The sequence below is a fragment of the Aedes albopictus genome, chromosome 2 (assembly GCF_035046485.1).
Source record: "Aedes albopictus strain Foshan chromosome 2, AalbF5, whole genome shotgun sequence".
Lineage (NCBI taxonomy): Eukaryota > Metazoa > Arthropoda > Insecta > Diptera > Culicidae > Aedes > Aedes albopictus.
Window position 1 is genome coordinate 82,282,337 of NC_085137.1, and position 72,089 is coordinate 82,354,425.

The 72,089-nt window shown below is 38.9% G+C and overlaps 1 protein-coding gene across 1 annotated transcript; it reads left to right on the forward strand.

Annotated features, from left to right (window-relative positions):
* Positions 1-19,022: 19,022 nt before the first annotated feature.
* Positions 19,023-53,586, forward strand: LOC134286099 (uncharacterized). The gene is made up of 4 exons (XM_062847668.1): positions 19,023-19,161; positions 26,585-26,682; positions 48,308-50,715; positions 51,015-53,586. Exons 1-4 carry the CDS (start codon positions 19,023-19,025, stop codon positions 53,584-53,586), a joined length of 5,217 nt encoding a protein of 1,738 aa, XP_062703652.1.
* Positions 53,587-72,089: the final 18,503 nt, after the last annotated feature.

Consider the following 72,089-nt stretch of genomic DNA (forward strand, 5'->3'; position numbering starts at 1 on the left):
AACAGAACCAACATACTCAAGTTTTCATCAACGAGAATCTCACAAGAGAGACTAGGATGCTTTTTCGGGCGGCCATATCTCTTCGCTCTTCGCATGGATACAAATACGTGTGGTGTAACAAAGGACTTGTTTACTGCAAACGAGATGATACGGCAGATGTGCATATCATTGATGCAGTGGACGATGTAAACAAACTACGCTCTCCTAGAAGATGTTGAGGTTGCTGCTTGCTGTTGTTGCTGTTGCTGAGCTGGTCTTGCTGTTGCTGTCTATTACTCATTCCTTTTCACAATGGATACACCACATCAAGAAGATTTTTTGAACAATGTAGACCTGAATCAAAATCTCACTGTAAGACACAGGCCATACGATGAAATTTTTACTACTTCTACTTTGAATATTCTATCAATAAATATAAATTCAATCAGAAACAAAATTAATGAATTACACCTGTATTTGTCCAACTTTAAATCAACCGTTCATATTATTTGTATTACTGAAATACGCCTACGTCCTGATGAGCTGTATTTATGTCATCTCAATGATTATATAGAAATATGCTCTCCGCGATCATCAAGAGCTGGAGGAGGGGCGTGTATATTCATCCATCGGTCGCTTGCTTTTGAAACAGTAGTTAACGAAGAATTCTTTGAGGGTAGTGCAATCGTAGTTGAGCTTCGTAGTCCTAAACTGAAAATTGGAGTTGTTTATCGACCACCTCACGCTGATTTAACGGCTAGCGTAAATTTTATAGACATGCTCTTGGAGAACCACAATGGAATGGTGTGTGTAGGCGACTATAATATTAATTTGTTAAGCCCATCTTCCACTCAATATCAGTCAATGGTTACCTCTAACGGATATTCAATTCTAAATAGACTAGATGCACATAGTTTCACCCATGGAAATAGTTTGTCAGGTTCAATAATCGATCATGGATATACGGATGTGATGAACTACGAGTATGCTGTTGGTTTGCATGATATAAGCTTTTCTGACCATAGAGCAATGTTGATTAGCTTAAATGGCATTCCAAATGTTGTAGCTCAAGGTTCAGTAAAAGAAGTTCTGAAGTATAATCTTGAACAAGCCGTTCTAGACTTTGATCGTGTGATCACACAAGCAACAAACTTAAATGAATTTTGTATATTAACGTCAGATGTTATTAAAACCAATTCAAAGAAAGTTAAAATCAAACAAAAATATAATCGTAAGTCTCCTTGGATAGATGAATTTGTTCTTAATCATATTCGAATCAGAGAACATCTCTTTCGAAGAACTTTGAAGTGGCCCACCAACCAACAAGTCAAGCAAAATTATTGTAGACAAAAAAACTATGTTACGAAAATAATAAGACAAAAACAAAAACAGTATTACAGTTTTCAGATAGAGAGCAACCGTAATAACATTCGAAAAGTATGGAACATTATGAATCAAATTATTAATTGTAGAACAACATCAAATGAGAAGAACAGCATAACTGAAATTACTGAAGGTGGATTACACATATCAGATAAGACTAAAATATGTAATGCTTTCAACAAATATTTCATTGACATTCCAGTTCAACTACATAGTATACTAAAATCACAATTCAATAATCGACAACAAGTGTGCACTTTAAATACGAGTATAACTAATTCTATGGTGATGCTACCAGCCTCGATAAACGAAGTGGGGAACTATGTTCGAGAAATGAAAAGTTCATGTTCTGCTGGAATAGATTTGATTCCAGCAAAGTTTTTGAAGCTAAATCCTGATGTTATACTCCCAACGCTCACTAATTTTTTGAATAGATCTATGCTTGAAGGAGAATTTCCAGAAACACTTAAAATAGCTAGAGTTGCGCCAATATATAAATCTGGTAGGAAATCGATGGTCGAAAACTATAGGCCGATTTCAATACTTTCTAATTTGTCTAAACCATACGAAAAGATAATTCATACCAGGTTACTTGATTTTTTTGATAGAAATGATTTGATTAACAAAAACCAATTTGGGTTTCAGCCTCGTTCCAATACAACAAGTGCAGTAGTAAGCTTAGTAAATGATATACAAACAAATATAGACAGAAAAAGAGTATGTTCCGTAATTTTTTTGGATGTCTCCAAGGCTTTCGATTGTGTTCCTCATAACTTGTTATTACAGAAACTATTTAGATACGGTATAAGAGGAAATGCTCACTGTTTGATCCAATCTTATTTAAAAAATAGAAAACAAATTGTGCAATTGGACGGTCACACTAGTCGTGAAAGCAGTATAGAATACGGTGTGCCTCAGGGATCAATTCTAGGACCTCTATTGTTTATTATCTTCGTTAATGATGTATTTGATCTTCCGTTGAAAGGTACACTAGTTATGTATGCAGATGATTCTGCTCTTGTGTATAGCTCAGAAAACATAGAAGAATTATTTGAAAATATGCAACACGATCTAAATCTCATAAATAATTGGTTTTATAATAACGGCTTAACTGTAAATGGAACGAAATCCAAGTATATGATCTTTTCAAGTACTGATCGATACAATACCTCTAACTACAATCTTCATTTAGGAGCTTCCCAGCTGGAAAGAGTACAAGACCATACTTACCTTGGGTTGGTAATGCAACAAAATTTGAAATGGAACTGTCATATAAATAGCGTGCACTCAAAGATTGTAAAGTTCCTTGGAATGTTGAGGAGAACTAGCCACATGCTATCACCGAAAGATATAAAAAACTTATATTACGCACACGTTCACTCCCAAATAACTTACATGAACATAATATGGCAAAACGCTCCGGCTTACGCCATCAACAAAATAGCAACTACTATTAACAAGTTCATGCGCATTATATTCTGGCAACAGTATAACAATCCTCAAACTAGGACAGTTGACCTATATATTAGTAATAATATGCTGAATTTCGAACAGATTAAGTATTATGAAGCAGTATTGTTGGTATACAAGGTTAAAAATAACCTGATTAAAAATCAATTGCATTTGCAAAGTAGTCGCGACATCCATAGATATGATACACGGTCTGCGGGCAATTTACGAATTGTAACTCCAAGAACAAACTATTTACGTTTAGGTTGTATGTTTAGCGCTATAGTTAACTTTAATAACTTGCCAGAACAAATTTCAAATCTAGTTCCAATCAACAGGTTTAAAAAAGCTTTGAAAGCACATATTATGAGCTTGTAATTATATGTCAAAAAGTTCACCTTGAATGCAAATCAGACTATTATAGAAAGATCTCAATATCAGTCAATTGTGACTGTCGGAGGTCTATCATATTTGAATTATAAAGAAAATGATTAGGGGAAGAAGAACTAATTTTGTAAATTAGCTTTAAGAAACATTTATAATGAAATGCAAGGGGTTTTTACGCCTGAGATGGAAATGTGATTGGATTGCTTAAAATATTTCCACCTTGGCTTTTCCCCTTCACGAAAAAAATTACAAATAAAATAAATAAATAAATAAAATAAAAAAAAAAAAAAAAAAAAAAAAAAAAAAAAAAAAAAAAAAAAAAAAAAAAAAAAAAAAAAAAAAAAAAAAATGAGAAGTATCGCTGCCATCCACCGATCATTTGAAAGATTAGAGTGTGTTACGTTTGTAAATTGTTGTGAACATTTTGTCAGTTTATTTCATGCGTTTTAATATGGTTTGTACATCAGTACAAAACTCGCAAGCCGTCCCCTTACACGGACATCAAACGGAATACGCTGTTGCCCAAATCAGGATGCCCCCTTAAGATTAGAAACTCCTAGACCAAATTCATGTTATGTAAGCAACCAACGCTGCGAACAAAAAGGCAATCCGCCAGAAAACGTACGATCACAGGATTGATCGATGGACCAAGAATAATAATGAAACCTCGTCATCCTGGGATTGGACTTCATTAACTATTTAGATAACTGGGCACAATAAAGTGTTGTCAGTTAGTGATATGTGATGCATTTATAAGGTTCCAGTGTATTTCGTTACGAAAGCTTAAACAATCCTGATATTCCTTTTCTGTTCATTATGAGAATAAGTGAAGTGTCCCAATCTTTACTTACTTGTCATTCTCACCAGTTGGTGTATGAGTTCGCTCCGAAATTGCAATATTCAGAATACTGGCCATATGGCGTCTGAAACCGCGAGCGGTACATTTCACCACAGTTTCCCTAACCTAAACGGCTACAGCAAGTACGCCGCATCCTCACTGGAATAGGGCACAAGGTACCAGACAGACAGGTGTACTCTATTCTCCCACTGCTTCGCACCTCTACCCACCCTCGGACAATCATCACGAGACCGTACAACAAGAAAGATCGTAGAGTGAAACGTGCACTTACGTTCGAATATCTCATAAAGTATTTTGGGGAAAACAAATGGTTTTCACTTGTTCCGTACGTAGGTAAGGTAGGCTAGGCATCAACCCTAGGATGGAAGCGTAGGTAGGTATGTGGTGGCGGGGGGTACCGAACAACAACGCAACGCAATGCAACAGCAGAAAATTGAGCCTTTGGTTTGGGAGAAACAACACGACGACGTCCCGTCGCTGTCAAGCAAAATGGACAATGGAATGTTGTAAATGCGCTTTCTGACGATTGTTCTTTTATTTCGCCTGTTTTCCATCCAATCATCATCCACCATGCATCACAACAACGACAGCAGCGACTATGATGATGGTGATGAATTTGGGGGTGGTGGTTGATTGGTGATGATGGTGTCGTCGTGGCGTGGCGGAGGTATTACCTACGAAGACACGGCGATGGAAGCCGTTCCACTTGTTTGGAATGTTTTGTTGACGTGCCGTGATACGTACTTATACATTAGGTTGTCCCAAAAATTGCACATGGTCAAAAAGTTTGGGGGCTCACTCTGCAAATGATAGCTAAGGGTGTTAGAAACAAACTTTTGTATGACGGCAACTTTCAGAAATGACGTTTAGAGGTCGCCCCGGCGAGATTTTTGAAAAATGGTCATTTTTCATAATAAATTTCATACAAATATTTTTTACCGTACAAAAATTGGCAATATCCACTATTTTTATATTTTTTGCAGCTTGATATGGATCCAAACTATTTGGGAAAAATAATTAACGACATGTTTTGCAGGTAACTTTTTGATACTGAATTTTTGAATTTACTAAAATTTGTAATTTTTTGATATACTGTGCCTTTTACCCATCATAAAAAGTATCTGAACTTAAGGATAATTTAAAACAATTTCCATAAAAAGATCGGAAATTTTATGAGGAAAAACTTTGCCGAAGACAGCATTGCGTTTTTTCTATCCGTTTTAGAATTATTCACGATTTACTATTTAGTGGAATTGGGATTTTTAGGTATTTAAAAAAAGTCACAAAAGAACTGCCCAAAAACACATACAAAGTAAAAAATGACGTATGCTCAACAAGTTTTTGTTTTGATTGTATTTAGGAATTATGGTGGCATCATTTATTGAATTTTCGTTTCCGTTGACAAATCCATTTTCTTTGACACAGAAATGTACCTACTAGCGAGAAACTTTATCATTAGGTACCATTTTGAGATGCCTCAGTAGGCCATGGCATTTTTAACGGTTATGTACTGACAATGGTTTATACGAGCATAAAACACAATCAAACGCACGGCACATTTTCTATACCATTTAGAAGGTGATACATACCGCAAAACATGCTGATTTTATTTTTCAATGATGTTGTTCTAATCGTTCAAAGACATAAATAAAACGTTCTAGTAGTCCCTATCATTTTGATCAACATAAAGGACGATAAAAATGACGTCACTTGTTTATGTCCAATATTGTAGTTTACCAATAATAGCCTACCTTGTCTTATTGCATGCCGTGTATGTGTCATGGTAATCAAATTGTTCTAACCGATAACATTACGTTAACTCACTGGTTCATCTCATCCCACCCGTTTCAATTTGCCTCGGTGTATCTTATTTTAGGTGTTGATAAGATAGTTCAAATCAGTAAATGTCAAAAAAGACATGCTCTGTTTTTTAGAATGCCTTGAATTGGTATACATATTGGTATTCTTACGTAAGATGTTCGTAATCGCGATTTGAATTTGGTATGGAGCAACGTATTCGCCTTTATTCACTTTGCCACTGTTTCCTGGGCTGTTTCACTGGTCCAGGACTCATACGTCTTCGTGTAGAAAAATAATTGAGAATATCGACAGGAAAGTAAGATAAACGCAAAAATATATTTAACATTTTGTGGAAAATATCTTTAAAAAATCAATAGGCAGTACGAAGCTTGTCAATAGAGTTATCTTTTTCAAAATCTTTGCTAGTTAATTTCTATATGGAGGGATTGAATAACAAAAAATCAAAATCAATCAATGATGTCACCATAATTGCATAACACAATCAGGACAAAAACTTGTTGACCATACGGTGATATTTTACTTTGTAAATATGTGTTTTTGGGAAGTTCTTATGTGACATTTTTAGAAAAATACCTTAAAATTCAAATTTCACAAGATAGCAAATTGTGAATAACTCTAAAACGGAGAAAAAAAACGCCATGCTGTCTTTGGCAAAGTTTTTCCTCATAAAATTTCCGATCTTTTTATGGAAATTGTTTTAAATTAACATTAAGTTCAGATACTTGTTATGATGGGTAAAATGCACAGTATATCAAAAAATGACAAATTTTAGTAAATGCAAAAATTCAGTATCAAAAAGTTACTTACAAAACATGTCGTTAATTATTTTTCCCAAGAAGTTTGGATCCATATCAAGCTGTAAAAAATATAAAAATAGTGCGTATTGCCAATTTTTGTACGGTAAAAAATATTTGTATGAAATTTATTAAAAAAAATGGCCATTTTTCAAAAATCTCGCCGGGGTGACCTCTAAACGTCATTTCTGAAAGTTGCCGTCATACAAAAGTTTGTTTCTAACACCCTTAGCTATCATTTGCAGGGTGAGCCCCCAAGCTTTTTGACCATGTGCAATTTTTGGGACAACCTATTATACATCTGTATATAGGTGGGTAGGTGGGTAAGTAGAATCGTGCTGTTTCTGAGCTTCACGTGGAGTGAAGGTGAATTGCATAGCGGGGTTCCCTCGAATGCAAGTGGATCCAATTTCTGCTCACGAGCGTTTGTTATCGGTGTAATGCGTGGGCGGTTGCTAGGAAGTTGCTGTATTATTGGTGCACGAGTCGAACGCCTGCTGGTGGTTCCCAGAGTTACGTTGGTAATTACGTTTTCACGCCCAACCAACGACTAAAAAAACAGCGAATCAGCAGAAAACGTCGAAAAAAGCAGAGCAATTTAGTTGTAGAATTGGATGCGACGTACATTTGCTTTACACTTATTGATTACTGTAAAGCATTCCGAGAAACATTAATAGCCACAGTTACTTCAAATTCAAATATTGGTGACCTAATTGGTGACTAGACTCTGCTTCGGAGATATCTACGAACAGTCAATTTCTTAGAGCCTGTATCATCAAATGATACACTGACTGAAATATGGTTATAACATTGTAATGGATCAGTTCAATCGCGCAAACAATTGACTGTGAACGGGATGCGGACTGCTTTCGCTGCATTTCAAGGAAACATTAGCAAAAGCGGTCTGAATTCCGATCACTAGTTTTTAAATTAGGGGTTTCCGGATAAAAACGGTCGGAGAACTATAAAAGCGAATGACGATTTAGAGATTGGATGTGTATAAGCGTGGGACAGAAAAAGACATTTTACTCCTGTACACTTTTTGAGTTCCATTTTGGTCCCATATCAACTATGAAAAATTTCAGATCGATCAGAGAAACTATATTTTAGCGCCAGCCGGTTTAAGTTTTCATACGATTTAGTATGGGGAAAATCACTTTTACAAAGAAAAATCGCCACAGGTTGCCCCTCAGCCCCTAAAAATAAATCGATGAGTGATTTCCGTTGGAAATTTTACGAGGAACCAACCCTCCGAAGACCGCAAAGCGATCTGAGGCATGTGAAAAAAGTTATTGACTGAAAATCGAGTGGCATGCAAACGCTGTTTAACATGTAAGGAATAACAATAAATAATAAAATCTCGTTATTTTATCGATCGGGTGAGTCCTAATAACTTTTTTTCAGGAACCTCGCATCGATTTTCTGTTTTCAGAGGTCTGATTCCTAGTGAAGTTTTCTACAAAAATCATACGTCGACTTATTTTTAGGGATCTAGGGGTGACTCCTAGCGATTTTTCTTTGCAGGAGTAAAATTTCCCCATAGTAAATCGTATGAAAAACTAAGAATGGCGGGCGCTAAAATATAGTTTTTCCGATCGATCTGAAATTTTGCACAGTTGATATGGGACCAAAGTGGAACTCAAAAAGTATACAGGAACTTGAGTTTTTTCATTTTTTGTATTTTTCCATATAAACCGTGTACCAGGCTAATGTGTATCAAGACTCTTCAGGTTATTTCAGGAGGGTTCCGAGCCCAAGCCACATTTTGGAGGCCACTTAGTTTTGGGAGGGATTCTGAAAGTCATGATGAAACATATTCTAGTATTTTGTTTCGGTATTACAATTGTTCTTATTCCGTCTGCAAGTTTATTTGACTCAAAATTGTTACTTGATTAGGCATGTCCGCTGGATCGAGTGAACGCCCCTAACATTCTCTGGAACACCCCTGCAACACCCCGTGACCTTTAGAAAATCTCTCGAACACACATGTAACTTCATGGAAAACCCTGCAACCATCCGAAACACCATGTAACGCCCTGAAACCTCCAGAAACACCCCTGCAAATCCTTTGCAACTCTTCTGAAAGCGTTTCAAACCTTTTGGAAAACTCTCAATCCTTCTGAAACTCCCTGAAAACCTCTGGGACACCCCTAAAACCTCTTGAAACCCCCTGGAACATTCTTGAAAGTCACTGGAACACCTCTGGATCGCCCCTGAAATCCTTCAAAACGTTCCTGAAATCCCCTGGAACACCCCTAATGCAACACTGAAATCCCATGGAATGCCCCCATGGAATGGAAGGTTCTCAGGGGCGTTCCAATGTTTTTTAGGGATTTCAGGTTGCGTTCCAAGGGATTCCAGGCGTACTCGTTTTATTCCAGGATATTTCAGGAGCGTTTTAGGGGTTTAATCGACATTACAATTTTCAAAGGACTGTGCCAATATCGTAGCACTCATGTAAACGGTTCTGTATCAGCCAGTTCCCCATGTTAGGGTTGGCTGATCGACGTCCGAGTGCCAGGGAAGGATTCTAAGCTCAACTGTGCATTATGGACCTCGGGAAAGTAAGGGGTAGGTGTCCGGCCCAGCACGCTGAAACTGCTCAGCACTAAAATGTGTAAGACCTACTCATGAATGCATAATGTCCATACCACTCATAAAATGTGGTAGAGTTACACATTCACAAAATCTGCTCGTACACTATTCTATATGCGTAATGGCTATAGATGTTGGATTTCTCGGCTATGCAGTCTCCAAACTCTTTGCAACGACAACGGGTTTAACTCGTCCCTATGTTTCGGCAATGTTTATTGCCATCTTCAGGAGAAACTGGGGATTTTATTGTAAACATTAGCTCTTAATTTTAGTTTTTCGTCATTTGTGTAAACTTACTAGAAATGTGCCACATATACAACACAGATAACACTGTCAATAGAAAAGTAGATGTAAGTGGGCTAAACACAACGTATGCTGCCATACTCCATACAATCAAAGCCCGTGCAAACAATCCCTTCCGGTAGAATGCTCAACTACCAAAATTGAGAAAATACGCAAATAGTTCACCAAGCATCACTAAACACCGACGCAAAGGAAGATGGCCACAGAACGAATAACATCCAATACAGATCGTTCACATACATCCCCGAACTCACTGAACAAGTCACGAAGATCATTTCAACCGATTATCCACACATACGACTAGCCAATAGACAAAACCACAAGATAGGTAACCTACACACGAAAATCAAAGATCCCAAAAACAAACTCGATCAAAACAATGTCATCTACAATATACCATGCAATGATTGTCAAAAATGTTATATAGGTATGACACAGAATAAGCTTTGTACTAGACTAACAGGACACAAAACACACGTAAACAAATTGGAGCAGTATCTCCAATACGTGGACAACAGAATGTAATTAGAAGAGCTCAAAAGCAAAACAGCTCTAATAGAACATTGCATAGAACACGAACACAGGTTTAATTTTGAAAACACCAAAATAGTCGATAGAAGCCCACATACCAACACCTTAGCTTTCCTAGAAATGTGTCACATATACAACACAGATAACACTGTCAATAGAAGAGTAGATGTAAGTGGACTAAACACAACGTGTGCTGCCATACTCCATACAATCAAAGCCCGTACAATACCCCAATTACCATTTACGCCCAATAGAACGATACAAAATAGCCAAGACACAAACCACACCAACAATCAAATCTAAAAAACTGCCTAGTTGAATACTCCAGTACAGTGCCAACAAAATAAGTGAAAATAATTTTCAAAAAACCCAACGTAAGTTTGTAGAACAATTATTATACCACACGAACTAATTTAAATTAAACTTTAGCACATGTACAGACTACCAAAAAAATCCAAACAGACATTCCGCTTAGCAAAGACTATAGGCACAGAACGAACCAAATGATTGTAAGTTTACACAAATGACGAAAAACTAAAATTAAGAGCTAATATTTACAATATATAAAAATGAGTTTGAAGTCCCTTTGAGGCAACAAAACTCACGAACGGCTGAACCGATCAGGATGACTCTTGCATGTTTAGATCCGTATTCATGGTGGCTGTGTTTATATGTAATAAAAGTTGGGAAAATTAAGTAAAAATGTAAGAAAATAGACAAAATACTGATTTTCTTATGGGCCGGGAAGAAATTCAGCGTGATCGAAATTAAATCAATCTAGAGTGCGTTGCTACGATGACCAACAGTTGTCAAACCGCCACAGCTTGGCAAGACAACGTTTGCCGGGACAGCTAGTTTACAATAAAATCTCCAGTTTCCCCTGAAGATGGCAATAAACATTGCCGAAGCGTAGGGACGAATTAAACCCGTTGTCGTTCTAAGGAGTTTGGAGACTGCATAGCCGAGACATCTAGTTCATCCAAACATTCGAACACTCAAACCTCCAGTAATGGCTATATTTTTTGGTTCACCAAGGTCACTAGTAAACCTAGCTAGATTGCCATACAAAAATAATTGCAACTTCAACGATTTTGTTGACGGAGGAATGTGTAACTCTTACACATTTTATGAGTGGTATGGAAATTATGCATTTATGAGTAGGTCTTAAGGACTGTATCATCAATTATGAGTACACCTTTGAGGCTTTGTATTAGAAATACTATGCCTTATTTTGCCAACTGCTATGTGTCTATGTGTTGCTAACGTTATAAACAAACGGTAACCTTCATTAAAAGTTTAAGTTTTTCCTCAAGCGGAACAACGCAAGGGTTTACAGAAGAGAAGCGAAAATCGATTGTGACCAGGTACTGCAATGAAAAATGATTATCACTAAGAAAATTAGCAAAAGTTGAATGTGTTAGGGCTTTTGTTGTCCAAAATGCTATCAAACGATTCGGTATGCATAACAGACTGAAAGACTCACCCGGACGCGGCAAAAAAAATTTGGACAGCAAAATTTGCAAGATCGTTAAAGGAAAATATGAGGTATCCATCAGAGATTGCGCAAAGAAATGTGGAACGACTGTTGGTATGGTTCAGCGCGCCAAGGAGCGTAATTCCCTGAAGACCTACCCAAAACAAAAATGTCCAAAACGCAGTCAAATTTTGGCGGATTATGTGAAAACTCGGGCTTGGAAACTGTTTGTCGATGTTTTGAGCAAAAATTACATGTGCATAATTATGGGTGATGAAACGCATGTCAAATTGGATTACAAGGCACTTCCAGGGGCACAGTTTTTCACTGTGAAGCGAGGCAGTGATGTTCCGAATTCGGAGAAATCAATTTTTTTTGCTGGTTTGGCAAGCAATTTGGCAATGTGGTATGCATTCATCACCTTTCTTCACCGTCCTAAGTATGAACGTCGAAATACACCGGAAGGCATGTCTCCAGAAACTTAACCGAGAAACCGCATATTTTGCCCTATAAATTGAGGTATAGCTTAAAATTGTGACGTGTTGGAGCAAATCTGAGCCCGGATTCAGATTCAGCGGCTCAAAATCCTTCGGAGACACATAAGTTTGCTCTTGAGACAAAAAAAATGTTGCGCTGTGTAATGATAATGATAGCCGTGTGGGTTGGGCACGAGCTCACCCAGACAACCAGGAGTCGAAAAGAATGCACTCTGTACATCATATATAGTACTATTTTAAGTCAGTATCGCATATATGTACAGCGGATAGATATATATTCATCGCATACGATTATATTTTTTGAACTTATTACGTCGTATCAGGTAAAGTCATATAAGAATACAAATCAACTTTTATTTGGTATAAGCACATCGTAGTAGATGTCTTACTGATGTTTTATTACGATGAACTTTAATTATTCGCAAAACCGTGCGAGTAAACCCGCAGAGTCAAATGAATTCGCATAATTGCGTACTGCGATGATTATACGATTTTGCTTGGTATTTTTCTTATTGTGTCTGTTTAACTCGCATTGGTGTTTGGATGAAATCGCACAAAAGTACAAATAAACTCTTTAAAGTGTGCATACAAACTCGCATAAGCTAGAAGTGTTTATGTTGACATAATGCGATTTTGTATGTGATTACAATGAAAGAGTTGCTGTTGGACTGTGGATGCAGTGCTAAAATGCTACTAAAAGGTGAACAGCCGTGATTGTGGTTACAAAGCCATCATTATTTGTTTTGTTGGCTTGATAATCAACCATGGAAGGTGTTTGCCAGAGAAGTGAAGTGAAAACTGTGCGGGAAATGGTGCCTCATCGTTTTTAACTCCAGGTAGTCTGCCAAACACGCACAGCGCAGGTAAACCAAGAACATTCCAACAAACACTTAGGTGAGTTTGAATATCATGATATTTAATCAGCTTATTTCATAAGTAGCGTTTGATGTTAGGTGTGAAGTGTGGCTCAACAATCCAAAGGTCATTAGTTCGATATCGAGTTGACAAGAATTTTTTTTTCGAATATTATTAAGTCGCATAAGATGCTGAATAACGCCGCAATAGTGCTCACGGGCATCGTATAAGATATCGCTTTAAGTCGTATAGCGTTATTATTGTTCCGTCAATGTCCGTATGGCGCCTCAACTTTTGTACGCATGAGGCACTTTTACTGTATCTTATGCGATGTAACTTTAACGCATAAGAGTACGTTTAACATGAACAAAAACTGCTTTATACGTATAAGTTGGTTGTCTGGGCAGTGATCTCGACGTGATCTCGATGATCGATTCAAGTCTGCATCATTTTACGATTTTTCTGCTCTTTTCATAAGTTTATCTTCACCGAGAAAAATTTCTACTCAGTCACCGAGTTGGGCTTACTCAGAAATCGAAAAATCCTTTGTTTTCTTACTCAGTTTCAGCTCAAAGTGGGACAACCCATTGCCAATGAGTTGTCCCACTTTTAACGGAAACTGAGTAAGAAAACAATGGATTTTTCGATTTCTGAGTAAGCCCAACTCGGTGACTGAGTAGAATTTTTTCTTGGTGTAATGTAATTAGGTAAATATGTAAGCTTTACATATTCTTATGACATTCATACTTTATAGTTATGGCTAAATACCCAGCGTAACAAAAATAAGCTTTGGTATGTCTCAAGAAGCCCAAACTCGCATATTTTGCCCTATAAATTAAAGTATAGCTAAAAATTGTGACGTGCTGGAGCGCAGCTGAGCTCGGATTCGGACTCAGCGGCCCAAAATCTGTCAGAGACAGACAAGTTTGCTCTTGAGACAAAAAAATGCTGCACTGTGATATTCACTCAGCGAAGCAAACTAACAAAATTCATCAAATAGAATTTCGTTAGTTTGCTTCGCTCAAGCCCACTCGTGGGCTTAATACTACACACGCAACAGCACGTCGTTAACGATTTTTAATTTCGTTATCCACCCATTTTCGCACCGGTCGTTCGTTTCCATGTGAGTAAAATAATGATCGGTCGCCATTGCGCACCGGTGGTCTCTATTCTATCCGTACCGTCGGTTTTTTGCACTTCTGTAAATCATCGCAATATTTTGTGTATTTCTATGGTGTTATTGCAAATCTTATTCAGTATAATAATCTGTGCTCATATTTTGAAAGAAGGGGTTTTGGATAAGACTGAAAACAGTTAGTAAAAATTAAACTCAAATAAAAAATTCCCTTGGAGATTTGTACCAGTTTTGGTGCGTTTTAAGGTATTATTTTCTCAATAATGTATGATTGTATTTAATCTCGGAATTTAAGCAATCTTTTTTAAATTATGTGTTTGTTGCTTACTGCATGACTTGTAGGTTGAATTTTTATCTAAAATAATATCCATCGCTTCGATATCCATGTTGCCTTTCTCGCAAGAAATTTATCTGAATTTTTTAATTTTAATCTTTTTAATAAATAGGTTTATTGAATAATTACATCCCTTGCATTTCCAACACATTTATAACGTAGTTGTCTCCTTTACAACTTCACGTAGGTCAAGATTTTTGAATCCTGGTCATAGTAGAAGCTGTCTTCTAACAGTCTGCGATAAGTTTGCGCAACCTTTTTTCATTAACGTGTATTTTAACTTCAGCTTATTCTATACTCAGTTACAACCTTTTAGTTACAAAGCATCAATCGGAAATCTTAATATATATTGCGATCCTTTGGATGCTGGTAAATGAATATTTTGTTGGAAGCAGATTCTATGCGCTTGAAGTAGACTGCGTATTTGTCAAAGTACATAATGAGCTCACTCTCCTTTTTGGCACTTCACACAACAATTGATGTATTTTAACATCCAACACCTTGCTTTTTCTATAACGAGGAACCCACTATATGGCAGTCCTGCACACCACCTATTTTAATTGATGAAACTTGGCAGCTCGACTACATTTTTTTTAGAAATAAAAATACTGAAGTGTTTCTATGATATCTGAATTGAGTTAGGTACAGTCAAAGCATCTTTGAAAATTCGTAACTACTCTTAACTAATCTTATACATACGCAGCCAGTACCGTAATCCGGGGTCAAATTGATCACTTTAAAACAACTTTTGCGGATAACATCAGTGCCTTTTCGAATATTCCCAAAAGAATTTCTGTAAAACCAGTACCCAGTGGATCTCCATGGAACCATGTGACAGAATTTTGTTCAACAAATTTAAAGTTTAAGTTAATTAACTTCAAATATCAAAATGTTGGAAACGCCACTTTGGGGCGAAATTGATCAGTATACAATTAAGCATCGGTTGGAAAGGAAAATTTCCTTCTCCGCTTAATTTTGCTCTTCTAAAACCGAATAACGCGTCTAAAATCTTACAACTAGTGAATTTAATACTTTAAATGCAAAATTAAATTTCGAAATTTCCCCTTAAACGCCTAAAGGTAGGCAATTTCATTTGAAATAAGTGATTTTTATTACAATAAATGATTATTTCTTCAACAAATGAACTTTTTATAACAATTTCATGTTCTGACTAGCTGCTCAACATCCCAACCAAGGCTCCACAAAAATGTTAAAACAGAGAATTCACGGGAAGTCTTATTAGCAATTGATTGTTTAGCAGCAATGATTTCAGCTAAATGAGAAATACATTGCAAATTCTCTGAAAAAATAAGGCAAAACTAACTTTTTTCTAAAAAATTAAAAGTCTACACTCATCTCTAGACATCTACGAATCAGATGGCGTAAAAAGTTTAAGATCATTACGACGCTTAAGAGTTCCTAGTATGGAATTACAATGTAGTACCCGAGTGATCAATTTCACCCCGCTGATCAATTTGACCCCGGTTTACGGTACGGAACCACCCTAGAAAGCAATCGTGCTACTTTTCTTGTCAATATTGATGCTTGCAGCATATCGTATATATGACACATGCATCAAAGCGGCCAGGTCTACTGCGTTGTATTTACGCGCAAAGATGATTCTTCAAAATACTTGGAGTACAGAACATTTTCTTTCGGCAAGGTACTTCTCGCATTTACAGGGGATGAAGGATGCGTGGACATATTATACCAAACGATCCAGATAGCATGTTGATGAATATGTTTTAAATATATGAAAATGTGGACAAAAGAGCTGTGAATAAATGTGTACTATTGGAAAGATCTCCCCAATTGTTAGGTTGTTTTTGTAGATCTAATGTCGAACCTCCTATTCTGTATGATTGATGTTATTCGCATGGGGTCTTCGCAGATTTTTTTCTGCTTTGCCTTATTGTTTCTACAAGGGTGAAGTTACCCATTTCGCACACTTTCTTCCTAATGTCTCGTTTATTTAATTTATATTTTTAAATTTATATTTAAGAAACCACCCACTGACGACCACCATTTTCAAAAACAGCAATCAAACCAAAACTCCTTTGCCTTTTTCGAAATATTCACGACAAAACGAAAAGCGAGGCACAGCTCTTTCAAAGCGGGGGATCTCAGCCCGGAAAGTGAAGAAATAAAACCTTGTGGTCACTTATTACCGTCAAATGGTATCTTTCCGGGTTAGAAAATACGCACATCTTCTCACCGGAATCTGCGACGGATGACGATAATTTTGGAACTTGTCGGAACGAACTTCGCGAGTTATTTATTTGGACATTTTTCTAAATGTGCGAAACCAAACTTAACTTGCTGCGTAGCAACCCCGGCTCAAACATGTACGTGTTAAAATAGCAAAACTCACTGAATCACTATACATTTCTTCAAATATTAGTTTCGAAACGATCGGCCGAATCAAAAACTAAAGGTGTGATTATGAACAATCGTAATTATTTTTATGAGAAAATCAATACATTTTCGGTATGCATGATCCTAAAATTGGCAAAGAAGGGAAAACTTTATTTATAACATACTTAAGCAAAGCTTGTCAATTTAAACCTATTATTTTTCTGCGTTTGTATTGTCACTCTATTGCAATTGTATGTCAGACAATTTGTTGTGTTATTCATGTAACGATCTATGATATTGTTTAGTTGAAAACTTCAAAGCAAGTAAAAATAAAAATTTTAAATATTTGATGCAAACTAAAATAAATTTCTACCTATACAAAACAAGAAAATCATTCTCTAGAAACTATATACCTGGCAACAAATCCATACTCATGTTCTTTCGTCTCCTCTTTACGCTACCCAGAGAGCTAAACGCGAGAGAGCGCACGAGCCTACGGATAGAGACCGTACTTTGCGTGTCTCTATATTCTAAGCCCTGCTACGAACCGTACGTAAACTTTTCGCTTTCGAGCCCTACTTAGCAGCGACCGGTGCGGTTCGCTTCTTTGTTCGGGGCTCTACTTAACGTTAAAACGCTTGATTGAGCCCATGAGTGGGCTTGGTCTGAGTGAATATTCATTGCCATATACACCGTTGAAGATAAATATTCATAAAGCCGCATATCGCTGAGTCGTTGTTCCTCACTCTTACTCATTAATTTTATTGCTCCCGCTCCCACTTGCTTCAGAAGCATGTTAACCAATGATTCGTCTGAGATAAAACGCTCACTGATACAGAGCAATTTTGAAAAAGAAGAACTCAGGGCGGGCGATAATGCTGCAGCAAAGAACCCGGCAGTACATGAAACATTACAAACTGAAGCGGAAACAGTAAGTAGATCCACCTCTTTCGGGAGAAAAAGCGCCACCTGGAACATAATTTCGCGCAATTATTTGCATAGATCTATAGGCGGACTCATATTTATGGCTTATATTTGAGGCACACGAAAGCACGCCACATCCGCCTCCCTAAAAGCATTCTATCACATTTGACCACTTCAAAACACACAAATCGATAACCCATTTGGGAACACGTAAGCTGCCTGCCAGCGGAAAATAGGCCGTATACCTACTAAATTATATTGTGGCCCCGACTGCGGCCCAACCTCGCATTCCTGGAGAATTCCGAAATGTGTTCGCTTCCTTCATTTTCGTCAAATTTTGCCTCGTTATGGAAGACGACGATGATGGCTAGCTTCTATGCATTGTTCATGTGATTGTTCAGTGCCGTGCATGACCTTCTATTTGTTTATTCTCGCTCGACAGAGAACGCAAACGACACGGGCATCTACTTTGTTTCCTTTCTTCGTGGCAATAACTCCTCCCTTGGCCCCGGTGTGGTGCGGTGCTACAGCCATCACGCCATCAGAACTGGGCTTATTTTCCATCCATATCTACTTCATTAAACATAATACCTGTTTAACATTTATAGTTTCTCTCATGAAAGCAATTTTTCATTCCGTTTTTGCACCCCATTTTGGGTTGTGCTTCTTGCTTCAGGTACCTTCAAGTGCGGGAAAAAAAATGGAAGCTTTCTCTGATTTTCCACCTTGCCCATATTTTCCCCAGGGTGCTCCAGACAGCGCGCACATTCAACTTTCAGGGCCTTTGCAATTCCTCAATTGAACATTTCCCCAACATGTGATTCAACCAATCCAATCACATAAGCTGCCCCCTCGTCTCCACCAGCAGCTACCACACATATTTGGTGTTCTGTAATACTTTTCCCCACATTTCGGACCCGGTTACGGTTCCGTACACTCAAAAAAATGTTCGCATTGATCCTATCAGTTTTTCACTCACGCGGGTTGCTTTCAGTTTCAAATCGTCGTCGATTGACGTCTACAAGAGCTATTTGGAGTCCTGAAAATGTGTCTGGTTTTCCAAGGAATTTCCGATAAAGTTTTGAAGCAATGTTCAACAACCTTCACGTAGAATGTATTCCAGATGGAAAATGCCCTTGTGATATGTGATTTATTATTCAAGTGTATGTGCGCGTTCACCAACATGTATGTATGTGCACGCGCGCGCGGGTCTCGATGGAGCACATTTCACTTCAGATCCTTGAAAGCCTCGGTTATAAAAGATTGCTATACAAACGGCGGTGGTGGTGCCGCTACTGCTGCTGCTTCACCGCGTTCTCCTTATTTTCGGTGAGTTAGTGAACAACGATGCGGACGGAGGGTTACCCGTCACCGTCGTCGTCGTCATCATCATCATCATCGTCGTCGGTCGTGGTGGTCGATGAATGTGTCTGGCGGGGAAGTAGTGGAAAGGACATTGCCACCATCGCAGCGCCACCACCGCCCGGTTTGATGGCAGCGATTTCTTAGAATTGCGCTCATGCGAGAAAATAAAAACTGAAATGTTCGTCCCAGTGCTAGACGACAATCCAGCAGACGGTGAAAAGACCCAAGAGAGCACTTGAGGAGTATAGGACTGTGTACCCAACGTTCATATTTACCAGCATTGCCATAATCAAAAATACCAACACCGATAGTAAGCAAGAGAACGAGTTGAACTTAAAATGACGCAAATGAATAATGCGCATTGCAAGAAATGTCTTTAGTTTTTGAATATTACAGAGCTTACATAAGGAAATATGTAAGTCTAGGGGATCCTAATATCTTAGGAGGGTTGAATAACCTACTGACAGTCTCTATAATAAAAATAAAGCATAAGTAAATAACCTGCATAAACTATTTCATCACTTGACTTGTTTGCCTAACCCGTTTATTCGCCAAGTATCCCAAAATTGAAATGTTAAAATTATTAAGCTATCCATAATCATGACTCTTTAAAATAAACAAGGTTTCACAAATATATGAACTCCATCCAATCTTTTTGCGGGCCAATTGCAATAGAAATCCAACATTCCATGGAATCTCTGGAAAAATCTCGAATCTCGGGAGAAAGTCCTGGAGTCATTCCAGAAGTCCGTGCAGTAGTTCTAGCTGAAATTCCTAGAAGAACATTCGAAGGAATCATTCATGGTATCCATGTAGCAAAACTGGAACTATGAAAAAGTATGGAAAATAAATCCTATACTTATTCCGGAAAATATAACATAAACAATCTTCCATGAAATTCCGGAAGGAAACCTGGGAGAAACCCACAATGAATCTTTCGCGCAATCCTTGGGGGAAACCGAGGAGAGATCCCTGGAAGAATATTCTGTAGGATATCAAGAAATGATTTCTGCAGTAACCAAGAAAGAATTCCCCAAATGACTCCCGGTAGAAATCCCTGGAGGAATCCCGGTAGAAACCTTTGGCAAAAATGCGCGAGAAATTCCAGGAACAATCTCTGTATACATCTCAGTATAAGCCTCTGTGATAATCCCCGGAGCAATAACTTCAAGAACTCCTGAAAGAAATCCTATCAGAATCCTAGAAAAATCCATGGTTGAGTCTTTAAAAGAAACCCTGGAAAGGTTCCTGGAAGAATGCTTGGAGCAGATAGGGAGAAATCCTACCAGGAAATCCGGGAAAAAGTCCAGGAAGAATATCGAGAGAAGTTCCGGGAAGAATCTTTGGATGAATGCCGGTAGAAATATTGGGAGGAATCAGTCAGGTCATCCTAAATAACTGGTTTAAGGACCAGGCGGTTCTCATTCTTGAGAAGACACGGGAAGAAAAGTTCGTGCCGTGCACACAAAAATATCACAGTACTTTTCTGGTCCTCGTTTAACAACATTTTCGGTGCTCGTAATACTTGATACTTAATGGGCTACAACTCATAGTGGTAAGTCTACACCGAATAAAGTATCCGTCTTCACTAGCTCGGTCCTAAGCCAATCGCTTCCAGTCGCCCTGAACGTTGAGAGTTTTTAGCTGCCGTGTGCAACATAGTTGTCCCATGGTCTATAGGAAGCCCTGTTCCAACATGGGACAATTATGCCGCTCACGGCAGTTAGGTCCTTCTCAACTGCAATAAGGTACACCGGGGCAAGTTGAAACGGGTGGGGCAAGATGAAACAGCGGGTTAACATGATGTTTTGTAATGATAATAAACAGTTTGATCGTCATAACGCATAGTTTTGAATTCAAACAATCTTTTAACGAAGGATAAATTACCAAATTGTATTGAAGTCTGTTTCAAAACTTCGTGTTTCATCTTGCCCCACCCGTTTCAACTTGCCCCGGTGTACCTTAAGCCAAAGTGTGGGCGGCCTTCCACGAAGCCGACGATCCTTTCCTAGTTCTCTGCCGAATATGATTACGACTTTTGTCGTTCCTCCGGCACACGAGTCACGTGCCCAGCCCATCGCAGCCTGCCGTGTTTTATTCGCTTCACTATATCCATCTCTTTATATACTTGGTACAATTCGCAGTTCATGCGACGCTACCAAATGCCATCCTCCAATTTACCGCCGAGTATTGTTCGCAGCACTTTACGATCGATGACTTAAAAGGCTCTCCGATCAACTTCTTTCGACGTGTACACGTTCCATGACCGTATAAAGCAACCGGAGAATCAAAGTCTTGTACAACGCAAGTTTTCTTTTCGTTCTTCGGATGTTCGGGCTCGTTTGGACCATCATTGTTAACTTATTTTCCCGATCAGCCTAGATATGCTTACCGTGCCAAGGAATGAATGGTTAGGGGGGTCTAATAAAAACCTAGCCACAAACGGAGCCTGTGGAGAATTAGGGCGTCCTTCACAGTATTACGCCCTCACTGCACTAACTGGAGCAATGCAATTGTGCAGTAGACCTTACGTTTCTCTGAGATAATAAGAAGGCAACCGATTATCTCAGAGAAACGTCTCAAATTTGAGGCTAAATAAGGGCAGGATTATTTAAATGTTGTAAATTAGCTGACATTACTACCTACATAGGGGAAATTGCCTATTCTCGGCCGTTTTGTTCTCTTCGTCTTTGAGGGTTTTTTGAAACCAATTGAACTCAGAGTTGGTCTGAAATCCTTCCCAACTAAGCTGAATTATTTGGCCAAGTTTCAGGCAATTTGGCTGACAAAAACCCCCCATGACGAAGAGAACAAACCTGCCGATAATACCCAATGTCACCCTATATGGTTTCGCCTAATGCGTTTTCGCCATTGGCGTTTTTCAATTGACACCGATTTCGTTTGTCGTTGATGTTTCCTTTTTGTGCTGTAATTGGGAAGAGTGTAATCCTGTCTAGTTTGGGTAGGGGCTACGGTTAGGAAACCTCAGATCAATTTTCAGCGTAAAAAACGTGCGTAGCCTAAGTGGCTCTACTTCAAAAAGTTCATTTTCGTAGAGTAACTTCTGTATAGGTTACCTTGTGAACCCAGTTTTGCTTCTTTCATTATAACTGGACTGTCGTGCCTCGAGCATGCTGTATCTTAGAATAAGGTTAACAGTATGTTTCAACATTTCCTTATGGATGCCTTCTTCAGGCAACCTCTTGTATTCAACATCTTTTCTCTGGTATTTGGCAGTATTGCTACGATGATTACGTCTTCTGAAGTAGCTCAAACATTAATTTGAGATGCTTCAGTTTAATGGAATACTTAAGTAGTACAGTTCATGTATAACTTAACACAGAATTGTACCTAACCCAACTCTGTATGAGCAGAATTTGTCATGAGTTGACTGATTGGCATGTGTCTCCATTCCGAGGAGTCTCCATTTCACCTTCTTTGCACTTCGCAAACTTTGCGTATTCAGGCGTCCCTGCTCAACAAACTAGGGAACCTATAATAATTGATAGCAACCACATTTTATGGATAACTAGCTTCCATTGCTACCCCAAGAAAGTTCCATTGTGGTTTTGTTACTACAACGCCCTTCATTATGGTATACCATAGCTATTGTTTTGAAAGAAGCTTGTCCTCTGCAGTCTGTGCGGACCGCAAGAGGTATTCCTGAATGGAACTCTGACCTGTTCAAGTTCAAAATATCCTCGGATAAACCAGTCTTTTGTATAGCTACGAATCTCTAGCTTCTGCTTGAGAATTATAGCTATATATATAATATATATATATATATATATATATATATATATATATATATATATATATATATATATATATATATATATATATATATATATATATATATATATATATATATATATATATATATATATATATATATATATATATATATATATATATATATATATATATATATATATATATATATATATATATATATATATATATATATATATATATATATATATATATACCCAAGTAACACAACATGTCATATATAAATTATTTCGACTCCAATATGACCAGTTACGAAGTTTTGGTGTGAAGCAATAAAACCGATTTGCAGACTGCTATACGACTGAAAAAGCGCAGAAGGTGGAGCCTGCGCAACATCTTTGTGATGTCATATTCATGTTCTATATGGATCTGAGCATACTTGATTATGTATCTTAGTATGTTTTCCGTTATATATTTTCAACAAATTCTCGAAAACAGTGCCTTGACAATCAAGATGTTTTATTACTGTAAAAAATTAAGTTTCAAAATGTCAATAATAAAAATCGACAACTGCGAAAATCGACATGCATCAATAATTCTACCAAGCCACTTTAACGCCTAATTGCCTTACTGTGATCATAAATTTTAATGCCAATCATTTTTTACGGTGAAATAGACTATTGTACCCCGATAAAATTAATGCGCCTTATAAATCAGTATTTTTGAAGAATTTTGCATCAAAATAAATAAATAGTGTTCATCTTATTTTAACACAAAAACTCAAATATGTTTTATTTTTCTCAAGAATTTGTCAAGTTTATACATACATATAACAAATTATTGAAACATAATAGAATATTTGATAAATATTTAATAATTTAGAAGTTAAATTAAATGGAGCTCTGTGACATGGCATGATACATGTTTTGGGATATGATTCAAAATTGGCTTGATATTGTTTTTGTGGATAATTTTGTTGTGGTTGTTGTTGGTTCTCATGTTTGGTTTGGTATTTGAACGGTTTGATATCTGTCACGATTTGGAAAGACAACAAATATCAAGTATCAAATAATTATCACAGTTTATACATTGAAGCGGCTCAAAGAGCATTATGCTCGGTAAAATCGGCCCTTATAGATAATCATATATATGTTGTGGTAACATATATTCCTGCCATTTTTTAATATAGGTATTCATAGCTAAGATTCTGTTAGGAGTATATTTTTTAAGTAGGAAATAAAAATCGATTCTACATTTCTATGATCGGTAGTGTAGCATGTCCCTGTTCAAAAAATGAATGAGGTTTATGTTACACATGTTTTCTATCATACTGCAGAAAACCAAAATTCGACTAGTTATAAACATACGAAACATACTATGTTTTGTCTAAACATGATTGAAAACAAGTCTTAAACAAGAAACTGCAAATGCTACTCTAATATGACATATAGTACATACTGAGCATGTATGGTCACAAACAAAGTGTACTCAAATAGAACATACCCAACATAATCGAAAACAACATGCAATGTTTGTTTGAAAAAACAAAATATATTCTTTAATAAGACTTCTAAATAGAAGATCACTGTGTATAAGTTTTAGGTATCATGAAAATGACTTATCCATGACATAATATGTTTCGAGAAACTTCATAACAACTGCTGTAGGGCAAAGTGAATATTTAGCTATTTCGGATTATGTTTTCGGTGTTACTTGGGTATATATACTTCAAATCTCCACGAGCAAATGGGGTTTTGTGCTATTTTTCTCCAAAGGTATTTCAGTATTTCAAACATGTTTTGATCTCATGTTATTTTCTATTGGGTTTTTTCATGGCGTGAAATTACTTCATATTTTTATCCCGAAAGGGTGAGTACGTTGTATAAAGAATGAATGAGTTTCAGATTTATCTGGTTACCTCGTTCTTTCGGAAATGCTTGAAACGCATTGTCGATTTTCACATCTGTGATGTTCGTATGGCTAACATGCCTACTCATGTGAACTCACATGCCTCCCAATTTGGGATGTGGCACAGTGACTCCTTTATACAAAGTTGTATACGTTTTCAAGAAAGTACTCGGTCAAACGTAGTTTTTGCTTGGGAGTTTTCTCGAATATTGAGGATGCTTTCGATGACGTGCCTTTCAATCTCATATTGAAAGTCGCATGACGTCACAAGCTACCTCCAATGATTTTATAGGCTCTCTTCATGCTTATGCGTTTTACAGTGTCCTTTTCAGGGCACTGATTAAACCCATTGTGATATTGGCTATGAGCTCTCGTTGCGCTTATGCGTTCATTCCCTCTTCTAGGTTGTACCCCTTCCTATTTCATCACCTTTCCCTTTCCTAATTTCCATCCCTTACCCCATTCTCCCTCAGGTAAATGATGAAATAGGCTTATATGTATGGCGATGGCACAAATGTCCCGAATGGAGGATAACGTGCCTCTGGAGCCGGCCTTCTGATACCTGACCTCTGTAGTTCGCACATTTCAGTCGATGTCCTTTCTTGTATAGAGGGCAAATAAGACCAACTAGCAGGCAACTCTTCCTTATCTTATATCATCAATATAATACGGTGTAAGAGTTGATACAGCTGCTCACTGCCGTGCTTGAGAAGCTCGACCGGGAGCTTGTTCTTCCCAGCAGCGCCTTGTTGTTCTTTACCCAGCTAACAAAAAGTCTTATATGATGCTGAATAGGATGCTGAAGTGGAAGCCATATGCGTACGTGCTTCCATTAAACCGTGTGTAAAGTGTGCGTTTATCGCCTCCACTTTTGCATCCTATCCAACATCATATACGATCGTGTGTTGACTGGGCAGTCCTCTAATGATTGTCTTAACCTCGTCGTTTGTCCGTCGTCATCGATTCGAATTCTGCACTTACATACCCAAGTAACAAAATTAAATTTATAATGCTTTTGAAGAATTCTTCTACACCCGTTCTTTAAAACCAAGCAAAAACCAAATTACTCTGCATAACTACGTCAACACAACCATAAACCCGCCATAAGACGAAAGAGGCCCATCCTAAGCTGGTCTTGGATTACTGATTTCAAGATTCTCTTAAAACCTGTTGTACTTCACAAGTTTTCCTCTAGGCGAATCAGTTTCTCCTTCCAGAGCTCTTCAAGTGCATCATAAAACGATAATAAAATTGACTGCTTTTGACAACTTCTGTTGCTGCTGCAGCTTTTATGTTGGAGGAAAAGTTAAATTGACTCGGGAAAAAAAACATCAGGAAGTCCATGATACAACATTATAATCGGTATTAGTTTCTAATACAAAATGAGTATATTTCCGTGATGTAGCAAGGTTTTCCACTGCCAAGCGAAATTTATCGTATATATGTTGCAAGATACTTTCGAAAATTGCAAAGCGCTACGATAATAATGCAATGGGAGAATCTTCAAAATTATTATTTCAAGTCACGAGAGCAGCATGGCTTCCGATGAAATCTACGAAGACGTCATTAATTTTTGCTGGTTTCAATCAACATCACCATAAGATCGTCTTAAATTACTTTCAACTCAAGCAAGAGTTAAAAGCGTAACTCAAGAGTTCTCAGGTTTATAACGTTCTTCATAAAAAACACCAAAAAACCACCTTAAACTTATTTCAACTTAACCAAGAATAAGAAGTGTTACCCAAGAGTACTTTGATTTATGACGTTCTTTATGCGGATTTATGCAAACTTCATCGAGAACGTCATAAATCTTGTAGTAAATTGTAAACAAACAAAATAATTTCATCGCACCGCGTTGGATTATGAAAGCCGACAATTAAAACTTGAATCCCCCGTCCGATTAGTTCCATCAGCAGCCTGGGTCCGCTGCCAACCGGGAGCAACTGTTCCGCATATTAGTCATAATGCGGTGCAGTGCCAAGTTCCTCTGGTCATCCAACAGGTAAGTAATTGTTGATTCTCGGATTGTTTATCAGTGCCTGCAGTCCGATGAATTTACGGATTGCACGGAAATCGACGTCCAATGACCAAACCTACCTCTTGTTGGATGCTGAAACCGAAGGAATTTAGCAATGCGCCGCTTCAGGGTCGGGTTTCGGGACGGATGTGATAGTGGATCTACGGCAATCGGAATGAAATGATGGAGTTTTTTTCATTTACCAAACTGTTCTCACTCCAGAATAGTTACTCTTGCTCAAAAATGAATAAAAATTGAAGATAACTACGAGAGCCTCTTAAAAATGGCATTAAGGGCAATAGTTCTTATTGTGTTTGTGGTTTTATGCACTGATTCGCAAGTATTCTTTAAGATAGTTTTAAAACCTCAGATTGATGAAGAACAGTTGTGCTCAGCAGAGATAATGATAAGATTAATTTGACTATGCAATTCTATGATAAAACTATCATAAAACCCGGATAGATCCACCTAGTGGTGATAGTGCCTTTCTCGTCGAATATGTACTCATGACGTTTCCGTTGACGTGAGCTGAAATGTTCCTGAATCATGAGAATACTTTACTTGGAATTTTATCAGAGCCATCATTGCATCATTGAATTGACTTTAAACTTATTGATGGCACACATTCCGACGTTATGTTCAACGTATAGGCAGAGCTGGAAAATATCAGACCTCTCAGTTGACAGCTTGACCTCCTTCACTATCACTAGAGGCCGATCAACACCAAGACGATACAACTTTTTCACAAACACAGATACCTTAACGATTTTCGACAAAGAATTTTCTACACACTTCTACACACGCTATATTTTATAATCATGCTTGTAAAATTTGACAAAAACATGCAAGTAACTGAAATTTTTCATACTGAATCCCATTCAACTTTCAACCACATTACAGTGCGTGAGGGAGCAACCAGTCGCACAAAAATTTTATGCAGTCATTTTAGACGCGAAAGAGAATTGAAAAAGTTTGTTCGGAGTTATTACGATTAAATTTAAATTTTCCCATACAACGTTGACCCATCCTTCTGCATTATTACATCTCAGGAATCTGAAATGGTGTGATTGGATGAGATCGTTTTAGTTTTGTCAAGATATCTATCGCTTGCTTTAATTTTTCTCACTTTTGAATTCCGACGAAGCACCCAACGCTGGTTTTGGAATACTACCGGTAGTTTCTTATGTGGACTGAGACTATTTTCTTGCTAACCGTTCATCAGGTTACCTAAGGAGCCGCGATTTGATGTGTCGAATGCATGTGTTTGGTTCACTTAAATATTTGGCGGTGGAGCGGGCCTGGTTTGATGGTTAGAACACAAGACTATCATGCCAAGGGCCTGGGATCGAATCCCACTCCCGACATATTTACAAAATGTAGGTTCTTCCTTCGGAAGGGAAGGGTCCCGAGATGAACTAGCGTCGAGTTAAAAATCTCGTTAATAAAGACAAAAAAATAATATTTGGTCTCTTCCGGAGGGAACCCGGAACCGTTTCCGGAACACCACCGGTTGTCTCAAATATGGTCTAAAACTATTTTTTACTAACCATTCATCAAGTCGCCTAAGGAGCCGCGATTTAAAGTGTCGCATGCATGGGTTCGGTTCACTTTTATATTTGGCCACATCTGGCGGGACATACGGAACCGATTCCTGAACACTACCGGTAGAATCTTAGGTTGTCTGAGACTATTTTCTTGCTTATCATTCATCAAGTTATTGAAAAAGCCACGACTTGATGTGTCGCATGCCTGGGTTTGCTTCACTGTTATATTTGGCCACTTCCGGCGGGACCTCCGGAACCGGTTTTGGAACACCGGTAGTTTCTTATGTGATCTGAGACCATTTTCTTGTTAACCGTTCATCAGGTTATCACAAAAGGCGCGATTTGACGTGTCGCTTGCATGGGTTTGTTTCATTTTTATATTTGTCCACTTCCGACGGGACACCCGGAACCGGTTCAGAATACTACCGGTTCAGATATGATCTGAGACTATTTTCATGTTGACCGTTCATCAGGTTATTGAAAAAGCTGCGATTTGATGAGTCGCATGTATGGGTTTGGTTCACTTTTATATTTGGCCACTTCTGGTGGGACCTTCGGAACCGGTTCCGGAACATTACCGGTTCAGATATGGTCTGAGACTATTTTCTTGCTTACCGTTCACCATATTATCGAAAATGCCGTGGTTTGATGTGTCGCATGCGTGGGTTTGTTGTATTTTCATATCTAGCTCCTTCCTGGGGTACCGATCCGGAACGCCTAAATGGCCATAATTCCGGAACGGCTGGACCGATCCGAACCATTTTCAATACCAAACAATGGGACCAGATTCCGCGTCGAATGAACCGTCGGTCATTAAAATCGGTTGAGATTTACTGCCGAAAAGTGACGTGAGTTCGTTTGTACACATACACACACACATACACACACATACACACACAGACATCACCTCAATTCGTCGAGCTGAGTTGATTGGTATATGTGACTCGAATCTCCCGGCCTCCTATCAAAAAGTCATTTTTGGAGTGAACATATAGCCTTTCCAGTACACTTAGTGTACGAGAAAGGCAAAAACATATAAACCAAATAGAATCAAGATTGTTACTTGGGTACTCACCGTTCCACAATACCTCGAAGTGTTCTCTTCACCTGGCAGCCACGATTGTTTTGTCTGTCAGCAAGCTTCCATCACGGTCGTTGCACATGACGGGAGAAGGCGCTGTTTTCACGCCATTGACAGTTTCGTAAAATCTCCGCATATCATTCTGTTCCATCGGTGCTCGCAATAAAGTAGAGCATACTCTGTGACTGCAAAGATCTGGTGATCATAGATGCAGTAAATGTAGTCAAATCATCGAAAGACAGAGGAACATGAATAAAAAGGGTAATAGTTGCGCAAAGTAGTCGTGAACATCAACAGGCTGAAGGCGATACCTTTACTTCACTATGGTTCTGCCTTGCAATGAACCCTATCAGCAGATCACTCATTTAATGCTAACATGTCTTCCAACTGAAAGGGGGGGGGAGGGGGGGGGAGGGAAGAAGTACAACAGCAATCCACTACTCCTTTATGGATGAATTGAAGATGTTTGAAGAATCAGTGCAAAGGATGCATCAACTGTTGCAGCTTGTCACGGTGTTCACCAACGACATCCGAATGGAGTTTGGAACTCTCAAATGTTAGTCAGTCCATCTCCATCGGGAGAAAGTAGTGGATTCCAGCCATTTTCGCGTCAACGTAAAGAAATGATCGGAATGGACAAGCTTGAAATGCTGTAAGGGGCTGTCCATAAACCACGTGGTCATGAGGGGGGGGGGGGGTTCAGCCAATGACTATTTTGTATGGTAGGAAAAAAAAAATTGTATGGACTAATGACCACGCGGGGGGGGAGGGTTGAGAAGTCCCAAAAAAATGACCACGTGGTTTATGGACAGCTCCTAACTATGGTTTGCTTTGACGTTTTGAGCTCAATTTATGAAACGGTACTAGAAATATGCTAAATTTCACGTCTGCGGAGTACAAAATGTTTTCGTTCACGGGTCTGAGCGTTACAAGGCGTTCAAAATGTGCAAAAGTGATCGGACAGCGGCAAGCGTGTAAATCAAAGGGGTACATACCGCTGTCCGATCACTTTTGCACATTTTAAACGCCTTGTGAACGACCTATGAATGAAAACATGTTGTACTCCGTATACGTAAAATTTAGCATATTAACCGTGTCAAAAACTGAGGTCAATACGTCAAAGCAAGCCATAGTTACAGCATTTCAAGCTTGGCCATTTTGTAAGAAAATCAGCGTTCGTCCGATCAATTATGCCCCACAGTGTTTATCCTAAAACTTGTGTCCCTGGAAATTGGGTCGATCAAACTTCAAGATGTGAGCGGTAGTATAACCAATTATCTTTTAGCTTTCAGTTGCTCTTAACCTAACTTAGCGGGAAACTCAAGAGTTAAAAGTAATTTAGCAAATGAGCAAATGATGTTATCGAAGAATTCTAAAGTATTTTCAGGGAAACATGAATGGGACTAATTCAGCTAACTCCTTTTATTGTACATGACCTCGATATTATCTAAACACAATTGAAATCTCTTAATAACACCACTAAACAGAAGTAACAATCTTCCTGTTCCACTCAAAATATACGAATCGTCGCAAGCACAAAGCTTCCGAAGAATTCCAACCAAATTACCGATTCATATTATTCCACCGCGCTTTTACCTTTGTTGTGTTTGCAAATTCCTTCTGAACCGTTTCTTTTCCACTCATCGAACAGCTGTATTTCAATTAGGCGCCATTTACAATTCGAGCACATGATTTCTTTGATTGCAGAAAAATCATCGTTTATTTTATTCATCAGACCAGGAGTTTCCTTCCCCCTCATCGGTTTCACATTTCCTCCCGTTCGGGGGCAGCTTGCTGTCTCCTTAGGAGGGTCTCTTTCTTTCCACGTGTTACAGCGATTTTCGTGGAAAGTTCACTTCCGGAGAAACATTCAACCTGTCGAGTGTGCACCGCCAACCACGTTCATACGCCCTTCAAAAGAATTTCTCGCTGGCTGATGTAGCGGGGAATGTGGTTTTTCACCTCAATGGAGGGGACAGGGACGAACGGGGATTTTTCCCTGCAGACAAGATCGAACCTAACTAGGTGAACACGAGAGCGCCGCCATCCAGCCTCCAACAGTCATTATTGAAGCTTTTCAATTGGAAAATCAATCCTATGAATAAAATATGTTCGGTGCTTCTTGACAGCAGCGACCTCGGCAACGACGCTGACGGCGACGACTGGCTGGTGGCTAACGTAGCGTGGAAAATGATTTTAATGGGTCATAGCGGTTACCTAATTTTGGAGTACCCGCATCCATTTGATTACTAATGATTTAAAACAAATCCTGATGTGTCTTTTAATGTTTAGGGTTACTGAAATCGTTTATCTTTGGCAACAAAAGTTAAACGGGCAAACCTAGAGCCATGGTGGTGTTCTCAAGGCTTCAATGAATCACGGGATCATTCAAGAGTATTGTACACTTACAAATATTGAGAAACGCAAATAAGTGCAAAATCCGCCGAAGATCGACGGAGTTCAATAATAAAACTATACGTTGTTGTAATCAAGTATGTTCATTAGTGTGGGACACCAAAAGACATTTTACTCCTGTACACTTTTTGAGTTCCATTTTGGTCCCATATCAACTGTGTAAAATTTCACCTCGATCGGAGAAACTATATTTTAGCGCCAGCCATTTAATTTTTCATACGATTTACAATGGGGAAAATCAGTTTTTCAAACAAAAATCGCCACAGGTTGCCCCTTAACCCCTAAAAATAAATGAATGATTTCTGTTGGAAATTTCACGAGGAACCAACCCTCCGAAGACCGCAAAGCGATGTAAGGCATGTGGAAAAAGTTATTGACTGAAAACCGAATGGGATGTCAACGCTGTTTAACATGTAAGGAATAACAATAAATAATAAAATCTCGTAATTTTATCGATCGGGTGAGGCTTAATAACTTTTTCCACGAACGTCGCATCGGTTTGCGGTCTTCGGAGGTCTGATTCCTCGTGAAGTTTTCTACAGAAATCTTCCATCGACTTATTTTTTGGGATCTAGGGGTGACTCCTAGCGATTTTTCTTTGCAGAAGTAACATTTCTCCATAGTAAATCGTATGAAAAACTAAGAATGGCGGGCGCTAAAATATAGTTTTTTCGTTCGATCTGAAATTTTGCACAGTTGATATGGGACCAAAGTGGTACTAAAAAAGTATATAGGAGTTAAAGTTTTTCCATTTTTTGTATTTTCCCATATATACCGTGTACCAGGCTAGTCCGATATGGCCAAAAAATGATTAAGTTGATCTTTACGTAAGGAATTTTTTGTAACATTGTAAAATCGGCTACAGCTTTGCTTCCCGGCCTCTGCCTAGGACTATTTCTTCAGTTGTTTGTTAGATAATCTCTCAATCAATTGTTTTAGGATTCATTTCGGAAACTGCAAATGACTGCGGTGTTTTTATTTGAAAATTTCTATTTCAAATCTTTTGGAATCTTTTTCGGAAACATCCTTGGGAATCGATTTGCTAATACACTTTAGAAAATTTCCTGAAAATTCCTTCCCTCCTTTTGGTTTTTTACCGTACGGGATTGGGTCGAAGGGTCTTAGATTTTCATGAAACTTTTTCCACAGGCAGGGCTGATGGATGTATGAACAAAAAAAAATTGAGAAAAATTCAGGGTCGCCTATTTCCCCGGAAAACTTAGGTGGAACTTCTTTGTTTTCCCCTGACACTACTCACTAAGAAAAATCAGAACTCAAGAACGAAGTATCACAGAAACAAAGTTTTTTTTAGAAAGGGAAAGCAATTATTCTCAGAAATAAAAAAAATACGAACTGCAAAAAGTTTTCCACAACATTTTCCACAGTTTAGAAAATTCGTAAAGAAAAGCCGGAAAAGCAATGCCCAAACTCGTGGAAAGTTTTCAAAAAACATATGTTTGAGAAGGTTATTCCATAAGCTTTAATCACTGAAATTTTTGGAATGCACTTTTTTCGGTTTAGAGTTATGGCCAATTTTGTTGAAAAATGTCCAAATGTGTCATATAAGCCTTTTCTTTGGAAAATCATAACTCAAGAACGAAACATCGTAGAAACAAAGTTTTTTTTTAGAAAATGGATAAAAATTTTATCAGGAATTTAAAACAAATATGAAAAGGAAAAAGTTTTCCGCAGAATTTTCCACTGTTGAGGAAAACAAATATGAAACGGAAAAAGTTTTCCGCAAAATTTTCCACAGTTGAGGAAATTCATGAAGAAAAGCCGGAAAAACTATGTCCGAACTTGCGGGAAACTTTCAAAAAAATATTTTTGAAGAGGTAGTTTCATAAGATTTTATGGCTGAAATTTTTGCAATATACTTGTTTTTCGTTCTGTGAAAAATAACCATATAATATGCGTGTATGGTTATTTTTCACAAAATTCACCATAACTCAAGAAAGGAAAAAAAAGTGCATTCCAAAAATTTCTGCTATCAAACTTATAAAATTACCTTCTAAAAATATTGTTTTGAAAATTTTCCGCGAGTTCGGGAATAGTTTTTCAGGCTTTTCTTTTTGAATTTTCTCAACGGTGGAAAATTTTGTGGAAAACTTTTTCCTTTTCATATTTTTTTCGGATTTCTGGGAAAATTTTTAATGAAAATAAACATTAAAAATCTTTGTTTCTACGATGCTTCGTTCTTGAGTTATAATTTTTCAAAGAAAAGGCTTATATGTTTGATACATTTGGACATTTTTCAACAAAATAGGCCATAACTCAAAAACGAAAAAAAATTGCATGCCAAAAATTTCAGCGATCAAAGTATATGATATGATAAGTATATGACCTTCTCAAAAATATTTTTTGGAAAATTTTCCACGAGCTCGGGCATTCTTTTTCTGGATTTTCTATACATATTTTCTCAACTGTGGAAAATTTTGTGGAAAATCTTTTCCAGTTCATATTTTTTGGATTTTTGAGAATATTTGCTTTCATTTCCTTAAAAAAAACTTTGTTTGTATGATGCTTCGTTCTTGAGTTATGATTTATCAAAGTAAGTAGTGTCAGGGGAAAACAAAAAATTTCAACAAGTTTTCCGGGAAAATAGGCGACCCTGAAATTTTCTCATTTTTTTTTTGTTCATATATTCATGAGCTCAGCCTGTGGAAAATTTTTCACGAAAATCTGAGACCCTTTGGCCCAATTTGTACGATAATTAAAAAAATGCCCAAAGGAAGGAAGGAATTTTCAGGAAATTTTCTAATGTGTATTAGCATATCGATTTCCAATGAGATTTCCGAAAAAGATTCCAAAAGATTTGAAATAGAATTTTCTAATAAAAACACCGCAGTCATTTGCAGTTTCTGAAATGAATCCTAAAACAATTGCTTGAGAGATTATCTAAAGCCTGAATCCGCAATAATCGGGATACAGAAATACAGCTGTAAATTTGTAATAGATACATTAAAATTACTCAAATTTGGCCTAATTGCATCTTGAGATGTGCTCATTTCACAAACAAAATTTCATGTGAATTGGTGCAGTACTTTTTGTTGCAGCAATGAAAGAGTAGAATGTGCGCCATTGAATTTTGTACAGCTCCTAGTTTTGCTTGCTAGCGCTGCAGCTGTTGAATTTGGCAAAGGAAATGGCTGAAATTTGGAACACAACCCACTCAATCTACATTCGTTGCATAGGCAAAATTTCAAAAAAATCGATGCACTATCAACAATTTTATAGTCGAAACATAATTGGGCCTGAACGTGATTTTAGCCCCTCAGACAGCAATTAGTCAGCACCCTTTATTGTTTTGATTGTACTATTGAAAGTACTATACCAATAATCATCAAATTTTGCAGACATAAAATTCACATACATAACTACCTTCTGTGAAAATTTCATGAAAATTGGCAGAGAATTTTAAAAGTTATGAATAGGCAAACATCGCATATGAAAAACCCGAAAAATTTTCACTAACACTCACCTCTATCAACACCAGTAGCTTTCAAACCAATTGATAAAAATTGATGAAATTTTGCAAGAAAGTGTCTCTATAAGTATCATAACAGCTAATGAAATTTCATTATTATCGTCACAGAACTTTGAACTGTAGCGTAAAAGAACCATCTACCATGCGAATGAAAATTGGTCATGATTGTACAAAATGCTTAAAAGTACGTCTGTTTGTTTTTCATCAGTAATGTATCGATTTTAATGATATTTGGCACAAATAATAAACATACACCAAAGAGTTCTCAGTCAATTATTTGACCAATTTTACCTATTCACTACAGAGCTTCAGCCGTACTTCTGTGTCCCGATTATTGCGGATACAGGCTTTAACACAAAACTGAAGCAAAGCTGCAAAAGGTTACAATGTTTAAACCCCTTCGGTAATACCTTCACAAACTCATTATAAAACTCCTTTTGAAACTGCTTCGTCAATTTATTTTTGGTAACTGATGTTCAATTTCTCTGCTAATGGTTTTGCAGTTTCTTTGGTATTTTTTTCGACAACATGCATAGAGGTTTCTTCGAAAACTGCTTTGAAAATTCTTTAGTGATTTTTTAGGCTATTTCGTTTGAAATTCTTTCGGCAATTACGTTGGAAAAATCTTAAGCAGTTTTTTGTAAACTTCTTCGGATATTCCATCTAAAACTCTTCCGCAAATTATTTTGGAAATTGATTCGCCAGTTCCTCTTGAAATTCCTTCGGTAATTATTTTGGATATATGCAATTCCTTCTTTTGCGCCATTACAAATTCTTTCAGCAATTCCGATGGGACATTCATGGATTTCCATAGAAGTTATTTGAGAAATATCCAAAACAATGACTGAAGGTATTTAGGAAGAGATTGCCGAAGTAACTCTCGAAGATTGTGATGCATGAATAGTGTAACAAAGTAACATTTTTATGTAAGTCAAGTAGATTCGAAGAGGTTGTAAGCACCATCATGCAACCAAAATAAAATCATATTGGTTTTATGATGGTTGTCAAAACCTCTTGAAAGCAAGTTGGTCATCGAATTATTGCTTGGGTAAGAAATTCCTAAAATAATAACCTGAGAATTTTCAAGCGTATGGCCCAAGGAACTTCAAGAGGAATTGCCAAAAAAATTACCAAAGGAATTCATGGATATAATATTAAAGCAAAATTCAAAATGAATTACTGAAGAATTTTCCAAAACGAATGCTTAAAGAATTCTAAAATAGATTGCCAAAGAAATCCAAAGACATTGTCAGAAGAACGATCGAAGCAGTTTCCAAAGGAATTTTTGATTGATGAATTAGGAATTACAGAAGGAAATTACAATAATCTTGCCAAAGTACGAACTATGGCTTAGCAGGAAATAAAAAACAACACGCTGGAATTTACAGAGGAATTACCAAAATAAGTTTTCCAAGGAGTTGCGTTACACATTTCTATTAAATTACCATGATTTGTGTACAATAATTTACGCTTTGAACTTCAAACCAGAGTAAAAAAAATACCATCATTTATTTCTAGAGTTATTCAATGATGCGTTAAAATCTGATAGTATGTGTGTAATTATCTAGAAACACATGTTCAAACGTTTGTCGTTGTTGCTATATCGCACATATAATAAACTTTCGAATAAATGTATTAAGCTATTAAGTAATCGCCAAACATAATTCGACATCCACATTCCTAAAAACAAAAAAAAAAAGAAATCACAAATTTTCTGTGAAAATTGCATGGCTTTTTTTATTTTTTTATGTTTAATTGTGAACTCTGTTTAGTATTTACATAGTAAGTATTTGGAAAACTTTGGAAGTTTTTTAGTCTGGAATTCAAAATTCAGTTTATTCCACCCCACTAACTGATCAATTTCTCTCAGAAATCAGAATTATTGTGCACTATTTCAAATATTATTTATTACAATTATACGATCAACAGTAGAAGCTGACTGATGAAGGATTTCATACTCATTTGAAAGAATGTAATGTTATTCTATAAGTTTAAAATTTCGATATAAGGCTGATACAAATTTTATTTTGACTTTTTGTCTCCCCCCCTTCAAAATTTTTTGGCTGGATTTTGCATTTTGAGGGGGCAGATAAAAAAAATATTTATCAAAATTTCGGGTCTTGCTCAAAATTCTTTAACAAATCCGATGAGTTTTAATATTTTTCAAATTAAATGCTTTATTATTTTTATCCCCCCCCCCCCTTCGATCAGTCAAAGAGTGGTGGGGCAAAAAGTGAAATAAATATTTGTAACGGCCTAATTAAGTAATCGCACAAAAAAAAACCCAAATTAATCCACCTAGTGGTGATAGTGCCTTTCTCGTTGAATATGTTCTCACGATCTTTCCGCCGACGTAAGCCAAAGTGTTTTGAATCCTGATACTTTATAAGAAAAGCAAGCATTTTATCAAAGCCATCATTAAATTGACTCAAAAATTATTGATGGGACATAGTCCGACGTTATGTTCAACGTATAAGCAGAGCTGAAATATATCAGCATTTTCGGTTGACTTCTTGAGCACCTTCACTAACACTGGAGGCCAAACAATATCAAGACGATACTTACAAGCTAAGATATAACTTTTTACACAATTACAGATCGCTTTGCGGTTTTTTCAGCAGGGGATTTTTTTACCGAACAGGTTTGGGCCGAAGGGTTTCCGATTTCAATGAAAATTTCACCAGTGCTAGAGATCGCGGATATATGATCATATAGAATTAAAAAAAAAAAAACATAGTGGACAATATCCGGGAAACACTAGATAAAATTTCACGATTTTTCAAAATTTTGAAATACGCCCCAAACTTCCAAAAATGATATCTCAAAAACTATGTATCGTAAAACAAACTTTTTTTAATGAAATCAGCGCCTAATTATCTCAGCAATCCAATAAAATACACAGTGAAAAAAATTCTTAACCATAGAGAAAAAACGTCTAAAAATACTGATAAAAGTACCGTCTGTATCATAGATTATTTTTAACAAAAATTTTCTAAGCGCAAAAACTAATGTTCTTCCTTTTGTTTTTGACGCCTAAACGGAATCTCTTACCATTTAAGAGATATTGCCAAAAACCAACGGCCAGTCGCTATATTTTCATAGCGGTGTCCGGCCATTTAGCCGAAAGCCGTTTGGCCGAATGCCGTTTGGCTGAGTTATTATAAAAAGGATTTGGAGGCGTGGGCAAACTCTGGATAACATTCTAGCTGCCAATATGATCATCAGAAATATTTCCTTCTTATTTAATCATAAGTTATTCTTTCAAGTTTTTTTCATCAAGGGATTAGTTGACGTTGAAACTGGGATTTTTTTTTTGTCAGAGATTTTTCTTTCTTTGAATCAATGGCTGTTCTTTCGAGTTATACTGATATAGGAAACAGTGGCAAGATCACTTAGGTTCATCAGCATCACCGCGTTCGGCCAAATGGCATTCGACCAAATGGCGTTCAGCCAAAGGACCCGCAACCATCTATAACTGCGGCCGTTCACTTGTTGCAACATATTTGCAGGCACACTTAAGGCTATATTTTATTATCATATCATAGGTTACAACATTCATGAAAAATTTGACAAAAAATGCAAGCATGTGGAATTTCCTATACAAACTTCAACCACATCACAGTGCGCGAGGGTGAAACCAATTGCATAAAAATTTTATCAAGTAATTTTAGACACAAAAGGGAATTTTAAAACCTTTGTTAGGGGTTGATGCGATTAATTTTAAATTTTACCAAACCTGCAACGTTGACTCATCCTACTGTATATTGACACCTCAGGAATCTGAAATTGTGTGATTTGGTGAGATCTCTTCACGGCTAGCTAGACGGTGGTAGTGACTAAACGTTAAACAGGAGCAAAAACGTGGCGTGCGCCGTGAGCGTTCATTTTACGTACCATACTAGCCTATTTTTTAGTCAACCGTTCCTCAGGTTATTAAAAAAGCCGTGGTTTGATGTGTCACATGGTACATTTGATCACTTTCGGTGGGGTACCCCGAACTGGTTCCGGAGCACTCCCGGGTCTCCCAAATATAGTCTGAGACTATATTTCATTACTAATGTTCATTAGGTTACCTAAACACCACGATTTGATGTATCGCCTGCATGGGTATGCATGAACACCCCCAGTTCCGGGATTGTACCGATTGTTCCTGATGTGGTCTTAGACTAGCTCCATGCAAAGTGTTAATAAGTTTTCCTAAAATATCGCGAATTGATGTACCGAATGCATAAGTGTGGTTCATTTTTGCAATTCGCCAGTTCTGGCGAGATACTCGAAACTTGTTCCGGAGCACTACCGGTAGTCTTAAATATGGCCTGAGACTATTTTCTTGCGCTGACCGTTCTTCGCGTTATATTTATTTGACTATGTCTTCAGCAGTAGCTGTACAGACTGAGTAATTATCCTACACACCTAGAAAATATCATGTAATTTTAAGTGTCCTGAACCTGACATATACGAGCATCTTCAAAAACACAAATTTAGAGGTTAAAACATGTAAATTTACGTCTCTCAAGACACCTCAAATCAAAACATATTTTTTCTTAACGTCTAGCAATCGCTAGAACCGATTTGACAGCTAAAACATAGACAAGTAAAAAATGCCATGCATGGATTCGAACACAGGGTCTCCTGATCATGAGCCACATCTCTTACCACTCGGCTATTTCGACGAGTTAGAAAGTGGCTAATGAACGTGATACTGATGCTACGTTTCTGGTGAAACGAATTTGTTGACATCTAACGCAACCAACCAGCACTTACATGATGCGCGTAAAATTGAGTGCAATTTATGATTCAGTCTTGAAAACGTTTACGTTCTTTGGTGATTCCGTTTCGCGCAAATTTCAGAATTTCTAAGTGTGTATTACCTAATACTAGCTTCAAACCTATTTCTACTCATTACAAAATCAAACGATTCAACAGTGTTCAACAATTTAAAACATTTCTCTAAAGGATTGTTCTGACCAAAGAGCGTCCGATGTCCAGGGATCCAAAACGACAACCTTTGACGAGTACGGCGTACAGGTACTAAGAAGTTAGCTTGTTCCAGTAGCGAAGGGCAGTCGATCCGGTTTGTAACAATATCGTAAGCAAACATTCTTTGCAAGAATACTCGTCGATATTTGAGGGATTCAAGTTTGATCAGTTGGCGCCGCTGCTCATACGGGGGCAGCCTTAGCGGATCATTCCAAGGTAATCGCCGCAAAGCGAAACGGACGAAGCTACGTTGCACTCTTTCGATATGCATGATATGCACTTCATGATGTGGCGCCCAGATCTGGACAGCATATTCGAGCAAGCTGCGAACAAGCGCGCAATACACAGCTTTTAGGGCATACACATCGCGGAACTCGGGAGCATTTCGACGAATAAAGCCTAACACAGCAAAAGCTTTTGCCGTGGTCGTTGTGATGTGTTCATTAAAGCTCAGCTTACAATCCATTATCACGCCCAAGTCCTTAATCGTTGTAACGCGTTCCAATATGACACCGTTGGCTGTGTACTCAAAGTTTAATCGTCTCCGCGATTTGTTGAAACTTATTACCTTGCACTTCAGAGCGTTCATCTCCATTCCATTTGCGACACACCATTCTGCTACAGTGTCGACAACTTGCTGCAAGGCGGCACAGTCAACCATTGAACTGACAACTCGATATATCTTCAAATCATCTGCGTACAAAAGATGATTTGACATCAAACGGTAAGTCAAGTCATTGACAAATAGGATAAAAATTAGTGGGCCGAGGTGGCTTCCTTGTGGCACGCCGGATGGTGTTTCAAAAGACGCCGATTTTGCTGATCTCAGTTTGACGTATGCGGATCTGTTTCGAAGATATGAGCGTAACCACATTATCAACCAATCGGGGAAACCTAAGCGCTCAAGCTTTTTCATCGCTAACTCGTGGGGAACTTTATCGAAAGCTTTAGAAAAGTCGACGTATACACTATCCACTTGAGAACGCTTTGCTAAAGCAGAGTTTAGTGCACTAGCATACACCATCAGGTTTGTGGTAGTAGACCTATTCTTCACAAAACCGTGCTGATTTTGCGATATTATCGGCTTCGCCGCAGAGTACATACGATTGTGAACCAAAAGTTCGAGCGTTTTGGCTAAACAGCTAAGAATGGAGATTGGTCTATAGTTTCTAACGTCGTGGGAGTTGCCGGCTTTATGAATGGGCGTGACGGCGGACAGTTTCCATGCTTCCGGAAAAACGGCTTCCGAGAGTGACATGTTGAATATTCGGCAAACAGGCGGTCCAAATGACCGTTAATATGCTGCGTGCATACGTTTGGTTCCATTCTACATTTGACCGCTTCCGGTGAGTCACCTGGAACCGGTTTCGGCACACTATTGGTTTTCCAAAGTATGGTCTATGATTTTTTCTTGTTAACCGTTCATCAGGCTACCTAAAAAGTAATTTAATGTGTCGCATTCATGGGTTTGGTTCACTTTTATATTTGCTTACTTTCGGCGGGGCACCCGGAATAGATTCCGTAACAGTACCGGTAGTTTCTGATGTTGTCTGATCCTATCAGGTTATCAAAAAAAAAACAGATTTGATGTGTCGTTTTCACGGGTTGGGTTTACTTTCATATATGGCCATTTCTGGCAGGACACCCGGAACCGGTTCCGGATTACTACAGATTCAGATATGTTTTGAGAATATTTTCCTGCTTACGGTTCATAAGGTTATCGAAAAGCCGCGCTTTGATATGTCGCATGCATGGGTTTAGTTCACTTTTATATTTGGCTACTTCTGGCGGGATACCTGGAACCGGTTCCAGATCACTACCGGTTCAAATATGTTATGAGAATATTTTCCTGCTTACTGTTCATCAGGATATCAAAAAAGCCACCATTTGATATACCTATCGCATGCATGGGTTTGGTTAACTTTATACTTGGTCACCTCCAGTGGGACATCTGGAACCGGTTCCGCAACACTAACGGTTCCGATATGATCTGAGATCTGTTTTCCTGCTTACTGTTAATCAGGTTATCAAAAAAGCCGCGGTTTGATATGTGGGTTTAGTTCATTTTTATGTTTGACTACTTCCGGCGGAACACCCGGAACCGGTTCCGGGACATTACCGGTTCAGATATGGTCTGAGACCATTTTCATGGTGACCATTCATCAAGTTATCGAAAATGCCGTAGTTTGATGTGTCGCATGGATGGGTTTGTAGCGTTTTCATATCTGGCCCCTTCCTGGGGTACCGGTCCGGAACACCTAAATGGCCATAACTCGGAAACCGCTGGACCGATCCGAACCATTTTCAATAGGAAACAATGGGACCAGATTCCGCGTCGAATGAACCGTTGGTCATTGAAATCGGTTGAGGTTTACTGCCAAAAAGTGATGTGAGTTTATTTGTACACACACATACACACACACATACATACATACACACACACAGACATCACCTCAATTCGTCGAGCTGAGTCGATTGGTATATAACACTTGACCTTTCCGGGGGCTCTATCAAATTTTGGTTTTTGGAGTGAACATACAGCCTTTCGGTACACCTTGGTGTACGAGAAAGGCAAAAATAAAATAATTGCAGACAAATTCACCAAATGCATTATCAAAACCCAGGTTAATCCACCTAGTGGTGATAGTGCCTTTCTCGTCGAATATGTACTCAACATTTTTTCCGGCCATAAGCCGAAGTGTTCCTGAATCCTGAGAATACTCTAGAACGGAATAAATCTCATTTTCTTCTTTTGTCACAGTGCTCGTTGACTCGTCAATGAGAGGTGGAGTTGACAAATAATAAATGTATTTGATGAAAAAATTCTTAAAAAAAATTAAGCAAAACCGCTTAAGGCGAAACTGGAAGCATTTCCTAATTTTTTTGGTCTTTGAATTTTTATAAAATAACGAAGCAATATTTTCAAAATCGGTTTTCGTGCACATGTTGAGTATGGATCAGGGTATATTCTGATTTGGTTACGCAGCATAAAATGTTTTTCGTTTTTGCAGAAACCATTTTTTGTGAAATTTTGTTCAAACATGGTTTTTGCAAAAACGAAAAACATTTTATACCGCGTAAAAAAATCAGAAGATACCCTGATCCACACTCTACATGTGCACGAAAACCGATTTTGAAAATATTGCTTCGTTATTTAATAGTATAGACTGTTTCAGAAATTATAAATACACTAACGATTAACTGCCATTTCCATTTGAGCATAATATTCAAAAAAGTTTCTTCTAGCTCTTATAGTGAACATGCTAATGAAGCAAATAATACCAATTTTGTTGATGTTTCTGGTAAAAGTTAAAAAATAGGGCTCTGTAAACTAGATGATTAAAATTTGAAGTTGCACAAAGTGGTCAAAAAATGTAGCATAGTAGAAAAGAAAAAAATCTCACAGATAAAATATTTAATTTCCAAACACAATAAAAATGGCTGTATCGATAATAAAAGATATTTCTCGATTGGTAAGAGTAATTTTTACTGGAATATTTGATCACGAACCACCATTACGGGCCTTCTCAACACAAAATTTTTTGTTTCAAATTTCTCAACAAAACCAGTAGCAACAAACGTTAAGCAAACGAATGTCTTAATTACTGCTTACTGCATTCGTTTTTATGGTATGACAAGCTTTGCCATCTGAAGGATCGAATGAGCTGAAAAAATAAGTTTGTTTAGATTAAATGCGTTCAGGAAAGCTAAGAAACTGTGTGGTAGTTCTTATGTTCCGTAGAAAACCTTAAAAAATAAGAAACTTGATCTCCGAAAAAAATGTTGTGGGAATGCCTTTATCGATTTTTCCCAAATTTTGATCAAGGCATTACTTAGACAACTTGTTGAGAAAGCGAATGTGATAAAAATTTAGATATTTTTTGGTATTTAGTGATAAATAATGTTGAAATCATTAAAAAAACACCTTTGTGCAAATGCAAATTTAAAAAATTAGGTTATTTGCTAGAGAACTCGACTGTTCTTTAAAATATCAAAACAATTGAAAGGAAATATAAATATATGGAGTACAATATGCTATACTCTGAAACAAGTTGGTAAAAATCATTAGAACAGTTCATTTAATTGAATAAACAAAGTGTATTTATAATTTCTGAAACAGTCTATACATCAAAAACCAAAATATGAGGAAAGGCTTCCAGTTTCGCCTTAACTCATCGGTTTTGATAAAAAAAACTTCTGGAAGACTCTGATTTCACTTTAAAATTGATAAATCTATTGGTTTATTTTTTTGTGCACTTCTTCAAGATGTTGAATTCCGACCAAAATTTCCAAGGGGGGACACCTCTGGACTTAAGAGAAAATCAAAATTTGTGTCAGCCTTATTCAGAAAAGCAAGAATTTTATCAAAGCCATAATTGAATTTGGAAACTTATTGATGGCGCATATTCCGACGCTATGTTAAACGTATAGGCCGAGCTGAAAAATATCAAATCTCTCAGTTGACTGCTTGACCACCTTCACAAGCACTGGATGCCGATCATTATCAAGACATTTCGGCAATTTTTTTTCTGCGCACTTTAGCCTATATTTTATTATCATCAGTTATAAGATTCATGTAAAATTTGACAAAAAAAAGTGCAAGCAAGTTAAATTTCCCCTATTAAAGCCCATTCAAATTTCTACCGTGTTACAGAGCGCGAGGACTCAACCAGTTGCATCAAAATTGTTCGCAGTAATTTTAGACGTAGAAGGGGATTGGTGCTATAAAATTTAAATTTTTCCGTAAAACGTTGATCCATCCTACTGTAAAATGACGCCTCAGGAATCTAAAATGATGTAATTTGACAAGATCGCTTAATTTTTTATCAAGATTTTGTTCTTTTAAACATATTAATCGCTTGCATCGATTGTGTTCACCTGCGTAATTTCAGCAATGGATCCAACCCTGATTCTGCAACACTGCCGGTAATCTTAAGTGTGGTCAAAGACTATTTTCTTGCTGCCCGTGTAACTGGTTAACGAACATTTTTGATGATTTGATGTTTCGCATGCATGGGTTTGGTTTTGTTGTTTAATTGGTCACTTCCGACGGGACACCTGGAACCGGTTCCGGAACACAACCGGTTTAGATACGGTATGAAACTGTTTTCTTGCTTACCGTTCATCTGGTTATCGAAAAATCCCGCTCTTCCATGTGTCACATGCATGGGCTTGGTTCACTTTTTTAATTGACCACTTCCAGCGGGACAGCTAGAACCGGTTCCGGAACACAACCAGTTTAGATATAGTCTGAAACTGTTTTCCTGCTTACCGTTCATCTGGTTATCGAAAAAGCCGCTCTTTGATGTGTCGCATGCCTGGGTTTGGGTCACTTTTTTAATTGGCCACTTCCGGCCATGGCTCATGGTCTGAAAATTCCTGCTTACCGTTCATCTGGTTATCGAAAAAGCCACTGTTTGATGCGTCGCATGCCTGAGTTTGGTTCACTATTTTAATTGGCCAATTCCGGCAGGACATCCGGAACCGGTTCCGGAACACTACCGGTTCAAACTAGGTTTGAAACTATGTTTGTGCTTACCGTTCATCTGGTTATCGAAAAAGCCGCTCTTTGATGTGTCGCATGGCTGGGTTTGGATCACTTTTTTAATTGGCCACTTCCGGCAGGACATCCGGAACCAGTTCCAGAATACTACCGGTTCAAACATGGTCTGAAACTATTTTCCTGCTTACCGTTCATTTGGTTATCGAAAAAGCCGCTGTTTGATGTGTCACATGCCTGGGTTTGGTTCACTTTTTTAATTGCCCAATTCTGGCAGGACATCCGGAACCGGTTCCGGAACACTACCGGTTCAAACGAGGTTTGAAACTATTTTCCTGCTCACCGTTCATCTGGTTATCGAAAAAGCCGCTCTTTGATGTGTCGCATGCCTGGGTTTGGTACACATTTTGAATTGACCACTTCCGGAAGGACATCCGGAACCGGTTCCGGAATACTACCGGTTCAAACATGGTCTGAAACTATTTTCCTGCTTACCATTCAACTGGTTATCGAAAAATCCGCTATTTGACGTGTCGCATGCATGGGTTATGTTCACTTTCTTATTTGGCCACTTCCGGCGGGACACCCGGCGCCGGTTCCGGAACACTACCGGTTCAGATATAGTCAGAGACTATTTTCCTTCATCCCGTTCATCAGATAATCGAAAATGCCGTGGTTTGATGGGTCGCATGCATGGATTTGTTGCATTTTCATATCTGGTCCCTTCCTGGGGTACCGGTCCGGAACACCTAAATGGCCATAACTCCCGAACGGCTGGACCGATCTGAACCATTTTTAATAGGAAACAATGGGACAATGTACCCCGTCGAATGAACCATCGGTCGTTGAAATCGGTTCGTATTTACTATCTAAAAATGAGGTGACCTTTTTGTACACATACACACATACACACGCACACACATACATACACACACACATACATACACACAGACATCATCTCAACTCGTCGAGCTGAGTCGATTGGTATATAACACTTGACCCCTCCGGGGGCTCTATCAAATTTTCGTTTTTGGAGTGAACATATAGCCTTTCGGTACACCTTGGTGTACGAGAAAGGCAAAAATGTTAAATTCTCAAAAAAATAGCAATTAGCATTTGAATTGATTTAAAAAAGAATTCACAATGATAAAATTTCCAAAGCTATTTTTTGTCAATTCCCGCAGTAATTGTCAATTGCATATCCTCAGAAATTACTGATAAATTTTCAAAGTAATCGTCAAAGCAATTTCAAAAAACCTTTGAGCAATTCTTGAAATTGCATTCTAGGATTAATCACCGCATAACCGTATCACAATTTACATTTTTTGCTCGTTTCGTATATCCCGTAAACATATTTTGAAGGATTTCAGCCTCAGGAAAAATAGACATTCTTGAAGATTGTTGGATATCATGTCCTCTTATCTCTGGCAATCATCGATCCACCACCATCATGGTCACTCACCGCGTGACGATCAACCATCGATCGGTCAGTGCACACATTGACCGGCCAGACCTACGTGTGTAAGGCACCGTTTGCTGTGCGATATCATCCACATCTACTTCAACTTTGACCGACAGAGACGAGAGAGGGATTATCATGATCTATATCTACAGCGTGGACTACAGATAGAAACACTGGCCGAAGCAGTGTTTATCGAGCCATCACCGCGATCGGGCGCGTACCAATTTCTCCTCACGGCAACAATCTACGTCGCCGTCGTCAATCTGTGTAGTAAACGTCCTGCGTAATTAACTGTGTTGTGTATTAGTTAAGAATAAATTAAATAGAACTAAGTTAATTAAATAAAGTGCATGTTTGAATGAACCTGAAGGTCAAATATATAGTGTGTTAAACTAATCGGTCGAGTTTGTAGTGATTTGCTCCCGAAATTAGTTGTACAAGTGTAGTTCGCATTTGGGAAGCAACATAAAGGCCCCAGAACCGAAAAAGAACAATTTGGAACCAGAACAACCACTACGATTGAGGAAGGTTCCAAACATGGTCCTTCGAGCCGGATGAGCGTCGAAAGGAATCCGCTCAAGCCAGTATATCATTGGAGTCAACTGTTCTGCTGCCTTCGCGCCTTTTGCCCGTTATGAGGAATTGCATGGCGAACGCGCCATCTCATCATCGCTGCTATTCATTGGAATAATAATATAAGGCATTTTCATGCCTCACGTAGGTGAGTGCAATTCCTATTGCTTTAACTTGTGAGAAAAGTTCTACCGTGATCCCATTTTGCATGTCTTCTGATTGCTGTTCAACTGCCGTGTGTGGGTGGCCGTGACGATTTCGAGCCTTTGCGGACCCACTGGTGATGCGCCCAAGGGTTAATTTGCTGCACATCAAGTCAAGCACCCTCTGAGGATCCGTCGATGACCCCGAGACTGGACCACTGTGCCATCGCTGCAGTGTGAATCAAATTAATGAAACGTACTGCCATCACATGAGAAGTTGTCCGTCAACAAGAGTTGCTATTTTCAACCCGTGCGAGGAGCAGATTCAAATACAATACAAGGCAATAATTTGCCTGATATCAGGTAATTAGGGTTTCAATCAACTATACCCGATTTGCGTGGTCTACGCGGTTCTTTGGTTTTAGATTCCGCCACTGATCGTCGACATGTCTGCTGCTGAGAGGAAACTACGCGGTTTGAAGAATCGCAAACGCAGCATCCTCTCATCGTTAGCCGGAGTTAGAAACTTCGTCAACAATTATCAAGACGACAGAGACAAGCGCGAGGTGCCCGTACGCCTGGAGAATTTGATGGACCTGTGGACGGAATACAACTCCGTACAGGGTGAGCTGGATATGCTGGAAGAATCCGACGAAGCTTTGGAGACGTACTTGAAGGAGCGGACAGAGGTAGAGAAATTGTACTACATAGCGAAAGGTACGTTACTCCAACTACATCAGACCGAGCCGGCACCTGCCCGTGCTGATACGAATCAAGTTTCGCACCTCAAGTTACCAAATATTAAACTGCCCGTTTTCGATGGAAACTTTGAGACCTGGCTCAATTTCCACGATTTATTCGTATCGCTCGTGCATACTTCGACCTCCTTGTCGACGATACAAAAGTTTTACTACTTGCGCTCCTCATTGGCTGGTGAAGCGTTAAAATTAATTCAAACCATTCCAATAAGCAACGAACAGTACCCGGTAGCTTGGAATTTGCTGGTCAATCACTATCAAAATGACCGGCGCTTGAAACGAACTTACGTTCAATCACTGTTCGAGTTTCCATGCCTGAAGCGGGAGACGGCCGTGGAATTGCACAGTCTTATCGAAAAATTCCAGGCCAATGTCAAGGTGTTAAAGCAATTGGGCGAACGCACTGAGCATTGGGATGTACTGCTGATTCACCTTCTCAGTACACGGTTAGATTCTGTCACGAGGCGCGATTGGGAAGAATACGCGGAGGCGAACAATGTGAACAAGTTCCAGCAACTGATTGAATTTCTTCAACGACGAGTCAACGTGTTGGAAACGGTTGGCGGAAGGTCAGTGGAGACATCGGTATCAGTGAAGAAGTTCAACGCACCTCGGGCTGCCAACCACGGTGCTTCTCAGTTTGGATCCTGGCAGTGTCCAGCTTGCCCCGGCAAGCATCCCCTCTATGCGTGCGGAGAATTCTTCAAAATGACAGCCGACGAGAAGGAGCAACAGGTTCGACGCAACAGGCTTTGTCGAAACTGCCTGCGGCGAGGGCACATGGCCAAGGAGTGTCCATCCGAAAGCAGTTGTCGTAAGTGCAGAGGACGACATCACACACTATTGTGCTACGCTACAAGACCGGAGGGCAGCAGTCAATCAGCAGCCGTCGCACATTCAAACCAGACATCCAGCAATGACGAACCACTCTCATCCACCCCCGCAGCGCATACGGGCATCACCAGCTGCACTTCTCGAGACATATCACGAACGACGGTCCTGTTGGCTACAGCGATCATCGTCATGGTGGACAACAGCGGGAACGAGCATCCAGTACGCGCCTTGCTGGATTCAGGCAGCGAATGTTGCTTCGCAACGGAGCGGCTAGCACAGCGAATGCAGATTTCTCGAAGCAGAGTCAATTTGCCGATAGCAGGAATCGGCGAAGCGGCCACCGAGGTCCGCTGCAAGTTCCAGTCCACGATAAAATCAAGGATTTCCAATTACAGCGCTACAATTGAAACATTCGTCCTTCCCAAGGTTACCGTCGATTTGCCATCGATCTCTGTCGACGCGTCGAGCTGGTCACTTCCAACAGGAATTCAGTTAGCCGATCCGTCTTTCTACCAATCTGGGACCATCGATGTTGTGCTGGGAGCGGAAGTGTTCTTTGACTTGTTTAGCGTTGCGGGACGCATTTCATTAGGCGAGTCGCTTCCTTGTCTCGTGAATTCCGTCTTCGGTTGGATAATCAGTGGAAAAACATCTCAAGGTCAGTCAAGGCCTTCCATAGTTTGCAACGTCGCCACTACTGCCGAGCTACAACGCAACATGGAGCGTTTCTGGGCGATTGAGGATGACTCGGCAATTGTTCCTTCTGCAGCTGAAGCCTATTGCGAGAAGTTCTTCTCTGAAACCACTGTTCGCGGTGAGGACGGACGGTACATGGTGCGCGTACCGTTCAAGGAAGACGTTCTGAGAAAAGTAGATCGCAATAAACGCACTGCATATCATCGTTTTCGCTTGATTGAGAACCGACTAGGACGAGACCAGCAGTTAGCCGACGAATACACGAAGTTTATGGATGAGTACGAGGAGTTGGGCCACATGGAGCGAATTGAAAACATGGAAGCAGTGTCTGGACCTGCCTACTATATTCCGCATCATCCAGTGATTAAAGAAGATAGCACCACCACCAAGGTCCGCGTCGTCTTCGATGCTTCGTGCAAGAGCGCTAGTGGAGTTTCTTTGAACGATGCCATGCTGGTTGGTCCCGTCGTTCAGGAGGATTTGAGGGCAATCACGATGAGATCCCGACTTCATCCGATCATGCTAATCGCCGACGTTGCCAAAATGTATCGGCAAATCTTGCTGTTTCCCGAAGACCGCCAATTTCACCTAATCTTCTGGCGCCGATCTCAGACAGACCCGATACAAACCTTCAGATTGAAGACTGTAACCTACGGAACCGCTTCAGCACCGTATCTTGCTACCAGAGTACTGAAACAGATCGCTCTTGACGAGGGCGCAAATTATCCAGCCGCAGCTCAGGCGGCTATCGAAGATTTTTACGTTGACGACCTTTTTTCTGGAGCAAATACTGTCGCCGAAGCCATCGAACTTCGCGAGCAAATGGATGCCATGTTGAATTCAGCCGGAATGCAACTCCGAAAATGGGCGAGCAACTCGTAAGCATCCCTCCAGCCAACCGAGCCATAGAACCGTCGGTGGACTTTGCCAAGGATCAATCCATCAAAACTCTGGGCCTGCACTGGGAGCCCGGCTCGGACCAGTTGAAGTACGTCGTCCCCGAAGCCTCCGGCGTTCTAAACACCGTAGTAACGAAGCGCAGTTCCCTGTCCAGTATCGCTAAGTTGTTCGACCCACTCGGTCTGGTAGGTCCTGTAGTAGTCGTTGCCAAGGTTTTCATGCAAGCACTTTGGGGTCTGAAGGACGAGAATAACAAACCGTACGATTGGGATACAGAACTGCCAGACGAAATGAAACGCCGCTGGACCGAATACTGCTCCGAACTGCCCCGCTTGAACCAATTGCGCATCGATAGGTTTGTCCTGCTCCCCGATTCAACCTCTGCTGAGCTCCATTTCTTTTCGGACGCCTCTTTAACCGCCTATGGAACGTGTGCATACATCCGATCATCAAATGCTTGCGGAACAGTAAAGATCGCGCTACTGACGTCTCGATCAAAGGTTGCACCGCTCAAGCAGCAAAGCATTCCACGTTTAGAGCTGTGTGGTGCACTTTTAGCCGCTGAACTTTACTGTAAGGTCAGCGCTGCGCTGCGTATTTCTTCCAAGGCGTACTTCTGGGTTGATTCGACGACCGTTTTAAGCTGGCTCAAGGCAACACCGTCTACGTGGTCCACATTCGTCGGAAACCGCGTATCAAAAATCCAACAGATGACCGAGAACTGTGAGTGGAACCATATCGCCGGCCATGAGAATCCTGCTGATATAATTTCGAGAGGATTGCCAGCGGCGGACCTTATTCAGTCTCAACAATGGTGGCAAGGGCCTCCATGGCTTCAAAACGACAAGGAAACATGGCCAGTTCAAGTCAGCGAAGGGATCGATCAAGAAGCGACAAAGGAAGCTAGGAAGACTGCACTAGCTACAACTTCACCATTGCCAACATTCGTTGAAGAATACGTCGGACGATTCTCCAACTACCAAAATATGCTACGGATCACTGCTTATTGGCGGCGATATTTCAGCAACTTGCGCCTACCTAAAACCAAACGAATTGTCCTCTCGCCACTCTCCACCGCCGAAATTCGTGGCGCCGAATTGGCTCTCATTCGACTGGTACAGAAAGACTCCTTTCCGGTGGAATTGAAGGCTGTCAGGGCAAAGCAGGCCATCTCATCTCACTCCAGACTTCGTTGGTTTCATCCAATCATCGACAAGGACAACATTCTCCGCATCGGTGGACGCCTCGATCGTTCAGTGCAACCTTTCGACTCCCGCCATCAGATTTTGCTCCCAGGATCACACCCATTCACGGAACTCCTTGTTCGGAGTCAGCATGAACGTCTTCTTCACGCAGCAGCTCAGCTTCTTACCAATACCCTTCGACTGCGATTTTGGATTTTAGGAAGCAGAAACGTTTCTCGACGAATCGTTCACAAATGCGTCACGTGCTTCCGAGCAAAGCCGAAAGCCATTCAACAATTCATGGCCGAACTTCCATCGCAACGCGTCACTGCTTCGCGTCCGTTCTCCATCGTTGGGATCGACTTTTGGGGGCCAATCTATCTCAAGCCACGCCATCGCCGAGATGCACCACCGAAGGCATATGTTTCCGTATTCGTGTGCTTCAGCACAAAAGCCGTCCACTTAGAACTGGTAGTGGACCTCAGTACGGCCAAGTTTCTCCAAGCCTTTCGTCGCTTCGTTTCTCGTCGTGGTCTGTGCTCAGATGTTTACACCGACAACGGCAAGAATTTCGTCGGTTCGGCCAATGAACTGCGGAAACTGTTGCGCGCCGAAGAGTTCCGGCATGCCATCGCCAGTGAATGTGTAAGTTCTGGTATTCGATGGCACTTCAACCCTCCTCGTGGCTCCCATTTCGGAGGACTCTGGGAAGCGGCAATCAAGTCGGCGCAAAAACATTTTGTTAGAGTGTTGGGAGACCGGAAATTAGCTTTCGACGACATGGAGACGCTTTTGGTCCAAATTGAAGGGTGTCTGAATTCTCGCCCGCTAACAAAGCTATCAGATGACCCGTCGGATCTCCATGCATTAACTCCTGGCCACTTCCTCGTCGGAACTTCGCTACAGTCGGTCCCAGACGTCGATTACGAATCAACTCCAATGAACCGCCTCCACCAATGGCAGCAGATCCAGAAGATGCTTCAGGACGTCTGGAAACGCTGGCATGTAGAATACCTGCAAATGCTGCAACCCCGCAGTAAATGGATCAAACCACCCGTCGAACTGAAAGAGAACCAAGTAGTTGTCATCGTAGACGAAAATCAACCACCAATGCGCTGGCCTTTAGCTCGAATCCATGAGCTACATCCCGGAAGAGACGGTGTCGTCCGCGTCGTTACGCTGCAGACCGGCTCCGGCCGGCTTACCCGCCCCGTAGCCAAGATTTGTGTACTGCCAGTTCTAGCACCCAATGATGAAGAATCTTCCTCTACCATCGAAACGTCTTCACAATCTACCCTGGACACCTTGTCTGCAGCAAGCCGATCTACGTAGAAGAATAAAATTCAAGGCCCTTAAACCGAAGGGTCCAGGTAAGGACCATTCCAAGTTCAATCACCTTTTCGTATCAGGCTTCCGGGTCTTACTCTTTCCATGTTTGAATCCGATCAACACGTTGAGAAACGCACCAACCAACGCATTGCTACAAGACCGTCCAACATCCGAGGTTTACGAAGAAGGCGGCCACTTATTAATACAAGGCTTTCTATTCAGAGGGTCCAGGTGAGGACCTGTCCATTCTCTTTTACCTAGTGGGAAAGGCCTACCGGTTGATTCTTTCTTTGCATGTCGTCTTCAAATCTTCATCACTTCACGACGAGGTCTTCGAGTACCATGGTCCAGAAATGGTTATTTCTGCGGAGAGCAGGATGTTGGATATCATGTCCTCTTATCTCTGGCAATCATCGATCCACCACCATCATGGTCACTCACCGCGTGACGATCAACCATCGATCGGTCAGTGCACACATTGACCGGCCAGACCTACGTGTGTAAGGCACCGTTTGCTGTGCGATATCATCCACATCTACTTCAACTTTGACCGACAGAGACGAGAGAGGGATTATCATGATCTATATCTACAGCGTGGACTACAGATAGAAACACTGGCCGAAGCAGTGTTTATCGAGCCATCACCGCGATCGGGCGCGTACCAATTTCTCCTCACGGCAACAATCTACGTCGCCGTCGTCAATCTGTGTAGTAAACGTCCTGCGTAATTAACTGTGTTGTGTATTAGTTAAGAATAAATTAAATAGAACTAAGTTAATTAAATAAAGTGCATGTTTGAATGAACCTGAAGGTCAAATATATAGTGTGTTAAACTAATCGGTCGAGTTTGTAGTGATTTGCTCCCGAAATTAGTTGTACAAGTGTAGTTCGCATTTGGGAAGCAACATAAAGGCCCCAGAACCGAAAAAGAACAATTTGGAACCAGAACAACCACTACGATTGAGGAAGGTTCCAAACAAAGATATTGAAGGGAATCAGTGAATAAATTAATAAAGGAATTGCAGAAGAAGTCCCCGGAGGATTTCGGGAGGAAATCTGGAAAGAACGCTGGGAAAAATACTAGAAAACATTCGGAAGAAGTTTCTGAAAATAAAAACTGAGCTGGAATCCTTGCAAAATTTCGGGAGGAATCTACGGAGAAATCTTGGAAAGAATTCCCAGAAAAATCCATGAAAAGATTTCTGAAAAAAAAAAATCATTATATGAATCTTTTATAGGTTTTCTGAGAGATTTTCTGGAAATCTTAAAAAAACCAAGAAACCATCCAGGACAAAACTCCGAATGAATTCCTTAATAAATCTCGGAAGCAATACCTCAAAGAATGCTGGAAGGAATTCTGGTAGAAATCCTTGAAGCAAACCCAGGTAGATTTTTTGCATCGAGAGAATTATCTAAATCAAACCTAAAAAAAATCAATAAAGGAATCCCAGGATTGATGCCAAAAAAAAAAGGATCCTCGGGAGACACCCCTAAACAAATCTCGTGAGAAAATCCTGGGACAATTGACAAAGAAGAATTGACGAGGAAGCCCTGATTGACGCCCACCAATTAACATTTTGATGTCTTGTGGAGATTTTGGGAACTGGCCTAAAACTCTACCTTTCATTTTGGTTTAAGGATGATTCTAAGAACCTTTTCTAGCCTATTTGACCTATAAATGTTACTTGAGTTTGAAGGAATAATTCCCGAATAAAGAATCTCAAGGAGAATCAACGAAAGAGTCCTGGAAGGAATTCCTACCACAATTCATGGAGAAATTCTCCATTGAGTCCTCTCAAAAGAAAGAAAGTCTCGGAAAGATCTCAAAAAGAATCTCAGGGAAATCGCTGGAGCAAAAAAAAAGCTGCAAGAAATTAATTGAAGAATCTATAAAGATATGAATGAAGAACTCCCGGTAGGAATCACGGGAGAACCCCTGGGTAAAATCGCCACCACGTGAAAAATGCCAAAAGAAACGCCTGATAGTTTTCCGAGAGAAATCCCTCAGGCCCGGATTCTGGATTTTGGGGCCGGGCCGGAACGGATGTGGATTTGCAAAAGTAATGAGCGAAAAAAAAATCTTAGTTTTCAAACAGTATTTGTGTGACCCGAATCCTAAAGTTAATGTGTAGTAACAAAACAGGTTTCTGTGGGGGCCCCAAAAATGTAGGGGCGCGGACCAGACCCTCAGATTCACCGCCACTCGTCCTCAATCTGGCCCTGGGAATAATTGGAAGAAAACTGCAGAGTTCTGACTGGAATACTGAAAGGATTTCAAGAGCAAATCTTGTGACGAATTTTGAGAATTTAGACAGTATTTTTGGGAGCAATCACAAGATGAAACTTGGTGGGAACCCTTAAAGAATTCCATTGAGAATTATCGGGAGGAATTCCTGCGAAAGGCTTTGAATAAAGACCAGCATATCTGTTTTCGGGTGGCTTTTCAGTCTAACAAATAATCAAGACAAGGACTATTTGTTTAATTCCGACGTCTCGGCCATTGGACTCGGCCTTCGTCAGGAAATGTCCATTTTTGTGTCAAAGCAACTGGTCAGGTTTTAGTTTTCGTAAGCTTCGAATAACGAACAACGCAGCCGTGAAAGCAAATGCGTTGACCTTTGAAACGCATAGGACATTCCAGCGCAAAGTTTCTAGCAACATACGAGGGACGGCACAAGTTTATACCCCCTGAAGAAGGCCGAGTCCAATGGTTGAATCGTCGGATTTAAACAAGTCGTACTTTTTATTCTTCAGCTACTTAACCTAATTCACAGCTCTTTTGTCCACTAGGGCACTGCATGAGCGATCCCAGCTGGCAGCTTCACTTCAGAGGCCTTGCATGGGGACTTCAGGGTCGTTTTAGTAGGGTTTCGAAGGGTCTCAGTTGCGTTACATGGGATCTGATTGGGTTTCAGAGGAATTTTTAAGTCATTTCTAAAAGCTTCACACGATTTTACGCGCATTTCAAAGCGTTTTTGTGAGTTTATGAGAGTCTCAAGTGCGTTACATGGGATCCGAGGGGGTTTTAGGGGAATTTCAAAGGCGTTTCAGGAGGCTTCGGAATATGTTTGGTGAGTTTCAGAGGCGTTACGCAGGACTTATGTAGACGTTTTCGGGGGTTTCTGAGGATCAGATGTGCGTTACATGGGGTCCGAGGGGGTTTTAGGGGGATTGAGAAGGCACTTCAGAAAACTTCAGAGAACTTTTGGCAGGTTTCAGAAGCGTTACGCAGACGTGTTTCGGAGTGTCTCAGGTGCGTTACAGGGGGTTTTGAGGTGTTTAAAGGGTTAAAGTTTCTGAGAATTAATTTTGGATCACTGCGCATAAGTGAGCTTCAGGGAAACTTAAGCGGCACTTTAAAGCATTTCATAAACGTTTCAGGCGATTTCAAAGAAGGTTGAACACGTTCCAGACTGTTTACTATTGTAGATCCAATGAACTATACTCAAAGGAGCAGGCCCGTGCACAGAAGTGGCGCCAAAAGAGGGGTTTTTCGCAATTTCGTCAGGCGCAAGGCGGAGGGGCGCCTAGTGTATGAAGCGTCGGTAATGGGGAGGGTTTAACACCCAAAACCCTCCCCTTGTGCACGGGCTTGCAAAGGAGCTCTTAGAGATTCCTAAACAAACATTGAACTTACCACTTGTCAGTACACTGTTGCATGAGATTATAAACATGACATTCATTCAATCATTCAAGCACACACAGTTTTAAGGAAACCTCAAACAGTCTCAAATCCCTCCTTCCCCCCCCCCCCCCCCTCGCGTCTCTGTCAAAGGATAAGCAAAATAGGGTGGAATTAAAAGGTACAAAACCACCTTCCCAAAAAACTTTCTTGAGCATAAGTCATCGAATCTACATGCATAACTTTTGTGCTTGAATGATTGAACGAATGTCATGATTACACAGTCCCATGCAACTGTGTGCTGACAAGTGATAAGTTCAATGTTTGTTTAAGAATCTCTATGAGCTCTCTTGAGTAGAGGCAGTATAGGTCATAAGATCTACAATCGTTAACAGTCTTGAACGTCTTGAATCTCTTCTGAAACCACCTGAAACGGTTATGAAATGCTTTTAAGCACTACCGAAATTTCCCTGAAGTTCACCTAAGAGCAGTGAGACCCTAGAAACCCCAGAAAACGTCTACGTAACGCCTGAGTAACGCCTCTGAAACTCGCCCAAAATCCTCTGAAGCTTTCTGAAATGCCTTCGAAATCCTCCTTAAACTTCCTCGGAGCGTAACGCACCTGAAACCCTCAGAAACTCCCGAAAACGCCAACATAACGCCTATGACACGACCCCCCCTCTCAACTTGAAACTCCCTTGAAAAGCTTCTGAAACCCCGTATGATCCCTTTTAATTCTCCAGGCCACTTGCCCTTTTTAAGGCCGGACGGAACGGTGGTTGAATCGTTGCTTCTTCAAAATCGCGAGGCAAATTGTTAGAAAGAGAGGGAAGATAGGAAAAACTACACGTCATCCCGTGTGGCCTTAAACTTCTTTGCAATCTTGAAATCCACGAGTATGGTAATGACTCGGTATGAAGGCTGAGACAAATTTCACTTCGATTTCTTGAACCTCCTCCCCCCCCTTCCAAAAAGTTTAGCCGGATTTGGCATTTTGAGGGGCAGATAAAAAATGTTTATCAATATATCGGGTCCTGCTCAAATTCTATAACAAATCCGATGAGTTTTTAATATTTTTCAGATTAAATGCTTTATTATTTTCCTCACTTCCCCACTCGATAAACCGAAGAGTGTTGGGACAAAAAGATAAATAAATATTTGTAATTGTAACGGTCTCATGAGAAAAATAAAAAAAAAGCGTTTGTCTAAATTCCACACAAATTTCAATCGAATACGGAGATTGGTGAATAACACTAACATTTTGCACAGTTGTTTTGGACGCCAAAAGGAACCCAAAAACCATTATGGTTGATTTCGAGTTATTTATGCCCTCTATGATTTGTTTGAGGAGCTTTAGTTGTTTTATATTGCTATCATATCATTCTTCATTTGCTCTCGATATTGTAATTGAATATAATGATTCCACACATGGATCCTCATGTGACCACAACATAAATAATGACATCCACTATTCACGTTTACCTGCTACTTGTTTCAGAATTAAACAAAACATATTTCAATCCATACCATCAAACCTTAGTTAACATTCTTATTGCTCAATGTGGATGGTACCTTTATAAGTAGAAGCGGCATCTCTCCATCCTCCTCAGTAGCGCAAAATACAACCTCCCAGAAATGTTCCTATTAGCTCCTGCAATGCGAACAGAACAGCTGTTGCGCACCGTTGGCTGGTTAGCTGGCTGGCTGTCCAAACCTCGGCCCCAAAAATAAAACACCCGGAGGGACCCTTGTCCGTCCATCCTGTGAACCCCACTCAACTGTCGATCCCACTGACACGCAAACGCTCACTCACTCGTTCTGGATTTTCTCCCCAGCAGCAGCAGCAGCAGCAGCCTGAGCGCGCTGACAGACAATCCGGCGAAAGCCTATTCAATCAAGTCTAATGAAACGGATTAATTCGGCATTCGGAATGAAAATAAGCTGGAAATTGATTCAAACGGTAGCCCGCCTTTAATTCTTCGCCTTCAGGGTGAAAATGAGGCTCGTGAGGTAGAACCCATCGTCGTCGTCGTCGTGAAAAGGGGTTGAAAAGTGGTTGAACATAAAAGAAAGTTCCCCGAGAGTGTTTCGGAAACTTGTGACGAGTACTTACCTGCCTGCCTGGTTGGGATCTTTTCCGAACGATATCTAGCTGGAGGCACTAGTAGCAGAAGCAGCAGAAGCATCCCCAAATCGGACGATGTGGAACCCATCTCATTTACGGCGCTGCAGGTCCCTTTTACTTTCTTCGATCGGACGGTGCCGCCGTGTCTGGTAAACGTAAAACTACGCTCGGGGATTTGCAGAGCCTAAAATTAAATAAAACGGACAGGACTATTTCGTTCCATGGCGGCTTAGGGTTCGGCAGTTCGGATGAGCCTTTAATTTTTATTCACACTCTCCTTTCAGCGGAATTTTCGGACGTCATTGGACTAATGGGGAAAACGGATTAAAATGGATATTTAAAGTTTGAAAAGTTGGCTTGAAGTTTTGAAACAAATGGAAACGCCTTGAATCCTCTCGTTAGCTTCCATAAAACGCCTTCAAACTCTTTCAAAACTCCTTGAAACTCCTTTGAAATCAACTAAGACTTCCTGGAAATCCCGGAAACCTATCAACAAACCTCTGAATCGCCTTGGAACGCCTTAAATTCCCCCTTGGATCTAAATACCTTGATAACCCTCTGACAAATCTCAGAAACCTGAAACCTCTTAAACGGCTTGAAATTCTTTGACACTCCACAGAAACCCCTTGAAACGCTATGAACTCCTCTTAAAATTCATTTTTTCTTCCTTGAAAAGCCACTTCAAACACCTTGAAACCCCTTTTAAAACACTTTGAAAAACACTGGAAGTCACAGGAAATGCGACGAGGGAGGGTTTTTTTCCTAATTTTGGCAAAGGGCGATTGGGCGTCTTTTGTATAAAACATCGACAATGGGAGGAGTTTAACCCCCAAAAAACCCCTCCCTTGTGCACGGGCTTGCTGGAACCCAAGAAAACCTATCAGAAACCACAACCTTAAACAACTTGGAACCCAAGTTTGAACCCATTTGAAAATGCATTTATTACCTCCTCAAACTCCCTTAAACTTTCCAAAATCCTCTGAAACCCCCATTTAGACCTTTAGTTGAAGCGCCTTGAACTCCTCTCCCTTGTGTCCTCTAAAAATCTATCAGAAACCCTTGAAAAATTTTAAAACACCATGAAACTTCTCTGAAAACCCCTTGATTCCTTTAAAGCCCTTTAAAACTATATGAAGCCCACTAACATCCTTTGAAACGACTTGAACCGCTTCGAAACGCCTTGAAGCTCCTCTGAAAGTTTCTTGAAACGCCTTGATACTCCTCAGAAAAACACCTTGAAACTCCTTCAAAATCCACATTAACATCCGTGGAACCCCGAAAACCTATCAGAAACCCCCAGAAACGTCTTAAGGGGACGCCCATAAACCACGTGGTCATTGCAGGGGGGGGGGGGGGGGGGAGGAATTAGGGCAAAGCCCATGGTCCATACAAAATATTTTTTGTATGAACAAAAAAACACCACGGGTTTTGAAATCCCCATAAAAATGACCACGTGGCTTATGGACAGCCCCTTAAAACGCCTAGAAACTCCGCTTACCTGAAAACTTCTTGAAACGCCTTGGAACTGCCTTTAAAGCCCACTAATACTCCATGCAACTCCCGAACATACCGAAACCCCCTAAAAGCCCCTGTAACAACTTCAAATGTAATGAAATCCCTCTAAAACATCCATGACACCTTCCTGAAGGCATCCTAGAACCATCGTAAAACGCTTGTATTTCCTTTGAAATTGCTTCGTTTTTTTCCTTGGGAATTTCCGTGGAATTTTTAGATTCTGTTTTTTTTTTACAGAAGAATTCTTATGTATGTTTTTTAGAATTTCTGCGACAGTTGCATTGGAATTTGATCAGCAATTTGATTGGAAATTTGTTCTGCAGTTTTAACACCAATTATTCTGAAATTCCTTTGGCACTTTCTTTGAAAATTCCTCCGGCAATTATATTGTGATTCTTTATGTAATTCTTCATGTTTTCATTGAATTTATATTGTTTTGCTTCCGGAGTTTTTTTTTCGGTTATTTAGTTATAAAGTTTGTCGGATATTTTTTTGGGAATTCATTTGGCAATTTTATTGATGATTTTCTGGGTGAACGGTGTATTATAACTTCTGTATTCAGCAGTTTTTTAGAGAATTCCTTCGGAATTTTGTTCGGAAAATCTTTTAGTTCAAAATTTCCTTCGAAAGCGTCATATGCAGCAAATTTATCAATTCCTCTGGAAATTCCCAGACCATTATTTGGAAAAGTGCTCAAACAAATAATTTAATAATTAATTTCTCTATTAATTCGGTATAGTGGGAATACCTTCGGATATTTCTTTGTAAATTTCGTTGGTCATTCATTTGGAAATTTATAGACATTCAGAAATCCTCAATTTGAAAATGACAATGCCGAATAAACTCAAAAAGGAATTCTCGATGAGATTCTCAATGGTGAACCCAAAGAATTTCGCGAACAAATTTTTGAGGAATTCCCAAAGAAATTTCCGAATAAATTTCCTTCAAAACTACAGGGGATGGCCAAAATGTTTGGGATAGGCAACTTTTTTCCTCCCACAAAAAATTTCAACATGCTGTAACTTTTCATAAAGCGCATCAAAAAATCTCAAATTTTGACTGTTTGTCAACCTACTATATGTGTATCATTGGTACAAATTTGGGCTCGATTGATTGATATTTCGCAAAGTTAGAACCGTTCGGGTAAAACACTATTTTTTAGACAACTCATTTTTGAGCTGTCATATCTCGGAAACCAGTGAACCGAATTGAATGAATTTTTTAACGTTTATCAACAATATATTGATACTTAATACGACGTTATAAAATGTAATATTTTCTCACGACGAATTAAGTTATACCAGGTTGATTTTTTTACCCATATAGAGGAAAATAAGTCAAATTTACAATACCACACAAAAATTAATAAATGTGTTCTTCCTTTAATCTAAATAGGCTCTAATATATCTGATTAGAGATAATTTGAGAACAGAAGTGGAAAATCTTTGGATATCAACACGAATATTTATTGACATTGATGTAAAAAAATTACATTTTTTCGAGAAAATTTCAAAAAGTGTCAATCCATGTTAACTTTTTTCAAAGTTTAAAAAGTACCTATGTTTTAATAGTTTGTAAAGCATTTACATATTGTTAGTGTACGTTCAAAATTTCATTTAATTCGGTTCACTGGTTTCCGAGATATGACAGCTCAAAAATGAGTTGTCTAAAAAATAGTGTTTTACCCGAACGGTTCTAACTTTGCGAAATATCAATCAATCGAGCCCAAATTTGTACCAATGATACACATATAGTAGGTTGACAAACAGTCAAAATTTGAGATTTTTTGATGCGCTTAATGAAAAGTTATAGTATGTTGAACTTTTTTGTGAGAGAAAAAAAAGTTGCCTATCCCAAACATTTTGGCCATCCCCTGTACCTAACAGTTTCCAAAAGAGTTGCAAGAGGGTAGAGGTCAAGTACTGACGATCAAAACGTGATGTTGGTTTGATTGAGATAAGAGGTAAAAGTATATCAAAAATTTGCTCTTGGACCTTCTGACCAATAGTAAAATTTGATATCTGTAGATCAATAAAATAGCTCACTGCTAATAGTTACATCTTTTCAAGAGCCAAATGTGCTATGATGTTCCAGGAGTAAATTTTGGATATTATTTTCAGTATTTTAACCTCTTATCTCAAACAAACAAATATCACTTTCTGATCTCCATTTCAACAACAACTTTTCAAGGATTTTTCTGAAGAATTGTCGAACGGTTTTCCAAAAACAATGCAAGAGAAACTCTCAAGAGTATTGTTAAAGAAAGCATAAAAGTAATTTCTGAAAGATTTTTTTTTGAAAGAATTCCGAAAGGAATTGCTAAAGAAACGTTCAAGGGAATTCTGAAGCAAAATTCTGTCCAAAAGAATTCTGAATGTTTTGCCGATGATTTTTTTTTTTCGGAGGAATTCCCGAAGAAAATTGCTAAGGTATTAGCCAACGAAATTTCCAAAGTAATAATCAAAGATGTCTCCAAAAGATTATAGTGAGAAATTTTCAAATAAAGTATTTATTGAAGGAATTTTGAAGAAAATTTCTAAAGAAGGCTCATAGGAATCAGAGAAGGGATTAAAAAATATATCCGAAGGAGTTTTCAAAGAAATTGCCAAAGAAATAACAAACAGTTTATATGAAGAAATTTAAAAAAAAACGATGAATTACCCAAGGCATTATCGAAGGAATGGAGAATAGTTATTGGAGATATTGAAAAAAAAACACACACACACAACTATCAAAGGAATTGTTGAAATAATTAGATTAAGGTAGAATAATTAATTCAATGAATTTCAATAGAATGATTAATAATCATTGTTTCAGACCTTCTTTGCTACTCTTTTCCACACAAAAAATCACTGTCAAGCGTAGACGCTGTCAGCACTTGTCGTGCCTTGAAGTTCTGTACCCCGAAGGCACGAGCAGTGCTGCCAACGGTAACATATGGCTCCCCGACGGGGAATGGAACCCCGGTCTCCCGCGTGACAGGCGGGGACACTGCCCACTATACTATGCAAATGGAAACAGGTTGAATTTTTATCTTTGTGCTTGGTTTGTAAAAAAACTTTTGATTGTATGTTTTTTTTTTCATTCTACAAAGCTGGCGCGAAAATCTACGAATGAGTAAGGATTTATAATGTCAACTCCTGTTTCAGTATAGTGAAATAAATGGACCGTTTTTATACACAAATTACTTTCAATTTACGAAAACTGGTTCTACGAAACATATTCGTTGAGGTTTTTCGAAAAATATTATGAGTGTATTTTTTTTTCAAAATTTTTTCGTATCGTTTTATTGAGTACCTAACATTTTCAATGAAGTATTGAATGATGTAAACTGTGGGTTTTCTCACGTACAAGTCATTGCCCTTTTTAAGGTAAATATTTTAAGAATTACTTTGTATTTCAACACACTGTCTTCGAAAAAGATGTTCAGATATCCATACTATGTACATAGTAAACAATTTAGTAACAATATTACATATGGGTCTTGTACCGACTTTTCGAACCCTCTAAGCAGAATACCCTCTTCGAATGAGTGTAATCAGTTTCGTACCTTTTAGGGCGCAATTAAAAGGTACGAAACTGATTACACTCATTCGAACAAAAAAAATACATATGGGTCCAATTTCAGATTTAAAGTACTCTCCCGATCAAAAGTTTGGGGTCACCCCCTCAAAAACATGTCATTATTTTAGGCCCATATCTTCGCCAATTTGCGTCCGATTTCAAAACCCTAGGTCTCATTCAAAAGATAACAAGTCAAAGAAACTTTGAACAAGATTGAAAAGATACTTTATCAAAAAAAATATGTATGATAACTTAACCCAAAGTTGCCAAATTTCCTAAAAATTGAATATAAACTTACGGCAGTGTTGCTGGAAATTGGGTCGACCAAATTTTAAGATAAGAGCGGTAATATAACCCATTTTATATTAACTTTCAACTGCTTTTTACAGAACTTAGCTAAAATATCTAGAAAAAAAGCTATTAAGTAAATTAATCCTTGATGTCATCGATCAAAAGTTTGGGGTCACTATCGTAAAACATGGAAAAGTGATTTGTTGATATCTTTGTCTTTTTTTATTTAATTTTAATTCTTCTTGACTTATTTGAAACACAATGAATGATACTTACTGCATAGACATTGAACGACACATATTTGTTGAAATTTACATACTAAAACTTAACGTAAAGTTGCTTCGTTTTTTGAAATGTGTTGAAATGTGTTAACTTAACATAACATTTTTATATATAAAAATCATTAAATACGTTAAGTTAAAGACATCAAACGTAAATTTAGTTAATTATCTTTAGAATGAGCCAAAAAGAATTAAAGTTGAACTATAGATGACGAAGGTATCACCAAACCACTTTTCCACGTTTTACGAAAGTGACCCCAAACTTTTGGTCGATGACATGAAGAGTTAACTTCCTTAATAACTGTTTTTTTCTAGATTTTTAAGCTAAGTTCTGTAAATAGCAGTTGAAAGCTAATAGAAAATGGGTTATATTACCGTTCTCATCTTAAAATTTGGTCGACCCAATTTCCAGCGACACTGCCGTAAGTTTATATTCATTTTTTAGAAAATTTGGCAACTTTGGAATAAATTTACAAACAAAATTTTATGGAAATTATTTTTAAATCATGTTCAAAGTTTCTTTGACTTATTATCTTTTGAATGAAGCCTAGGGTTTCGAAATCGGACGAAAATTGGCGGAGATATGGGCCAAAAAAAATGACATGTTTTTGAAGGGGTGACCCCAAACTTTTGATCGGGAGTGTACCTTCAATGTTATTGTTTTCGGCGGAGAGGTGACGTCTTCTACAAAGCCGTTCAAATGTATAAATTATGAAATTATAAACTTTGGTATAATCTGTATCACGTACATCTTTACAAAAACAAATATTTATGTAAAATGCTGCGAGAAATCATGCACATAAGGGGAACAATTATTCACATTTATATGTTAAATTACATTATTGATCACGTAAATTCCCGCCTATATTCGCGTGCCCCGTTAGTGTCTATGGTGGATTAAGTGATGTTTGGCGGAAATTTATAAGACCATAATGAAATTTCACATGGTATATCATTCTAGCATTCTCCTTATGTGCTTGATTTCTCACTGAAATTTACATACATATTTTTCTCTGTGTTGGTCTTCATATAAGGGGTAAAGTGGGGAGGCGGGGTTTACACAAGTGTGGCGACATTGCACAAATTGTAAAGAACTTGTATCTTGGAAAGCTTCCCACCCCTCCCTATCCATCTTCCAACTCCAGATATCTATGAGGTGAGCCAAGTTCTTGGACATTATGTTATCATAGATATCTAATCAACATATGCTCCCCGTCCTCGCTGATCGTAAGGACCTGACCAGGTGTCAAACAAAGAGGTTGTTCAATGAAAGGTTTGTCTACTCCCAGGCTACTTTTCTGGCGCTTTAAACGCCATCCCAGGACGGTCGGCTATGCTATGCTACGTAATTTATAAATTTTTCCTAAGACCTCCCACGGGGATTTTTCCAAGTGAATGTTCAGCAATTCCTTCTGGTAATTCTCGATGAATTTCTTCTAGGATTCCTACCAGGTTTCATCTTGTAGTCCCTCCTGTAGAATCCTGTGAAAATTTGTCCCAGGAATTCTTTACGATTTTTATCTCGGGATTTCTCGTGGGATTCCATCATATAATCTGTTACTGAATTCTTCAGGAATTTGTCCAGAATACTTTCAGGGATGCCGTCATTCCATTAGGGATATTTCCTGGCAATCAATCACGATTCTTCCTGGGTTTACTCCTGGGATTCCTTCAGATTTTTTTTCAGGGAATCCTTCATTAATTCCTGAAAATAATTACCAGATTTCTTCTAGGATTATTTCACAGATACCTTTCGAGACTGCATTAGGAATTCCCTCTGGATTCTTCCTGGGATTTCTCCCGGGATTTCTTTGGATAATTCTTCCGAGCTTCTTGCAGGAATATTTTCCGTCATTCCGTCAGAAATTTGCCCGGGCATCCTTCATTCTGTTTTGTGGAATTTTTGTTGGTACATGACTGATTTGGATGCCTTGTTTTGCCACGGACTGCACGCATTTGGTGCAAATCTAATCCTAGTTTTCTCATGGTTTCCTTTAGAGAATACCCCCGAGATTCATTCAGACATTCTTTCAAGTACACCTCGTCCTTTTTTTACGTCCATGCTTGGCTAAGCGACAAAAAAATTCTACCGCTAAGACAATGAGCAAACTCAACAGTTTTATATTTTTTAAAACATCTTCGTGATTGGGAGAAGTGTACAAAAATATAAAAATGTGTATTTTGATCATTATTTTGTCAGTAGAAATTTTTTTCGCTAAGCCAATAGTGGGCGAAAAATAAGGTTTGGGTGTATTTGTTCCTGGGATTCCTTTAGGGATTTTTTTTGCTGAATTACTTCTGACGTTTCTTCTTGGAATTCTGAACGTAGTATGGTAACTGGCTCCCCAGGTAACCAATAAGCATTTGAATAAGCAGTACCGTGAAACGGGGTAACTTTGATAGTTTTTCAGCGATTTTTCTTAATATTTTTCCATGTAACAATATTTCTCCTAAATTTATATTTTTAAAACAAGTACTGAGGTATTAGTTATCAATTGCTATTGTAAGATTCGATAATCTTAAATATTTTGGCTGACTTTTAGTTTTCCATATGAGCGAGAATCAGATTTTTATTTTGGGGTGACTTTGATAGTGCCCTGAAAAACACATCAAATCTTTAAAAATAATCACATATTGAAATCTTAGGAGTATGAGCATGATGAGAGAAGCCTTGTGGAATATATAAGATAATTTTTTTTATCAAAACATTGATTTTTTACTAAATTCTACATATAAACATGAGTTTGTGGAGTACTGAGTGAAATGCACAGTGAATTTAGCTATCAAAAAACATTATCATTGTAAAAATGTATGTTTAACGGCATATCAGCATATGCTAACATGCTATTTATGGTGAGTTTTCTTTTTTCGATTAGTTTTTTAATGTTTTATTAACAAATTTTGAACAAATCAGATGTATCTACATGAAATTACAAGGCCATTGCATACTTTTAGGCGTTTATAGATGTATGGAGATTTATATCCCAATTTATAAAATTGCTTCCATTTCGTAAAAACACACCTCGTTAAGAGATTCAAGGCCAGATTTGGAATCTACTAAGGTGAATCTATCGAGAATAAGAGTCCATTCATTGAAAAAATAGTTGAAACGAAGTCGTATAGCAGATTGTTTGAAGGCGTTGACAAATAACAAAAATATCAACAATTTTTATTTTTTGTTCAAAAAGTTGTTTATTAACTAGGTTTTAATGAAAATACGTCTAAGACGAACTTTCATATGTATAGAATTGATCTACGTTTGCCTTTTTCTTAACTGGTTGAAGGAATCATATTTATAAGATAAACTATGCAATGCCCGTCGCACTATCAAAGTTACCCGCATTATCAAAGATACCCCGTTTTACGGTACATCAGTATTATATTTGCATTTGTTGTGCTTGCTGCCCTAGCATATCAGTTCGACAGCTTAGACGCCTTTAATTAGCATACAAAATGCTATCCAAAACCATTTGCTGTTATATAGCATTCCAAATGCATAATCTGTTTCGGGTTTTAAGCATTCCGACTGTCATTTTATTGCCACAAAACTGCTAGAAAAGTAATGTGTCGCTACTAAGTTTGAAGAATTGACTTCGTTTTTTTTTTGTGTTTCTCTTGTATCATCCCCTTTATGTCCTATAATCGATATCTGATGAAGTTACTTCAGCAAAAGTATACCTTTGCCAAATTAAACATGACATCGGGAAAATACGATTATATGCGTTCCCTCTATCTATGTCCGCCTCCCTCGTTCAGCTTTGCGCAAATGAAATCTGGGAGGGAATGTAAGTCAGTTACAACAAGCATTGAATAGAACAAAAAATCCATAGAATTGAATAGAACATAGCAACATAGCATTGAATAGAACAAAAAAAAAAAAATAGAACCCAGATTAATCCACCTAGTGGTGATAGTGCCTTTCTCGTCGAATGTGTACTCATGAACTTTCCGTCGACGTTAGCCAAAATGTATCTGAATCCTGTGAACACTTTTTATATAGAAAAGCAACAATTTTAACAAAGCCATCATCGATATGGGAAACTAATTGATAGTGGGTATATATTTTGATGTTATGTTCAACAGCAAAACAGAGCTGAAAAATGTCAGACCTCTCAGTTGACTGCTTGACCACCTTAACCCTAGCCGTGGTCATTATGATCCCATTCCATGCACTACGGCAGCGGGGTGAGCGTCAGCTTATGTATGAGGAAGGTTAACTTTATTCACAATCACAGATCACTTTGTGATCTTCGCCAATGTTTATTTCAACAAACTTATTCTATTTTATATTATCATTGGTAACACGATTCATGTAAAATTTGACCTCCTTACGAGAAAAATGCAAAAAAATGAGAATTTTTTATTCAATCGCAAGGAGAAGAGCGAGGGCTCAACCAGCAGCACCCAAATTATCAGCAGTAATTTAAGAAGCAAAACGAAATTGAAGATTGAAAAAACTTTATAGGGGAGACTGAGGAGACTTGATCCCTGGGGAGACTTGTTCCCCCCATAGTTTCTCGGAATCAAAAACAGTTTTCTTCTAGCATATTTTTTCCAAAACCACATCTTGACAGACGACAATGTATTGGTTACAATTGATTTTGATTGTGCATTGCATTATTTTTTAATGGCTGATGGTTTGTTTTCAGTCCTTCAGACATCTTTTAGGCGATTCCGAAAAATCTCAATAACTTTGTAAAAATTGAACCAAATCCTGTCAAAATTTAACAGCACATAGTGTAAATAAAACACATTTAAACGTATTAATTCAAATAAGGCTGTTTTATAAATAGTTTAATTAATGCTGCTTGGTATATACAACAGTAGCATGGGGAGACTTGATCCCTCGAGGATTACACACATATTATGTATGTGAAAATTAAAATTCTATTCGGAAGCCTCTATTTACTCGGAATTCTAGTGTATTCAATGATAAAACTTGTCAGATAATTATTATTTTATTACACACCATAAAAAGAGGGATCAAGTCTCCCCATTTTCAAAATACAGCATAACCTCAACAATTTAAGGAAATCTTATAATTTCAAATTCATTATATTCATCTAAAATACAAGAAAACTTGAAATGAAAATGAATAGGAAGCTTCGGGAGTTATTTTCCCTTTAAATTAACCATGTGCTCAAAAGGGGATCAATTGTGGCCCATTTTTGAAAAATACATCATAAGACATGCCTCCATAAAAACGCAGTTTTGAAAACTTTAACAATAATTTAAAGTCCTTCTGTTGTGTATAAACTTGCAGGAGATGTTTACCTTCCATTCTGTATGAAAACCATAGAATTGTGTTTTTCTTGAAGTTACAGGCTAATTAAGAAAAAGGGATCAAGTCTCCCCAGTCTCCCCTACGGTGTTGATGTGATTAAATTTTAATTTGTCCATGAAACATTGATCCATCCTACTATACATTTACACCGCAGGAATCAGAAATTAAGTGATTTGAAGAGATTGCTTTATTCACGATTTTGTTCTCTTGCATATATGAAGACTTTGACCATTTCTTCACTTATAATCTCACCCAAGACCCAACGTTTACAGGCTATCAAAAAAGTCACGATTTGATTTATCGCTTTGACATTTATTTTGTTCATTTTTGTAATTCCGCTAATTGATGTGCATGGGTTTCGTTAAATTTTACGTTTGATCACTTCTGGCGGGACACCTGGAATCGATTCCAGTTGTCTCAAATATGGTCTGAGACTATGTTCTTGTCAACTGTTCATCGGGTTACCTAAAAAGTCGGAAACTAATGTGATCTGAGGCTATTTTTTGCTAACCGTTCGGATTTTTGTTTTTTTTTAATGCCGGATTTTATGTGTCGCATGCCCGGAACCAGTTGCGGAACACTACCGGTAGTTTCTTAAATAGTCTGAGCTTATTTGCTTGCTAACGTTTGTGATATTATCAAAAAAAGGCGCGCTTTGATGTGTCGCATGCATGGGTTTGGTTCAATTTTATATTTAGGCGCTTTCGGAGGGAAACCCGGAACTAGTTTCGGAACTACTGATAGTCTCTAATGTGATCTTAGCCTACTTTCTTGATAACCGGTCATCAATTTGTCGGAAAAGCCGTGATTTGATTTGCCGCATGCAAAAGTTTTGTTCAATTTTATATACGGCTACTTTCAACGGGACACCCGGATCCGAGTCAGATACGGTATAAGATGGTTTTAAATCACTTTTATATTGAACCTCTTCTGGCGGGACATCTGGAACCGGTTCCGGAACTCTACCGGTTCAGATATAGTCTTGCTAACTGTTCATCAGGATATCGAAACTTACGCAGTTTGATGTGTCGCATGCATGGGTTTGGATCAATTTTATATTTGACCACTTCCAGCGGGACACCCGGAACCGTTTCCGAAACACTACCGGTTCAGATATGGTCTGAGTCTTTTTTATTCCAACCTGTCATTGTCAAGAATGGCCGCGCTTTGATATGCTGCATGCATGGATTTGGTTCACTTTAATATTTGATCACTTCCGGTGGGACACCCGGAACCGGTTCCGGAACACTACCGGTTCAGATATGGTCTGAGACTGTTTTCTTGCTAACTGTTCATCAGGTTATCGAAATTGTTGCTATTTGATGTGTCACATGCATAGTTTTGGATCACTTTTATATTTGGCCACTTCCGGCGGGACATCTAGAACCGGTTCCAGAACACAACCGGTTCAGATAAGATCTGAGATTGTTTCATTGCTAACTGTTCATAAGGTTATCGAAAATGCCGTAATTTGATGTGTCACATGCATAGTTTTGGATCATTTTTATATTTGGCCACTTCCGGCGGGACATCCGGAACCGATTCCGGAACACAACCGGTTCAGATAAGGTCTGAGATTGTTTTATTGCTAACTGTTCATCAGGTTATCGAAAATGCCGCAGTTTGATGTATCGCATGAATGTGTTTGCTACATTTTTATGTATGGCCTCTTCCAAGGGTACTGGTCCGGAACACCTAAATGGCCATAACTCCGGAACGACTGGACCGATCCGAACCGTTTTCAATAGGAAACAATGGGACCAGATTCCGCGTCGAATGAACCATCGGTCATTAAAATCGGTTGAGGTTTACTGCCAAAAAGTG

Coding starts and splice junctions, on each gene's coding strand:
- LOC134286099 (XM_062847668.1), top strand. CDS start 19,023: ATGCGGACGGAGGGTTACCCGTCACCGTCGTCGTCGTCATCATCATCA. Junction 19,162..26,584: donor CGCAGCGCCACCACCGCCCG/GTTTGATGGCAG, acceptor CCGTCCGATTAG/TTCCATCAGCAGCCTGGGTC. Junction 26,683..48,307: donor TTCCTCTGGTCATCCAACAG/GTAAGTAATTGT, acceptor CTTTGGTTTTAG/ATTCCGCCACTGATCGTCGA.